Source organism: Lagenorhynchus albirostris, chromosome X, assembly GCF_949774975.1.
Source record: "Lagenorhynchus albirostris chromosome X, mLagAlb1.1, whole genome shotgun sequence".
NCBI classification, from domain to species: Eukaryota; Metazoa; Chordata; class Mammalia; order Artiodactyla; family Delphinidae; genus Lagenorhynchus; species Lagenorhynchus albirostris.
The window spans coordinates 81,007,619-81,079,707 of record NC_083116.1 but is presented as its reverse complement, the minus strand read 5'-3'; the positions used below and the strand labels follow the sequence as shown (position 1 = coordinate 81,079,707).

The 72,089-nt window shown below is 40.1% G+C and overlaps 2 protein-coding genes across 3 annotated transcripts; one reads left to right on the top strand and one right to left on the bottom strand.

Annotated features, from left to right (window-relative positions):
* Positions 1-24,830: 24,830 nt before the first annotated feature.
* On the bottom strand, positions 24,831-65,436 carry LOC132513154 (elongator complex protein 1-like). Its single transcript, XM_060137341.1, is given in 23 exon segments — positions 24,831-24,903; positions 25,225-25,298; positions 25,668-25,767; positions 25,965-25,980; positions 26,578-26,683; positions 26,776-26,829; positions 28,032-28,135; positions 28,488-28,594; positions 30,825-31,007; positions 42,679-42,778; positions 43,591-43,761; positions 44,868-45,098; positions 48,270-48,363; positions 49,338-49,461; positions 50,530-50,620; positions 50,929-50,948; positions 50,950-51,023; positions 53,583-53,668; positions 56,956-57,036; positions 57,701-57,782; positions 59,469-59,620; positions 60,420-60,583; positions 65,361-65,436. Coding segments are annotated over 22 exon segments (2,274 nt in total). The 5' UTR covers positions 60,571-60,583; positions 65,361-65,436.
* Positions 65,437-65,718: 282 nt separating this feature from the next.
* LOC132513632 (protein Abitram-like) lies at positions 65,719-70,523 on the top strand. 2 transcript variants are annotated; one of them, XM_060138137.1, is made up of 7 exons: positions 65,719-65,815; positions 66,946-66,997; positions 67,131-67,238; positions 67,602-67,731; positions 69,877-69,953; positions 70,033-70,102; positions 70,198-70,523. In XM_060138137.1, the coding sequence occupies exons 1-7, from the start codon at positions 65,719-65,721 to the stop codon at positions 70,333-70,335; spliced, it is 672 nt and encodes a 223-aa protein (XP_059994120.1). In that variant the 3' UTR covers positions 70,336-70,523. The 2 variants fall into 2 exon arrangements, with proteins under 2 accessions (XP_059994120.1, XP_059994121.1); XM_060138138.1 differs by lacking the exon at positions 67,131-67,238.
* Positions 70,524-72,089: the final 1,566 nt, after the last annotated feature.

Sequence of the window (72,089 nt, the reverse complement as noted above, 5' to 3'; positions counted from 1 at the left end):
TAGAGGAAAACATAGGCAGAACACTCTATGACATAAATCACAGCAAGATCCTTTCTGACCCACCTCCTAGAGAAATGGAAATAAAAACAAAAATAAACAAATGGGACCTAATGAAACTTCAAAGCTTTTGCACAGCAAAGGAAACCATAAACAAGACCAAAAGACAACCCTCAGAATGGGAGAACATATTTGTAAATGAAGCAACTGACAAAAGGTTAATCTCCAAAATTTTTCAGCAGCTCATGCAGCTCAAGAACAAAAAAGCAAAAAACCCAATCCAAAAATGGGCAGAAGACCTAAATAGACATTTCTCCAAAGAAGATATACAGACTGCCAAGAAACACATGAAAGAATGCTCAACATCATTAATCATTAGAGAAATGCAAATCAAAACTACAATGAGATATCATCTCACACCAGTCAGAATGGCCATCATCAAAAAGTCTAGAAACAATAAATGCTGGAGAGGGTGTGGAGAAAAGGGAACACTCTTGCATTGCTGGTTGGAATGTGAGTTGTCACAGCCACTATGGATAACAGTATGGAGGTTCCTTAAGATCTACAAATAGAACTACCATATGACCCAGCAGTCCCACTACTGGGCATATACCCTGAGATTATCAAAATTCAAAAAGAGTCATGTACGAAAATGTTCATTGCAGCTCTATTTACAATAGCCCAGAGATGGAAACAACCTAAGTGTCCATCATCAGATGAATGGATAAAGAAGATGTGGCACATATATACAATGGAATATTACTCAGGCATAAAAATAAACGAGGGCTTCCCTGGTGGCGCAGTGGTTGAGGGTCCACCTGCCGATGCAGGGGACACGGGTTCATGCCCCAGTCTGGGAAGATCCCACATACCGCAGAGCGGCTGGGCCCGTGAGCCATGGCCGCCCCTGCGCATCCGGAGCCTGTGCTCCGCAACGGGAGAGGCCACAGCAGTGATTGGCCCGCGTACCGCAAAAAATCAAAACAAAACAAAAACAAAAAAACAAACAAAAAATAAACGAAATTGAGCTATTTTTAATGAGGTGGATAGACCTATAGTCTCTCATACAGAGTGAAGTAAGTCAGAAAGAGAAAAACAAATACCGTATGCTAACACATATATATGGAATTTAAGAAATAAAAAAAAAATGTCATGAAGAACCTAGGGGTAAGTCAGGAATAAAGGAACAGACCTACAAGAGAATGGACTTGAGGATATGGGGAGGGTGAAGGGTAAGCTGTGACAAAGCGAGAGAGTGGCATGAACATATATACACTACCAATCGTAAAATAGATCGCTAGTGGATAGCAGCCGCATAGCATAGGGAGATCAGCTCGGTACTTTGTGACACCTAGAGGGGTGGGATGGGGAGGGTGGGAGGGCGGGAGATGCAAGAGGGAAGAGATATGGGAACATATGTATATGTATAACTGATTCACTTTGTTATAAAGCAGAAATTAACACACCATTATAAAGCAATTATACTCCAATAAAGATGTAAAAAAATAAAGTATTTAAAAAAACATAAAGGGGGAAGGAGTGTAGCCCAGGGTCAAAAAAAAAATAAAACTACATTGCTCACTAACGCTTTTATGTGAAAGTGAACTCTCCTGCGTGAACGTGAAGGTGTAGTCATGTCCTGTGTCTAGGTTGATGTGAGGTGGGAAGCTGGAGATGAGAGCACAGGAAACCCTGAGAATGCAAATATCTAGGAGTTAGCAAAAATTTCTGGAAGAACTCCAGATTTTCAAAGCCTATATAATTGGTAGGATTGAAGCGCAGGTGACCAAGGGGGTAATGGACAACCCAGCTACTATCTGTGTTATAGGAGGAATAATAGAAAATAACACCACAGTGTATCTATGATATGATAAAATGATGGAATTGGAAAAATACTATGGTTCAGAGAAGGATGGAGGGATCTAGAAGACCCAGGAAAGACTGGAGGGATCTACCAGGCTGGATGCTGTGAAGAGGAATTGTGAGTTCATCTTCCTCTTTAAGGGCCCTCTCCCACCCTCAAGAACACTGTCACTGTTCCATAGCTCCATGAAGGGGTCATATTCTCAGTGCTTAGTTGTTTGAGCCTGAGGTGCACTTCAGATAAACTCTGCTTTCAGATGCATCTCAGTGTGTCTTGGGGCACTAGTTGCATTTCATACTTTCTGTATAGTATGGGGTTCATTTTTCCATTCCTGTACTATTTACAGAGAAATCAAAAACTTACTAACATTTAGGAAAAATAGACACATCAATTTGGCAAAGGAACCCTAAGGTCAGCCACCAGTAGAGAATAACCTTTTCCTCCTCCTCTTCCTACTTTTCTAACTCAATTATGTTGGCTTAGAGAGCCACCTAAGATGGAAACTCTCAGGGAGGGTTAGAATGTGGGGAACAGGGGAGGGCTTGAAGCTCACAGACCATCTATCTGTGTGTGATAGAGGGCTCCATGGTAAAACCCTGAACACAGTGAGTCACTGGCCAGGGATTGGATTATTAATTGAGTTCAGGATTCTTATAGGAGGACCGAGTCCCTCAACTCTTATTCACCAGTCATGGTTCCACCTCAGGTATCTCTGGGCCATGGCTTCCCTTTGTGTTAGGGCTGATGTGGGGAACAATGCTCCGAGCCTTTGAAAGCCGTGAATCAGATGCTGAGCCCGAGCTCTGTTAGCAAGGGAAAGTCCTATGTGAAGGCATACACATGCGCCTGAAGTTCTGGAAATTAGTGCCCTTCATCTGCAGAGGATAAGGACTGAAAAAAATCAATTGAGCATGACATACGGAAAATCCTTCTTGAAATTTTCAAAGAAGGAAAAATAGAACATATTTTTATCCACTTTAAAGTGACTAACAGGGATGGATCACAGAGCTCTATTAATTTAATATGGAAAATCAGATTATTCTATGAATAAATGAATGTCTATGGCTTGCCCAGAGAGAAAAAAGTGAAACTTCAATCCTAGCCTCTCACTCTAGTCTTTCAAGATCAGTGCAGAGTCAAAAAGAGGAACAAAGGTATAGAATTAAAAGGTAAGGCTTTGTCTAGTCAACCCTGGGCTACTCAAAGTTTAACCTTAATCTCACCTTTCCATGAGGGCCCAGTCCACAATCTCTGAGGATGTGCTCAGTTGTTTGAGCCTGAGTTGCACTTCAGAGCACGTCTCTACTAGGAAACAGAGCTCTCAGAGAGGAGGGTCACAAGAAGGATTCATATTCCCTGTTCTGCCCACCCACCCAAATGAAAGAATGATGGAGCTGGGCCATGGGTCTTGGCCACTGGTGGTGGTGTGAGATATATTGGAACCACTGGTTGGTTTTGGAGACAGAACTCCTGGATCCTGATTTTGGACAAGCTATTTCACTTCCCCAAGTTTCAAGTTCCTCCTCAGAGGTAATACCTGGCCTCCATACCTCAGAGCATTGCTGTGAGGATCACATGAGTTCTGTGAACTAAGCACCGAACTATTTCCTTCCCTGAAACAGTCCTAGGCCAGGGCACTCAGTCCTTTCCCACCCAGATGATGAGGCTTTGCTGGAACTGGCAGCACAAGTATCTTCCAAGAATGAGGGATAGATTCTCAGTTAACATTGCTACTGGGATATCATTGCTTTTAGGTTCTCTCAGTGAACAGAAAAAGTTAAAAAAAATTAACCATGAGTTCATATTGGTATGTACAATTCAAATTTAACACCAGTTTTTTTGTTGTTTTTTTTAAACCTGTTTATTGGAGTATAATTGCTTTACATTGTTGTGTTAGTTGCTGCTGTATAGCAAAGTGAATCAGCTATACGTTTACATATATCCCCATATCCCCTCCGTCTTGCGTTTCCCTCCCACCCTCCCTATCCCACCTCTCTAGGTGGACACAAAACACTGAACTGATCTCCCTGTGTCATGTGGCTGCTTCCCACTAGCTATCTATTTTACATTTGGTAGTGTATATATGTCCATGCCACTCTCTCACTTCATCCCAGCTTACCTTTTGCCCTCCCCGTGTCCTCAAGTCCATTCTCTACATCTGCGTCTTTATTCCTGTCCTGCCCCTAGGTTCTTCAGAACCTTTTTTTTTCTTTTTTTAGATTCCATTTATATGTGTTAGCATACAGTATTTGTTCTTCTCTTTCTGACTTACTTCACTCTGTATGCCAGACTTCTTTTCATGGCCGAGTAATATTCCATATAACACTGGGTTTTTACTTTATATCTCATTTATCTAGCAATGAAAATTTTGGATCTTAGTAACATTATTGCTCTTATCCATTCTATCCACACACACACACACACACACACACACACACACACACACACACATATATATATATATGATGTAATCTTAAAATTATAATACAAATAGTATTCCTAATAATAAAACTACTGAGTGAAGTTTCAAGTTGTTTGCAATTCTTTTTTCCTTAGAATATACCCCACCAAGAAGATATATCAGAAGAGCATGTTCCAAAATCACTTGAAATAATTCTTTTCTCTGTGTCATTATAGAACCCATTTTATAAAGACTTAAGGTTGTTTGAATTCATTCTCAATTTTAGGATTAGCTTTATTTTCCCTGTATTGTTTTACAAAAACTGTAAAACATTTATATGGGTCAAAGTTGAAAATAAGTAAATTATACTCAGAGAAGTCTCACTCCCAACTCTTTCATTTGATTCATAACTAGCTTTTACTTATTCTCTCAAGATGTAGAAGGAATGTGAGGAGAAAGGAAGAATAGGAACTTTGTAGAAAGAGACTATGGTTTAAATCCATTTACTGTTTGAATTTGGGCATTTCCTACTTGTTGAGACTTGATTTCTTCAGGTGAAAATGAGAGTAATAATACCCATCTCCTAGAAATATCCTACAGATTAAATTAGATAACATATGTGAATTGCCCGGTCCATAATAAGTACTCAAAATATAACAGCTATTTAGTATATTCTATCTGAAGAGCTTAAAGTAACTTAGAAATCTTAGACCACCTTGTCACCCAATTTTGGTGCCCTTTTAAAAATCCTTTTACATAATGTAGAAATAATAATAATATATGATAATACTTTCGGACAGAACTCCGAAGATATAAACAAAAACCTATATCTGAAGAGATATAAAAGTAACTGTGTTATTTAGTAGAACCCAAAATACCAGATTTGTTTGGTTGGCAGTAGTGAGGTAGACTACCAAGAAAGATATGAAAAGGAAGGAAGCTCAAAAGAGACTATGTTATGGACTGAATGTTTGTGTTCCCCCAAAATTCCTGTGTTGAAACTCTAGCCCACAATGTGATAGTGTTAGGAGGTGGAACCTTTAGGAGGTGATTAGGATTAGATGAGGTTATAAGGGTGGCACCCTTGTGAATGGCATTAGGGCCCTCATAAGAGTCCCTAGAAAGATTGCTTCCTGTCTCTCTTTTCTGTCATGTGAAGACACAGCAAGAAGATGGCTATCTATGAACCAGGAAACAGGTTCTCACCAGACACCAAATCTGCTGGCACCTTGATCTTGGACTTCACAACCTGTGAAATAAATGTTTGTTGTTTAAGCCACCCGGGCTAAGGCATTTTTGTTATAGCAGCCCAAACAGACTAAGACAGTCTGTTTGAAATAAGTATATAGAAGCAGAAAAAAACATCTGCTATATAACTAAATGAAAGTGGGAAAAATTCCTTAGCAAATGAGATCTATTTACAATAGCCAGGACATGGAAGCAACCTAAGTGTCCATTGACAGATGAATGGATAAGGAAGATGTGGCACATATATACAATGGAATATTACTCAGCCATAAAAAGAAATGAAACTGAGTTATTTGTAGTGAGGTGGATGGACGTACATACATACAGAGTGAAGTAAGTCAGAAAGAGAAAAACAAATACCGTATGCTAACACATATATATGGAATCTAAAAAAAAAATGGTTCTGATGAACCTAGGGGCAGGACAGGAATAAAGACACAGACGCAGAGAATGGACTTGAGGACACAGGGAGGGGGAAGAGTAAGCTGGGACGAAGTGAGAGAGTAGGATTGACATGTATACACTATCAAATGTAAAGCAGATAGCTAGTGGGAAGCAGCTGCATAGCACAGAGAGGTCAGCTTGGTGCTTTATGACCACCTAGAGGGGTGGGATAGGGAGGGTGGGAGGGAGATACAAGAGGGAGGAGATATGGGGATATATGTATACATATAGCTGATTCACTTTGTGATACAGCAGAAACCAACACACCATTGTAAAGCAATTATACTCTAATAAAGGTGATAAGAAAATTTAAAACAAAATAATTACCTTTGTGTAAAGTTTCAGAGGGGTTGAAAGTCAAATATGTAATGGAAAAATATGTACCATGCAAACGGTACACATAAGAAAACTGAGCCAGCAAATTCATACTGTAAAAAATTGACTTCATGACAAGGATTATAACCAGAGAAAAGAAGAGCACATAACAAAATAATGGCCAGTTCATTTGGGAATATATAACAATTAAAACATTATAAATGTATATGCTCCTAATAACAAGGTTTCGAAAACATGAAGCAAAAACTGACAGTGAACTACAGTGACAGAACTACAGTGAAAACAGACAAATCCATAATCATAGCTGGAGATTTTAACACCTATCTCTCAGTAAGTGATAGAACAACCAGAGAAGATAGTAAGGGTATAAAAGACCTGATAGAATTATCAACCACCTTGAACCAGTTGACATTTAAAGAACACCACACAGTATATGTATAGCTGATTCACTTTGTTATAAAGCAGAAACTAACACACCATTGTATAAAGATGTTAAAAAAAATAAAAAATAAAATAAAATTACTTGTACTTGGGGAAAAAAATAATAATGATAAAAATAAAGAACACCACACATAAGAATGGCAGAAACACATTCTTTCCAAGTGTACCTGGAAGCCTAACAGGCCGACCATATGCTTGAAAATAAAAAATGTTTCAATAAATTTAAAAGGATTGACATCTTACAGAGTCCATTCTCTGATCACAAAATTATTAAATTAGGAGTCAGTAACTCTAAGATATTTAGAAATTTAACTACTCAGTTCTAAAGAAACCATGGATAAAAGAAGAAATCACAAGGACGATTAGAAGATACATTGACTTATGCTCATAATGATATATCAAATTTTGTGGGATGTAGCTAAGGAGGTTCTTGGAGGGAAATTTATGGTTTTAAATATTCAGATTAGAAAAGAAAAAAGGTTTACAATCAATCTAAGGTTCTACTTTAAGAATCTAGCAGAAGATGAGCAAATTAAACCCAAAGTAAATAGATGGTAGGTAATTATAAAGGTAAGAACAGATATAAATGAAACAGAAAACAGACAATAGCTTAAATTAACAAGGCAAAAATTTGGTTTTCTGAAAAAAATTAAAAATATTGATAAATCCCTAGCAAGACTGACTAAGAAAATTGCCAGTATCTACAATAAATGACCTTATGGATGTTACATGAATAATGACAGAATATTATGAACTAATTTATGACAATATATCCAATAACTTAAATGAAATAGAACAAATTCTTGAAAAACGAAACTTACCCAAACTGGCATAAGACGAAATAAAAAATAAGAGTAGTTCTATATCTTTTGAAGACATTGAGTTTGATATCATAATCTTTTCCTCAAATAGAACTCCAGAAACAAATAATTAGCTGGTGAATTCTATCAAACGTTTATTAAATAAACAATACCAACCCTACAAAACCTCCTCAAGAAAACATGAACAGACAACTCCCATCTTGTTTTTATGAGGTCAGGAGAATCCTGAAACCAAAACCTGACAGAGACGTACCCATCCCACCCCCCAAAAAAAAATCAGTAACCAATAACCCTCATTAACATAGATGTAAGTTTTTTCACAAAATATCTGTAATCCAAATCCAACAATATATGAAAAGGACAATGCATTTTGACCAAATGAGGATTATCTCAGAAATGTAACTTTTAGCATTCAATTATCAATCAATGTAACACGTCATATCAACAGAATAAAGGAGAAAAGGAATCATCTCAATAGGTGCAGAAAGAACATCTTACAAAATTCAACATCCATATATATATGAACTCTCAGCAAACCAGAAGTAGAGGGAAAACCCCTCAACCTGATAAAGGCATCTATAAAAATCCTAATGTTAACATCATACTTAATGATGACATAGTTGTTGCTTTCCCCCAACACTGGGAACACACAAGGATGTGCACGCTACTTTATTTCTAAAATTAAAAAAAAGAACTGTAAATAAGTATTTAACTCTAGTTTGTTGGTTTGCTTTTCATTGTGGCACAGGTTAGCAGTTCCAAAACCATTTTTTGTATTGAAGACTTGAAGAAAAGAATAAATACATTGAGAATAATGGGAAGAAGGAGCTACAAATACAGAAAGTGAGAAGCATGCATTACATACAGCCTGTAGTTTTTGACTGGAAGTGCATGTATCAGTTTTAAAACATGGTTTTTAACACTGACAAAAATAAATATCCGTGTCTATGTTTTAACAGAGATAGAAATAGAGATATACAAGCACACATGTGTTTTCCACTAAAAGGAACTAAGACCCCTTGGAGAAATGAAAGATTGCAGGGCTGGGACAGGAAAAGTACAGGGGGAACCTGGAACATCTGATTCAATCAGCTAGGCAAGCAAGTGCTCAGGGAGTGACTGGGTCAGGCCAAATTACACAGGAGTTATGATGAAGGGGCTCAGGCTAGACAAACCTGGAACAATTTGAATGTGAAAATAACTTCAGATATTATAGTTACAGTCAGTGTTTATAACTAAACAATATATCATATCGCATTGAATAATAAAAGTACGTATGAGGCCATACTGACATAAATAAACCAGTGAACAGATAAATAAAAGGGGAGGAAAAGAAAGGCCTTTTAAACCATAATATGCAAAGAAAAGGGGTAGGTGAGAAAGAGAGAGAGAGAGAGGGAGAGAGAGAAAGAAAAAGGAAGGAAGGAAGGAAGGAGGGAATGAAGGAGGGAAAGAAGGAAGGAAGGAAAGAAGAAAGAAGGAAAGAAAATAGAATTAAGAAATCAATTGATAATAAATTAGTAGGTGAGGGGACAAGGGGAAGATGGCAGAAGAGTAAGACGCGGAGATCACCTTCCTCCCCACAGATACACCAGAAATACATCTACACGTGGAACAACTCCTACAGAACACCTACTGAATGCTGGCAGAACACCTCAGACCTCCCAAAAGGCAAGAAACTCCCCACGTACCAGGGTAGGGCAAAAGAAAAAAGAATAAACAGAGACAAAAGGATAGGGACGGGACCTGCACCAGTGGGAGGGAGCTGTGAAGGAGGAAAGGTTTCCACACACTAGGAAGCCCTTCACGGGCGGAGACTGCAGGTGGCAGAGGGGGAAAGATTCGGAGCAGCGGAGGAGAGCACAGCAACAGGGATGCGGAGGGCAAAGTGGAGAGATTCCCGCACAGAGGATCGGTGCCGACCGGCACTCACCAGCCGGAGAGGCTTGTCTGCTCCCCCGCTGGGGCGGGCGGGGCTGGGAGCTGAGGCTCGGGCTTCCGGTCAGAGCACAGGGAGAGGACTGGGGTTGGCGGCGTGAACACAGCCTGCAGGGGGTTAGTGCACCACGGTTAGCCGGGGTGGAGTCCAGGGAAAAGTCTGGACCTGCCGAAGAGGCAAGAGACTTTTTCTTCCCTCTTTGCTCCTGGTGCGCGAGGAGAGGGGATTAAGAGCACTGCTTAAAGGAGCTCTAGAGACGGGTGTGAGCTGCGGCTAAAAGCGCGGACCCCGGAGACAGGCATAAGATGCTAAGGCTGCTGCTGCCGCAACTAAGAAGCCTGTGTGCGAGCACAGGTCACTATCCACAGCCCCCTTCCAGGGACTCTGTTCAGCCTGCCACTGCCAGGGTCCCGGGATCCAGGGACAACTTCCCCGGGAGAACTCACAGAGTGCCTCAGGCTGGTGCAGCGTCACACCGGCCTCTGCCGCTGCAGGCTCGCCCAGCACTCCATAGCCCTCCCTCCCCCCTGCCTGAGTGAGCCAGAGTCCCCGAAGCAGCTGCTCCTTTAACCCCGTCCTATCTGAGCGAAGAACAGACGTCCTCTGGCGACCTACACGCAGAGGCGGAGCCAACTCCAAAGCTGAGACCTGGGAACTGAGAGAACAAAGAGAAAGGGAAATCTCTCCCAGCAGTCTAAGATGCAGTGGATTAAAGCTCCACAATCAACTTGATGTACCCTGCATCTGTGGAATACATGAATAGACAAGAAATCATCCCAAATTGAGGTGGTGGACTTTGAGAGCAAGATTTAATATTTTTCCCCTTTTCCTCTTTTTGTGAGTGTGTATGTGTATGCTTCTGTGCGAGATTTTGTCTGTATAGCTTTGCTTTCACCATTTGTCCTAGGGTTCTATCCATCCGTTTTTTCTGTTTGTTTTAGTGTTTTAAAATTTTTTTCTTAATAATTATTTCTCATTTTAACAACATTATTTTATCTTACATTATTTTATTTTACTTTACCTACTTTCTTTCTTTCTTTCCTTCCCTCCTTTAGACAACGAATCATCCGAAATTGAGGAGGTGGACTTTGAGAGCAAGATTTATGATATTTCCCCCTTTTCCTCTTTTTGTGAGTGTGCATGCATATGCTGCTGTGTGAGAATTTGTCTTTATAGCTTGGCTTCCACCATTTATCCTAGGGTTATATCCGTACATTAAAAAAAAATTTTTTTCTTAATAATTATTTTTTATTTAAATAATTGTATTTTACCTTACTTTATTTTACTTTATCTTCTTTCTTTCTTTTTTTCCTTCCTTCCTTCCTTCCTTCCTTCCTTCCTCCCTCCCTCTCTTCTTTCTTTCTTTCTTTCTTTCTTTCTTCCTTTCTACTTCTACTAATTCTTTCTACTTTTTCTCCCTTTTATTCTGAGCTGTTTGGATGAAAGCCTCTTGACACTGCAGCCAGGAGTCACTCCTGTGCCTCTGAGGTGGGAGAGCCAACTTCAGGACACTAGTCCACAAGACACCTCCCAGCTCCACATAATATCAAATGGCAAAAGTCTCCCAGAGATCTCAATCTCAACAGCAGCACCCAGCTTCACTCAACGACCAGCAAGCTAGAGTGATGGACACCCTATGACAGAAAACTAGCAAGACAGGAACACAAAACCACCCATTAGCAGAGAGGCTGCCTAAAATCATAAAAAGTCCACAGACACACCAAAACACACCACCAGATGTGGACCTGCCCACCAGAAAGACAAGACCCAGCCTCACCCAACAGAACACAGGCACAGTACCCTCCACCAGGAAGCCTACACAACTCACTAAATGAACGTTAGCCACTGGGGACAGACACCAAAAACAACGGGAACAAGGAACCTGCATCCTGCAAAAAGGAGACCCCTAACACAGTAAGATAAGCAAAATGAGAAGACAGAAAAACACACAGCAGATGAAGGAGCAAGATAAAAACCCAGCAGACCTAACAAATGAAGAGGAAATAGGCAGTCTAACTGAAAAAGAATTCAGAATAATGATAGTCAAGATTATCCAAAATCTTGGAAATAAAATAGACAAAATGCAAGAAACTTTTAACAAGGACCTAGAAGAACTAAAGATGAAACAAGCAATGATGAACAACACAATAAATGAAATGAAAAATACTCTAGATGGGATCAATAGCAGAATAACAGAGGGAGAAGAACAGATAAGTGATCCGGAAGATAAAATAGTTGAAATAACTACTGCAGAGCAGAATAAAGAAAAAAGAATGAAAAGAAATGAGGACAGTCTGAGAGACCTCTGGGACAACATTAAAAGCACCACCATTAGAATTACAGGGGTCCCAGAAGTAGAAGACAAAAAGAAAGGGACTGAGAAAATATTTGAAGAGATTATAGTTGAAAACTTAAAGGAAATAGTTAATCAAGTCCAGGAAGCACAGAGAGTCCCATAAAGGAAAAATGCAAGGAGAAACATTCAAGACACATATTAATCAAACTGTCAAAAATTAAATACAAAGAAAACATATTAAAAGCAGCAAGGGAAACACAACAAATAATACACAAGGGAATCCCCATAAGGTTAACAGCTGATCTTTTAGCAGAAAATCTGCAAGCCAGAAGGGAGTGGCAGGACATATTTAACGTGATGAAGGAGAAAAACCTGCAACCAAGATTACTCTACCCAGCAAGGATCTCATTCAGATTTGATGGAGAAATTAAAACCTTTACAGACAAGCAAAAGCTGAGACAGTGCAACACCACCAAACCAGCTTTACAACAAATGCTAAAGGAACTTCTCTAGGCAAGAAACACAAGACAAGGAAAAGACCTACAATAACGAGCCCAAAATAATTAAGAAAATGGGAATAGGAACATACATATTGATAATTACCGTAAATATAAATGGACTAAATGCTACCAACAAAAGACACACATTGGCTGAATGGATAGAAAAACAAGGCCTATATATATGCTGTCTACAAGACACCCACTTCAGTCCTAGAGACACATACAGACTGAAAGTAAGGGGATGCAAAAAGATATTTCATGCAAATGGAAACCAAAAGAAAGCTGGAATAGCAATTCTCATATCAGACAAAATAGACTTTAAAATAAAGACTATTAGAAGAGACAAAGAAGGACTCTACATAATGATCAAGGGGTCGATCCAAGAAGAAGATATAACAATTGTAAATATTTATGCACCCAACATAGGAGCACCTCAATACATACGGCAGATACTAATAGCCATAAAAGGGGAAATTGACAGTAACACATACGTAGTAGGGGACTTTAACACCCCACTTTCACCAATGGACAGATCATCCAAAATAAGAATAAATAAGAAAACACAAGCTTTAAATGATACATTAAACAAGATGGACTTAATATGTATAGGACATTCCATCAAAAAACAACAGATTACAAATTTTTCTCAAGTGCTCATGGAACATTCTCCAGGATAGATCATATCTTGAGTCACAAATCAAACCTCGGTAAATTTAAGAAAACTGAAATTGTATCAAGTATCTTTTCCGAACACAACGCTATGAGACTAGATATCAATTACAGGAAAAGATCTGTAAAAAATACAAACACATGGAGGCTAAACAATACACTACTTAATAATGAAGTGATCACTGAAGAAATCAAAGAGGAAATCAAAAAATACCTAGAAACAAATGACAATGGAGACACGACGACCCAAAACCTATGGGACCCAGCAAAAGCAGTTCTAAGAGGGAAGTTTATAGCAATACAATCCTACCTTAAGAAACAACAAACATCTCAAAGAAACAACCTAACCTTGCACCTCAAGCAATTACAGAAAGAAGAACAAAAAACCCCCAAAGTTAGCAGAAGGAAAGAAATCATAAAAATCAGATCAGAAATAAATGAAAAAGAAGTGAAGGAAACAACAGCAAAGATCAATAAAACTAGAGCTTGGTTCTTTAAGAAGATAAACAAACCTGATAAACCATTAGCCAGACTCATCAGGAAAAATAGGGAGAAGACTCAAATCAATAGAATTAGAAATGAAAAAGGAGAAGTAACAACTGACACTCAGAAATACAAAAGATCATGAGAGATTACAAGCAACTCTATGCCAATGAAATGGAAAACCTGGAAGAAATGGACAAATTCCTAGAAATGCACAACCTGCCAAGACTGAATCAGGAAGAAATAGAAAATATGAACAGACCAATCACAAGCACTGAAATTGAAACTGTGATTAAAAATCTTCCGACAACCAAAAAGCCCAGGACCAGATGTCTTCACAGGCGAATTCTATCAAGCATTTAGAGAAGAGCTAACACCTATCCTTCTCAAACTCTTCCAAATAGAGCAGAGGGAGGAACACTCCCAAACTCATTCTTTGAGGCCACCATGACCTTCATACCAAAACCAGACAAGGATGCCACAAAAAACAAAACAACAGGCCAATATTACTGATGAACACAGATGCAAAAATCCTCAACAAAATACTAGCAAACAGAATGCAACAGCACATTAAAAGGATCATACACCATGATCAAGTGGGGTTTATTCCAGGAATGCAAGGATTCTTCAATATACGCAAATCTATCAACATGATACACCATATTAACAATTTGAAGGAGAAAAACCATATGGTCATCTCAACAGATGCAGAGAAATCTTTTGACAAAATTCAACACGCATTTATGATAAAAACCCTGCAGAAAGTAGGCAAAGAGGGAACATTCCTCAACATAATAAAGGTCATATATGACAAACCCACAGCCAACATCGTCCTCAATGGTGAAAAACTGAAAGCATGTCCAATAAAATCAGGAACAAGACAAGGTTGCCCACTCTCACCACTCTTATTCAACACAGTTTTGGAAGTTTTAGCCACAGCAATCAGAGAAGAAAAGGAAATAAAAGGAATCCAAATCAGAAAAAAAGAAGTAATGCTGTAACTGTTTGCAGATGACATAATACTGTACAGAGAGAATCCTAAAGTTGCTACCAGAAAACTACTAGATCTAATCAATGAACTTGGTAAAGTAGTAGGTTAAAAAACTAATGCACAGAAATCTCTGGCATTCCTATACAGAAATGACAAAAAATCTGAAAGTGAAATCAAGAAAACACTCACATTTACCATTGCAAAAAAAAGAACAAATTATCTAGGAATAAACCTACCTAAGGAGACAAAAGACCTGTATGCAGAAAATTATAAGACACTGATGAAAGAAATTAAAGATGATACAAATAGATGGAGAGATATACCATGTTCTTGGATTGGAAGAATCAACATTGTGAAAATGATTGTGCTACCCAAAGCAATCTATAGATTCAATGCAATCCCTATCAAACTACCACTGGCATTTTTTACAGAACTAGAACGAACAATTTCACAATTTGTATGGAAACACAAAAGACCCCGAACAGTCAAAGCAATGTTGAGAATGAAAAACAGAGCTGGAGGAATCAGGCTCCCTGACTTCAGACTATACTACAAAGCTACAGTAATCAAGACAGTATGGTACTGGCACAAAAACAGAAAGATAGATCAATGGAACAGGATAGAAAGCCCAGAAATAAACCCACGCACATATGGTCACCTTATCTTTGAAAAAGGAAGCAGGAATGTACAATGCAGAAAGAACAGCCTCTTCAATAATTGTTGCTGGGAAAACTGGAAATGTACATGTAAAAGTGTGAGATTAGATCATTCCCTAACACCATACAAAAAAAAAACCTCAAAACGGATTAAAGACCTAAATATAAGGCCAGAAACTACCAAACTGTTAGAGGAAAACATAGGCAGAACACTCTATGACATAAATCACAGCAAATCCTTTTTGACCCATCACCTAGAGAAATGGAAATAAAAAGGAAAATAAACAAATGGGACCTAATGAAACTTCAAAGCTTTTGTACAGCAAAGGAAACCATAAACAAGACCAAAAGACAACCCTCAGAATGGGAGAAAATACTTGCAAATGAAGCAACTGACCAAGGATTAATCTCCAAAATTTATAAGCAGCTCATTCAGCTCAATAACAAAAAAACAAACAACCCAATCCAAAAATGGGCAGAAGACCTAAATAGACATTTCTCCAAAGAAGATATACAGACTGCCAACAAACACATGAAAGAATGCTCAACATCATTAATCATTAGAGAAATGCAAATCAAAACTACAATGAGATATCACCTCACACCAGTCAGAATGGCCATCATCAAAAAACCTAGAAACAGTAAATGCTGGTGAGGGTTTGGAGAAAAGGGAACACTCTTGCACTGCTGGTGGGAATGTGAATTGGTACAGCCACTATGGAGAACAGAATGTAGGTTCCTTAAAAAACAACAAATAGAATTGCCATATGACCCAGCAATCCCACTACTCAGGGCATATACCTATGTGTCCATCATCGGATGAATGGATAAAGAAGATGTGGCACATATATACAGTGGAATATTACTCAGCCATAAAAAGAAATGAAATTGAGCTAGGTGGATAGACCTAGAGTCTGTCATACAAAGTGAAGTAAGTCAGAAAGAGAAAGAAAAATACCGTATGCTCACACATATATATGGAATTTAAGAAAAAATAATGTCATGAAGAACATAGGGGTAAGACAGGAATAAAGACACAGACCTACTAGAGAACGGACTTGAGGATATGGGGAGGGGGAAAGGTAAACTGTGACAAAGCGTGGACATATATACACTATCAAACATAAGGTAGATAGCTAGTGGGAAGCAGCCACAAAGCACAGGGAGATCAGCTCAGTGCTTTGTGACCACCTGGAGGGGGTGGGATAGTGAGGGTGGGAGGGACGGAGATGCAAGAGGGAAGAGATATGGGAACATATGTATGTGTATAACTCATTCCCTTTGTTATAAAGCAGAAACTAACACACCATTGTAAAGCAATTATACTCCAATAAAGATATTAAAATATCTACAAACAATAAATGCTGGAGAGGGTGTGGAGAAAAGGGTACACTCTTGCAGTTTTGGTGGGAATGTAAACTGATACAGCCACTATAGAGAACAGTATGGAGGTTCCTTAAAAATCTACAAATAGAACTAACATATGACCCAGCAATCCCTCTACTGGTCATTTCCCTTGTGCAAACCATAATTCAAAAAGAGTCATGTACCAAAATGTTCATTGGAGCTCTATTTACAATAGCCAGGACATGGAAACAACCTATGCGTCCATCAACAGATGAATGGATAAAGAAGATATACATATATATATATATATATACACATGTATACAATGGAATATTACTCAACCATAAAAATAAACGAAATTGAATTATTTGTAGTGAGGTGGATTGACCTAGAGTCTGTTATACAGAGTGAAGTAGGTCAGAAAGAGAAAAACAAATATGGTATGCTAACACATATATATGGAATCTAAAAAAAAAAAAAAAAGGTCATGAAGAACCTAAGAGCAAGATGGGAATAAAGACACAGCCGTACTAGAGAATGGACTTGAGGATACGAGGAGGGTGAAGGGTAAGCTGGGATAAAGAGAGAGAGTGGCATAGACATATATACACTACCAAACGTAAAACAGTTAGTGGGAAGCAGCCGCATAGCACAGGGATATCAGCTCGGTGCTTTGTGACCACGTAGGGTGGTGTGGATAGTGATGGTGGGATGGAGGGAGATGCAAGAGGGAAGAGATATGGGGACATATGTATAACTGATTCACTTTGTTGTAAAGCAGAAACTAACACACCATTGTAAAGCAATTATACTCCAATAAAGATGTTTAAAAAAAACATAAAAACTAAGCGCCCTGCACTCAGCACATTTTAATAATAATATATACCAGTTAAAATTAAGACTATAGCCCAACTACTACTGGATTTCTACTCTGAAATCAAAGAATGAAAAAAATCAGGTACCAGATTCATTTACCTTCCTAAAAGGTGTGATTTAGTCATCATGGCTGGCTGCGGGCTATATCCCCACACACGCACACAAGAAAATCATTATGGAACTTAGAGCTACATTTTTTTTTATGTTCCCATATCTCTTCCCTCTTGCATCTCCCTCCCTCCCACCCTCCCTATCCCACCACTCCAGGCAGTCACAAAGCACTGAGCTGATTTACCTGTGCTATGCAGCTGCTTCCCACTAGCTATCTACCTTACGTCTGGTAGTGTATATATGTCCATGCCTCTCTCTCGCCCTGTCACAGCTCACCATTCCCCCTCCCCATATCCTCAAGTCTGTTCTCTAGTAGGTCTGTGTCTTTATTCCTGTCTTACCCCTAGGTTCTTCATGACATTTTTCTTTCTTAAATTCCATATATATGTGTTAGCATACGGTATTTGTCTTTCTCTTTATGACTTACTTCACTCTGTATGACAGACTCTATCCACCTCATTACAAATAGCTCAATTTCTTTTCTTTTTATGGCTGAGGATATATGTGCCACATATATATGTGCCACATCTTCTTTATCCATTCGTCCGATGATGGGCACTTAGGTTGTTTCCATCTCCGGGCTATTGTAAATAGAGCTGCAATGAACATTTTGGGACATGAGTATTTTTGAATTTTGGTTTTCTCAGGGTATATGCCCAGTAGTGGGATTGCTGGGTCATATGGTAGTTCTATTTGTAGCTTTTTAAGGAACCTCCATACTGTTCTCCACAGTGGCTGTATCAATTTACATTCCCACCAACAGTGTAAGAGGGTTCCCTTTTCTCCACACCCTCTCCAGCATTTATTGTTTCTAGATTTTTTGATGATGGCCATTCTGACTGGTGTGAGATGATATCTCATTGTAGTTTTGATTTGCATTTCTCTAATGATTAGTGATGTTGAGCATTCTTTCATGTGTTTGTTGGCAGTCTGTATATCTTCTTTGGAGAAATGTCTATTTAGGTCTTCTGCCCATTTTTGGATTGGGTTGTTTGTTTTCTTGTTATTGAGCTGCATGAGCTGCTTGTAAATTTTGGAGATTAATCCTTTGTCGGTTGCTTCATTTGCAAATATTTTCTCCCATTCTGAGGCTTGTCTTTTGGTCTTGTTTATGGTTTCCTTTGCTGTGCAAAAGCTTTGAAGTTTCATTAGGTCCCATTTGTTTATTTTTGTTTTTATTCCCATTACTCTAGGAGGTGGGTCAGAAAGGATCTTGCTTTGATTTATGTCATAGAGTGTTCTGCCTATGTTTTCCTCTAAGAGTTTGATAGTTTCTGGCCTTACATTTAGGTCTTTAATCCATTTTGAGCTTATTTTTGTGTATGGTGTTAGGGAGTGATCTATTCTCATACTTTTACATGTACCTGTCCAGTTTTCCCAGCACCACTTATTGAAGAGGCTGTCCTTTCTCCATGGTACATTACTGCCACCTTTATCAAAGATAAGGTGTCCATATGTGCGTGGGTTTATCTCTGGGCTTTCTATCCTGTTCCATTGATCTATCTTTCTGTTTTTGTGCCAGTACCATACCGTCTTGATGACTGTAGCTTTGTAGTATAGTCTGAAGTCAGGGAGCCTGATTCCTCCAGTTCCTTCTTTCGTTCTCAAGATTGCTTTGGCTATTCGGGGTCTTTTGTGTTTCCATACAAATTGCGAAATTTTTTGTTCTGGTTCTGTGAAAAATGCCAGTGGTAGTTTGATAGGGATTGCATTGAATCTATAGATTGCTTTGGGTAGTAGAGTCATTTTCACAATGTTGATTCTTCCAATCCAAGAACATGGTATATCTCTCCATCTATTTATATCATCTTTAATTTCTTTCATCAGTGTCTTATAATTTTCTGCATACAGGTCTTTTGTCTCCTTAGGTAGGTTTATTCCTAGATAGTTTATTCTTTTTGTTGCAATGGTAAATGGGAGTGTTTTCTTGATTTCACTTTCAGATTTTTCATCATTAGTATATAGGAATGCCAGAGATTTCTGTGCATTAATTTTGTATCCTGCCACTTTACCAAATTCATTGATTAGCTCTAGTAGTTTTCTGGTAGCATCTTTAGGATTCTCTATGTATAGTATCATGTCACCTGCAAACAGTGACAGTTTTACTTCTCCTTTCCGATTTGGATTTCTTTTATTTCCTTTTCTTCTCTGATTGCTGTGGCTAAAACTTCCAAAACTATGTTGAATAAGAGTGGTGAGAGTGGGCAACCTTGTCTTGTTCCTGGTCTTAGTGGAAATGGTTTCAGTTTTTCCCCATTGAGGATGATGTTGGCTGTGGGTTTGTCATATATGGCCTTTATTATGTTGAGGAAAGTTCCCTCTATGCCTACTTTCTGCAGGGTTTTTATCAAGAATGGGTGTTGAATTTTGTCGAAAGCTTTCTCTGCATCTATTGAGATGATCATATGGTTTTCCTCCTTCAATTTGTTAATATGGTGTATCATGTTGATTGATTTGCATATACTGAAGAATCCTTGCATTCCTGGAATAAACCCCACTTGATCATGGTGTATGATCCATTTAATGTGTTGTTGGATTCTGTTTGCTAGTATTTTGTTGAGAATTTTTGCATCTATGTTCATCAGTGATATTGTTCTGTAGCTTTCTTTCTTTGTGACATCCTTGTCTGGTTTTGGTATCAGGGTTACGTTGGCCTCGTAGAATGAGTTTGGGAGTGTTCCTCCCTCTGGTATAATTGGAAGAGTTTGAGAAGGATAGGTGTTAGCTCTTCTCTAAATGTCTTATAGAATTCACCTGTGAAGACATCTGGTCCTGGGCTTTTGTTTGTTGGAAGATTTTTAATCACAATTTCAATTTCAGTGCTTTTGATTGGTCTGTTCATATTTTCTATTTCTTCCTGATTCAGTCTTGGCAGGTTGTGCATTTCTAGGAATTTGTCCATTTCTTCCAGGTTTTCCATTTCATTGGCATAGAGTTGCTTGTCGTAATATCTCATGATTCTTTGTATTTCTGCAGTGTCCGTTGTTACTTCTCCTTTTTCATTTCTAATTCTATTGATTTGAGTCTTCTCCCTTTTTCTCTTGTTGAGTCTGGCTAATGGTTTATCAAGTTTGTTTATCTTCTCAGAGAACCAGCTTTTAGTTTTATTGATCTTTGCTATCGTTTGCTTCATTTCTTTTTCATTTATTTCTGATCTGATTTTTATGATTTCTTTCCTTCTGCTAACTTGGGGTTTTCTTGTTCTTCTTTCTCTAATTGCTTTAGGTGCAATGTTAGGCTGTTTATTCGAGATGTTTCCTGTTTCTTAAGGTAGGATTGTATTGCTATAAACTTCCCTCTTAGAACTGCTTTGGCTGCATCACATAGATTTTGGGTCGTCATGTCTCCATTGTCATGTGTTTCTATGTATTTTTTGATTTCCTCTTTGATTTCTTCAGTGATCACTTCGTTACTAAGTAGTGTATTGTTTAGCCTCCATGTGCATGTATTTTTTTTTACAGATCTTTTCCTGTAATTGATATCTAGTCTCATAGTGTTGTTGTCGGAAGAGATACTTGATATAATTTCAATTTTCTTAGATTTACCAAGGGTTGATTTGTGACCCAAGATATGATCTATCCTGGAGAATGTTCCATGAGCACTTGAGAAAAATGTGTATCTGTTGTTTTTGGATGGAATGTCCTATAAATATCAATTAAGTCCATCTTGTTTAATGTATCATTTAAAGTTTGTGTTTCCTTATTTATTTTCATTTTGGATGATCTGTCCATGGGTGAAAATGGGGTGTTAAAGTCCCCTACTATGAATGTGTTACTGTCGATTTCCACTTTTATGGCTGTTTGTATCTGCCTTATGTATGGAGGTGCTCCTATGTTTGGTGCATAAATATTTACAATTGTTATATCTTCTTCTTGGATCGATCCCTTGATCATTATGTAGTGTCCTTCTTTGTCTCTTCTAATAGTCTCTATTTTTAAGTCTATTTTGTCTGATATGAGATTTGCTACTACTTTTGGTTTGCATTTGCATGAAATATCTTTTTCCATCCCCTTAATTTCAGTCTGCATGTGTCTCTAGGTCTGAAGTGGGTCTCTTGTAGACAGCAAATACATGGTCTTGTTTTTGTATCCATCCAGCCAATCTGTGTCTTTTGGTGGGAGCATTTAGTCCGTTTACATTTAAGGTAATTATCGATATGTATGTTCCTATTCCTATTGTCTTAATTGTTTTGGGTTCGTTATTGTAGGTATTTTCCTTGTCTTGTGTTTCTTGCCTAGAGTAGTTCCTTTAGTAGTTGTTGCAGAGCTGATTTTGTGGTGCTGAACTCTCTCAGCATTTGCTTGTCTGTAAAGATTTTAATTTCTCTATCAAATCTGAATGAGATCCTTGCTGGCTAGAGTATTCTTGGTTGCAGGTTTTTCTCCTTCATCGCGTTAAATATGTCCTGCCAGTCCCTTCTGGCTTGCAGAGTTTCTGCTGAAAGATCAGCTGTTAACTTTACGGGGATTTCCTTGTGTGTTATTCATTGTTTTTCCCTTGCTGCTTTTAATATGTTTTATTTGTATTTAATTTTTGACAGTTTGATTAGTATGTGTCTTGGCGTATTTCTCCTTGGATTTATCCTGTATGGGACTCTCTGTGCTTCCTGGACTTGATTAACTATTTCCTTTCCCATATTAGGGAAGTTTTCAACTATAATCTCTTCAAATATTTTCTCAGTACCTTTCTTTTCCTCTTCTTCTTCTTGAACCCCTATAATTCGAATGTTGGTGCGTTTAATGTTGTCTTAGAGGTCTCTGAGACTGTCCTCCATTCTTTTCATTCTTTTTTTTTTTCTGCTGTGCAGTAGTTATTTCCACTATTTTATATTCCAGGTCACTTATCCATTCTTCTGTCTCAGTTATTCTGCTATTGATCCCATCTAGAGTACCTTTAATTTCAATTATTGTGTTGTTCATCGTTGTTTGCTTCATCTTTAGTTCTTCTACGTCCTTGTTAAATGTTTCTTGCATTTTGTCTATTCTATTCCAAGGTTTTGTGTCATCTTTACTATGATTATTCTGAATTCTTTTTCAGGTAGACTGCCTATTTCCTCTTCATTTGTTAGGTCTGATGGGCTTTTATCTTGCTCCTTCATCTGCTGTGTGTTTTTCTGCCTTCTCATTTTTCTTATCTTACTGTGTTTGGGGTCTCCTTTTTGCAGGCTGCAGGTTCGTAGTTCCCTTTGCTTTTGGTGTCTGTCTCCAGTGGGTAAGGTTGGTTCAGTGGGCTGTGTAGGCTTCCTGATGGAGAGGATTAGTGACTGTGTGCTGGCGGATGAGGCTGGATCTTGTCTTTCTGGTGGGCAGTTCCACGTCTGGTGGTGTGTTTTAGGGTGTCTGTGGAATTATGATGATTTTAGGCAGCCTCTCTGGTAATGGGTGGGGTTGTGTTCCTGTCTTGCTAGTTGTTTGGCATAGGATGTCCAGCACTGTAGCTTGCTGGTCATTGAGTGAAGCTGGGTGCTGGTGTTTAGATGTAGATCTCTAGGAGATTTTTGCCATTTGATATTATGTGGAGCTGGGAGGTCTCTTGTGGACCAGTGTCCTGAAGTTGGCTCTCCCACCTCAGAGGCACAGCACTGACTCCTGGTTTCAGCACCAAGATCCTTTCATCCACACAGCTTGTAATAAAAGGCAGAAAATGTAGAAAGAAAGCATTAGTAGAAGAAGAAAGAAAGAAAGGAGAGAGGGAGGGAGGGAGGAAGGAAGGGAAAAAAGAAAGAAAGAAGATAAAGTAAAATAAAATAAAGAAAGATAAAATATAATAAAGTTATTAAAATAAAAAAATAATGACTAAGAGAAAAAAAAATGGACGGATAGAACCCTAGGACAAATGGTGGAAGCAAAGCTATACAGACAAAATCTCACACAGAAGCATACAAATACACACTCACAAAAAGAGGAAAAGGGAAAAAATCATAAATCTTGCTCTCAAAGTCCACCTCGTCAATGTGGGATGATTCTAGGAGGGAAGGAAGGAAAGAAAGAACGAAGATAAAGTAAACTAAAATAAAAAGTAATTATTAAGAAAAAAATTCAAAAAAAAAAAAACGGATGGATAGAACCCTCGGACAAATGGTGGAAGCAAAGCTATGCAGACAAAATCTCACACAGAAGCATACACATACACACTCACAAAAAAGAGGAAAAGGGGAAAAAATCATAAATCTTGCTCTCAACGTCCACCTCCTCAATTTGGGATGATTCATTTTCTATTCATGTATTCCACAGATGCAGGGTACATCAAGTTGATTGTGGAGCTTTAATCCGCTACTTGTGAGGCTGCTGGGGGAGATTTCCCTTTCTCTTCTTTGTTCTCACAGCTCACAGAGGCTCAGCTTTGGATTTGGCCCCGCCTCTGCTTGTTGGTCACCGGAGGGCATCTGTTCTTCACTCAGACAGGATGGGGTTAAAGGAGCTGCTGATTCGGGGGCTCTGGCTCACTCAGGCCTGGGGGAGGGAGGGGTACAGATGCAGGGTGAGCCTGCGGCGGCAGAGGCTGACGTGACATTGCACCAGCCTGAGGCACTCTGTGAGTTTCCCGGGGGAGTTGTCCCTGGATCCTGGGACCCTGGCAGTGGCCGGCTGCACAGGCTCCCCGGAAGAGGGGTGTGGATAGTGACCTGTGCTCGCACACAGGCTTCTTAGTTGCGGCAGCAGCAGCCTTAGCGTCTCATGCCTGTCTCTGGTGTCCACGCTTTTGGCTTCAGCTCGCACCCATCTCTGGAGCTCCTTTAAGCAGCGTTCTTAATCCCCTCTCCTCGCGCACCAGGAAACAAAGAGGGAAGAAACAGTCTCTTGCCTCTTTGGCAGGTCCAGACTTTTTCCCGGACGCCCTCCCAAACAGCCGTGGTGCACTAACCCCCTGCAGGCTGTGTTCACGCCACCAACCCCAGTCCTCTCCCTGCGCTCCGACCGAAGCCCGAGCCTCAGCTCCCAGCCCCGCTCGCCCCGGCGGGGGAGCTGACAAGCCTCTCAGGCTGGTGAGTGCCTGTGGGCACCGATCCTCTGTGCGGGAATCTCTCCGCTTTGCCTCCCCCACCCCTCTTGCTGTGCTATCCTCCACGGCTCTGAAGCTTCCCCCCTCCGCCACCCACAGTCTCTGCCCGCGAAGGGGCTTCCTAGTGTGTGGAAACCTTTCCTCCTTCACAGCTCCCTACCGCTGGTGCAGGTCCCATCCCTATCCTTTTGTCTCTGTTTATTCTTTTTTCTTTTGCCCTACCCAGGTACGTGGGGGGTTTCTTGCCTTTTGGGAGGTCTGAGGTCGTCTGCCAGCGTTCAGTAGGTGTTCTGTAGGAGTTGTTCCATGTGTAGATGTCTAGTTTCTTTTTTAACAAAATATTAGTAAACATCTTTCCAGTATAAAGTTTCCCCCAAATTCAGAGATTCAAACAATGGATCATTTCCTTCACAACAGTGGCTCAGGCATTTTTGAGTCACAGGCCTTTTTATAAGTCTGCTGAAAGCCTTGTGTCTTCTGCCTGGACAAATACACAGAGACACAGGATGGTGTAAAATTTCCCTGGGTTCACAGGCCATCTAAAGCCCATATGGTTCCCCTTAGGCTAGGAAGCCCTGTTTCATACAATGAGCCTCATGATTCCTTCTGCTAGGAATGTCTATTACACCATACGATATAAGAAGCAAAGTGTGACAAAAAGTGAACCTCTGAGAATCTGATTGAAGACATATGTAATAAAAGATTTAAAGACTTTTAAGTTTTAAAAATCTTAATGGAATACTTGCTGTCTTCACACATAAGTCATAACAATAAGCTAACTAATCATATACACGGTACTTACTTGCCCAACCACTTCTGAATTTGAGCTAAAATCAGGGCTCGATGATGAATAACTTCTAAGTTTCCCCTTGGCATCTTAAAATAAATAAATCAAATCAATAACATTTTTAATTAAATAGAAAAAAATTAAATACCCAGGATATACAACTTTACCTAACTCTTCTTAGAGAACTAATACAACACTGTCAAATGAGCATACTTTTGGCAAAATTTAGTTGTGTTCAAAATTTATTTTGACTTTTAAGAGAAGTTTCCCTCTTAGCCTTACTGGGCAGAGCCTGTATTAACATTCCTTTGTATAAAGCTAACAGAGAACTTAGCAAGGAAATGCTTATAATAAATTAATACAAATGGTAAGAGAGCCTAAAATATAATCCACAAGAATTCTGTTTGGTATTTACTGCCAAATGACTATCAGAAATATAGCCTGAAAAATCAGCTTACCTGTAATATAAGCTTTGTGTCCTGGGGCACAACAGTGACAATGCATGAACCCCTCTCCACCTTCCGCAGAGATTCCCCATTAGACACAGGACAAGCCACTCTCCATTAACTGCAGCTGAAACTGCACATTATCCAAAGTAGAAGGAAGCAATTAACAACTAAGCCACACTGCTCTCTCACTCAGCCTCAAGACCATTAGCCCCTCTGATAAACAACCTTATCCCAGAATCTTGTGCTGTCTCACAGAGCCCTCATGCACATGCCCATACACAACTTCTCAACTGATATGGAAAACACAGGGAGGATTGGGTAGCTTCTCTCTGTCTTCTTGTACGGATAAAGCTATGATCGTATCAGTGAAAGATTCCCTGTTTCCAAGTTATCAATAGAAGCAAAGCAAGTAAGTGGGCTATTTTTATTTTCATAAGAAAATTGTGTGCATGCACACGCATACACACTGGGTGGGGTGGGCATGGAACACAGAAAAAAGTGCGGCCGATTTCCTACAAACCATGAGATGGAGTCCTTCAGATATACAATAGAGGGTTGCCACAGTGAGAAAAGAAAGATTACAAAGAAGATTGAGCATATTGCCAGTTTGGTGCCTACATGGTAATTCAAAGTAAAATATTAGTTATATTAAAAAATTTCCTGAAAATTTTTGTTTACCTTAGGATGTGCTGCTTAAGGAAGGACCTCCTTCTCTGTGCTAACTGGTGTGGCGTGATTCAACTGAGATATTATGTTGAGATTAGGGGCTAAGTAAATGAACTTGAAAAGTTTTCTCCAGTCTAGGACTGCATGATAAACAGCAACAAATTGTATGCAACAATCTTAAGTCATCAAGACTTCAAAGGACAAATGATATTACAGCAGGGACTATTTTCTATTTCATACACTGAAAACTTACTTTTCAATGAAGCATCTCTCAGGCAAAAACAGTGTTAAGTATGGGAATGAGTCGTTAACAATAAAAACTCACCATATACTGCAAATGATGTGATATTTGAAGCAACCTACAAAAGGTCGGGGAGGCAAAGGGGAGAGTTAGCTATATTACCTGGAGCCAAGACTGAGAAAGATCCAGTGTCAGAACAAGCCTTGATACCTCAGTGTCACTGATGAAAAAGCGACATCTGTCAGTCAGGCCAAGGACACATTCCTTCAAAGAAATAAAATATGAAATTACAAACAATTCTAACCAAACTAGTTAAACCAAACTCTTCTATTACATGGCTCCATTGCCCTATGATTTCACATCTAGGTCCTTGCAATGGGGACTTAAGATGCCTAAGATGTGGTTGGTCTAGTGCAAAGTGGACTATGGCGCATCCAGTGCATCAGCAAGCCCTGCCATTTCTATCTCCTACGCATGTCTCAAACATATCACCTTTCGGCCCTCACTGCCTCCACTCACAGCCACTTCAACTCTCGTCCCTTTCAACCTACTCTCTACTGGGCAGCCAGAATAACCTTTCAAACCATGAAGCACATCACACTACTCCCTGATTAAAATCATCAGTTTCCCAATCTATGTTAAATGAGCAAAGCCACACTCCTTCCCATGGCCTATCACTAAGGTCTAGCCATGGCTTCCATTAGGTTCCTGGAATAAGCTGAGCTCTTTCTAAGCTCACAGTAGGTACAGTTCCTCCTCCCTGGAACACTCTCCCTTTCTCAGAGATAGAGCTTTCTTTTTCTTCACACTCAGCACATACACCACCACCTCCTAGAGGCTTTCCCAGACCACCAAAAGTTGGTCTCCCCATCCTCACAGCTACCATCCTCTAACTAGCCTCAAACACTTCTCTATTCTCTACCATTACACCCTGCTCATTTACTTCATTCTCCTATCAGAAGGGACAGCCATACCCGTATTGATAGATTAAAAATTCCAGAAGGGCAGGAATTAGTCAGCTGTTTGGTTTTGTAACCACTGTGTCCTACCACCTGCCACAATTATAGGCATTCTAATATTTGATGAATGATAACCTACTGAATACTAGTTTCAAGATTACATTTCTGTTGTCCCCAAAAGTTACTTATAAAACTAACTTTGAATGTTGTGTACAACTGGAGATAAATGTCTGCCAGTTGCATTTTTCTATTTTTGAATTTATACTTCCAAGGAAAGGAATCAACTAACTACTACATGCCAGGCAATCTCTTAATCCCATTTCAGAGATTGAGAGGCTGAGACTCAGGAAACTTCTCATTATTGACAGTGAGTAACTTCTCATTGTTGCCTTGAGATTTAGTGGACACTCAGGTCCACCTCCAAAGCACACACTCTTTCTACTTAATGCTATCACTTTCTGGGTCACTGCTCTAAGTGGTAAGTTTTTCTGCCTTGTGTTTACTTACCTCTCCTCCAATCATGGCCAATTCGGTCTGTGCGCACAGATAAGGAAATCGAACAAGAAATTCACCAGGGTTCTTCCATGGTTCAACAGCCAGAGAGGGTGATTCTGCAGGATTGGCAGATGAGGTTTACCAAGAGCTGATCTTCTCTTTGTAAAAAACAAAAAAAAAAAAAAAACAAAAAACTGTTACACTAATACTTGCTAAAATGCTTAACATGCAATTTAAATCATTTTCCAAATGTGTTTCAGAAACTCATTAAAGTACTCCAGTTCATTACAAGAGAAAATACAGGGAGAACACACCTGCTAATTCCACTCTATAGATTAGGGATAGTTTTTCAGGGTAGTTAAAAGACCTAATAACCACCGCAGCACTGATAAGATACAAGTATATGTGCTCAAGAATTAAATATCTACGTAAGCCATAAACATGCTTTCCTAACATTTTGATACTCACCCCAAAGGTACTTAATTATCTGACCACCAGCCACCTGCAGTGCTACTGACTTGGTCTTGGAGTTGCAGCACAGACGGATTATGACCCCATCCACTGTCACAGATGAACTGACAAGAGTAAAAAAAAAAAAAAAGGGAAATGAGGAAGGCTTGAACAGACCATTTTTCTCAAAAGTACTGACATTTCATTGATTTTGCAAAACAGAAAAAGATATAATTTTCCTTTGGTGCTGCACTGCCTATTTCAATATAACATAAATATAATAAATGCACACCCATATGTATATACACACTAATAGATAAACTATTGCAAGTGCAAGCCCAAGTAAAGCAATTACCTGTCACATGACATTATTTTCCACAATGTCAATAAACTAGGTGTCTACATTGTGAGGTCATCACTCCTATTTTGGCAGAAACTTTATATAACTTATTGCAACTTATTTCAATTTACTGCATTAAATAAAGCAGTGAATCTGTAGGAAAGTGAGCACACTTAATACCTCTATTGCTATTATATTCATTCATAGAAATCTGTGGGTCTCCCTTAATGGGAAGAGGGGAATCTGTTATTGCCATTTTAGTTTTTCCTGAGTCAACGAACCAAGAGTAGACATGTCTTAAAGGAAGTGGAAGAGGTACGATAAAAGCAAATGGTGCCAATGCTAACATTTATTCAAAGAGTTCTTAACAAATCTACAAAAAAACCCAAAATGCCACAAATTTGGGGAGGATAAATTATCTGACAAGTTAAGGGAATAGACTCTGGAGGTGCAATGGCTAGAGTTGGATTCTGGCTCCACCTGCGTTATCTCAGGCAAGTTACTTAAACTGCTCTGTGCCTCAGCTGCCTCAGCTGTACAATGAGGGCGCCAAACAGTACATACTTCAGAGAGGTATTGTGAGAAATAAGTGAGTTAATATAGGGAATGCACTTAAAAGAGTACCTTTTACAAAGCACAAGCTATAGTAAATGTAAGCTATAAGCTGATTGGGGGACTACATATTCATCAAAGACATTAACATTTTGCATGAACAAAACAGTCTTCTTTGAGAAACAAAAGTCAAAGCAGCAGAAATATATTTTAAATGACTTCTCACTTCCTTTACAGCAAATGAGATGACGGCATCTACCTTTTACAAGATAATGATAAAAAAACTTCAAATTTGGAGTAGTAGAAACATGCATAATTTAGGCATTTCTAATGTAAATTGCTCTGTTTTCCAAAGGAAGCCCTGTTAAGTCTGCATGCAGCTAGCACATATTCTGCATCCAGACATATTCACAAAACCTTCTTAAAAATATGAAGCATTATTGGGATTTCCCTCGTGGTCCAGTGGTTAAGACTCCACACTCCCAATGCAGGGAGCCCGGGTTCAATCCCTGGTTGGGGAACTAGATACCGCATGCCACAACTAGAAAAGATCCTGTGTGCCGCAACTAAGACCTGGCGCAGCCAAAATAAATCAAAAATAAATAAATACTTTTTAAAAACATGAAGCATTATCATTCAAAGATTAGAAGTTAATGACTGCATTTGGAATATGCTTTATGTATACAATAAAGACAGGTTCCTAATTTTGCAACAACGGTTTTCAAAACTTCAAGCTAACCAGTAGACCTTTAATTACATGTGAATCTGGGGATTACTATCAATGTATGCCTAAGGTGCCGAGTTTTGACACTAGAAACCTGAGGATTTCTCGGAGCTGTCCAGACAATGCTATCTGCTGCACAACAGGGCTTGCAATACAGAAAACAGCATCCATTAATGAAACCTGTTACGTGACAAAGATGCAGTCAGGAATCAAAATGAAACTCAGGGCCAGGGAGCTATGAAATTTTAGCAAAGAAAAATAGAAGAGGCTTTCTAGTAATAAATGCAATCAAGTGCCAAACAAAATGTATAGGAGGCCGGAAGAAGTATTTTGAAGTCACTAAATCAAAATGAAGTGCATATATATAGATCTCATAATTGATTTTAATAACTAACAAGGGTAATTAGAGTGGCTAATTCTCATAGGCTAATAATTACTCTGCTGGAATGTAAGTATAAGCTGAATTAAAATTCTTAACACACCTTAAAAATGTTTTGCCTTATCTATTGGTATTTGTGCTATTTTTCACCAATTCTTGATGCATTTTAATCTATATTTTGACATGACTAAAAACTAGACTTAACCCTCTTGCTAAGTATGTCTAAAAAGGAAGCCACTGCCCCTCAACTCTGCTCAGTGGAAGTAAAAAATAAATAAATAAAGTCCTAGGCTCATAAAAGACAGAAGCCTAACTCTATCCATATATTAACACATGGAATACAGGGAATTGTTGGAATGCCTAATATTGAGCTGTCCCTGCTTGTTATCCATCTCAGAAGGGGCCACAGTCGGATGGTGAATGACAGAGCTTGGGGTGGACTGACTGTGGCTCACAGCCAGGAAAACGTCTTCCTGAACCCAGGTGAGAAGGCTGAGCTTCAGTTGGTTTACTTCTTCATCTTCACTCTTCTCAAACTGAATTCTGTTTTAAATATTGAAGAATTTTCAAAACATGACTAAGACTTCAACATCACCGAGATTTTCCTGAATGAAGAATGAACCACTTTATATACAGTCAACTCCTTATTTGGAGGGACAAAACCTGAGGTAATGCCCAATACTAGAAAATCCAAAAATAATGTTTGCCTTGCTTAAGAATATGTTTTTCTAGTATTTAAAATTAAGTACCTTATACTCTGAGATCTTTAGATTTGAAGAGAACATTTCAAGAAACTGACTACAGAAGAAAAACTGACTGCCCCAGGTCCTACACTAATAAACCCCAGGAGTGTTTCATTGTTACCACTTACCAGCATTCAAACCAGGCTCCAGCAGATATTTAGGCCTCAGTTGAATGGATCCTTTCCTAAGCATCTCATATCAAAATGAGTAATTAGTTTGGGAGATGATTTCTTTGCTGCTAATGCCTTCCTCCTGTAGCATTCAGACACTGGAGGAGGGCTACTTCACGCGGCAACTCACAATGGCTACTTCCTGCCTTTCAGCTCAAGCAGCAGATCCTCAGCGGGCACTGAAGAAGCTGAGGCACTAGTCTGATCTTCCTATTCAACCAGCTCTCCCTGGACTCAGTCTCTCCACTGCATTCAGCCCCACACAGGAGCACTCCTGCCTCGGGTTCTCACTGACACTCTTCTGCCCACCACACCCAACATTCTCAATCCTTCTCTGGCAATCCTAAACCTCTCTCTTTTTCAAAGTTCAAGGTAATTTATTTATGCCCTTCATGAAATCTTCTCTAAATGACTTAGAGCTATCCTTCTCACAATCTTTTAAAACATGAAACTATATTCTCAGTTGCCTCACGCTTTCTAGTTTGCCTTAAATCTGTCCTCTAAACTTTCAAGTCTGTGAAGTGAAATAATCCATGTACATGCTCTTTGAAAAATTACTAAGCATTATACAGACAGCTCCCAAATCATACACAGGTAGGAAATATATTCATTTATTAAATATATTGCATATAATGACATTTAAGAAACATATTATTTGTTATATTCAGTTATTGGCTCATTATTCCCATTAATTTAGAAATAAATGTTCCCAGGAGACAAAGTAGTGCAGTAATTAAGAACATGGGCTTGGAGGGGGGAAGCTTCAGAGCCACGGAGGACAGCGCAGCAACAGGGGTGCGGAAGGCAAAGTGGAGAGATTCCCTCACGGAGGATGGGTGCCGGCCAGCACTCACCAGCTTGCGAGGCTTGTCTGCTCACCCACCAGGGTAGGTGGGGGCTGGGAGCTGAGGCTCCAGCTTCGGAGGTCGGATCTCAGGGAGAGGACTGGGGTTGGCTGCATGAACACAGCCTGAAGGGGGCTAGTGCACCACAGCTAGGCGGGAGTGTGTCCGGGGACAAGGTCTGGAGCTGCCGAAGAGGCAAGAGACTTTTTCTTTCCTCTTTATTTCACGGTGCACGAGGAGAGGGGATTATGAGCGCCACCTAAAGGAGCTCCAGAGATGGGCACAAGCCACAGCTATCAGCGAGGAACCCAGAGATGCGCATGAAATGCTAAGGCTGCTCCTGCAGCCACCAAGAAGCCTGTGTGCAAGCACAGGTCACTATCCACACCTCCCCTCCCAGGAGCCTGCGTAGCCCACCACTGTCAGGGTCCCGTGATCCAGGGACAACTTCCCGGGAGAACACACAGCATGTCTCAGGCTGGTGCAATGTCATGACGGCCTCTGCCGCCACAGGCTTGGACTGCATTCCGCACCCCGCCCTCCCTCCCTGTCCACCAGCCCCCACTCCCCAGCTTGAGTGAGCCATAGCCCCCTAATAAGCTACTCCTTTAACCCCATCTGGTCTGAGCGGGAACAGATGACCTCAGGTGACCTACATGCAGAGGTGGGGCCAAATCCAAAGCTGAACCCCAGGGGCTGTGCAAATAAAGAAGAGAAAGGGAAACCTCTCCCAGCAGCCTCAGGAGTAGCAGATTAAATCTCCACACTCAAATCGATGTACCCTGCATCTGTGGAATACCTGAATAGACAATGAATCATCCCAAATTGCGGTGGTGGACTTTCGGAGCAAGGATATAGATATATTTTTTGCCTTATTCTCATTTTGTGAGTGTGCATGTGTATGCTTCTGTGTGTGATTTTGTCTGTATAGCTTTGCTTTTACCATCTGTCCTAGGGTTCTGTCTGTCCATTTTTTTTAGTATATTTTTTAGCACTTGTTACCATTGGTGGATTTGTTTTATGCTTTGGTTGTGCTCTTCTTTCTTTCTTTCCTTTTTTAAAATTAATTTTTAATAATTATTTTTTGTTTTTATCTTAACAACTTTATTATATTTTTTCTTTCTTTCTTTCTTTTCTTTCTTTCTTTGTTTCTGTCTTTGCTTCTCTCTCTCTCTCTCTCCCTCCCTCCCCCCCCCCCTTTCTTTCTTTTCTTCTCCCTTTTCTTCTTAGCCGTGTGGATGACAGGGTCTAGGTGCTCCGGCCAGGTGGCAGGCCTGTGGCTCTGATGTGGGAAATCTGAGTTCAGGACATTGGTCCACCAGAGACCTCCCAGATCCACGTAATATCAAACGGTGAAAATTTCCCAGAGATCTCCATCTCAAGGCCAAGACCCAGCTCCACTCAATGACCAGCAACCTACAGTGCTGGACACCCCATGACAAACAACTAGCAAGACAGGAACAAAATACCACCCAAAAGCAGAGAGGCTGCCTAAAGTCATAATCAGATCACAGACCCCCCAAAAAACACCACCAGAGGCAGAACTGCCCACCAGAAAGACAAGATCCAGCCTCATCCACCAGAACACAGGTACTAGTCCCCTCCACCAGGATGCCTACACAACCCACTGAACCAACCTTAACCACTGGGGGCAGACACCACGGACAATGGGAACTACGAACCGGTAGCCTGTGAAAAGGAGACCCCAAACACAGTAATTTAAACAAAATGAGAAGACAAAGAACCACACAGCAGATGAAGGAGCAAGATAAAAACTCATCAGACCAAACAAATGAAGAGGAAATAGGAAGTCTACCTGAAAAAGAATTCAGAGTAATGATAGTAAAGATGATCAAAAATCTTGGAAATAGAAAGGAGAAAACAGAAGAAACGTTTGACAAGGAACTAGAAGAACTAAAGAGCAAACAAGCAATGATGAAAACACAATAAATGAAATTAAAAATTCTCTATAAGGGATCAATAGCAGAATAAATGAGGCAGAAGAACAGATAAGTGACATGGAAGACAAAATGGTGGAAATAAGACTGCAGAACAGAATAAAGAAAAAAGAATGAAAAGAATTGAGGACAGTCTCAGAGACCTCTGGGACAACATTAAACACACCAACATTCGAATTATAGGGGTCCCAGAAGAAGAAGAGAGAAAGAAAGGGACTGAGAAAATACTTGAAGAGATTACAGTTGAAAATTTCCCTAATATGGGAAAGGAAATAGTAAATCAAGTCCAGGAAGCACAGAGATTCCCATAAAGGATAAATCCAAGGAGAAACATGCCACAACACATATTAATCAAACAATCAACAATTAAATAGAAAGAAAAAATATTGAAGGCAGCAAGGGAAAAACAACAAATAGCACACAAAGGACTCCCTATAAGGTTAACAGCTGATCTTTCAGCAGAAACTCGGCAAGCCAGAAGGGAGTGGCAGGACATATTTAAAGTGATGAAAGGGAAAATCCTACAACCAAGATTACTCTACCCAGCAAGGATTTCATTCATATTTGATGGAGAAATTAAAACCTTTACAGACAAGCAAAAGCTGAGAGAGTTCAGCACCACCAAACCAGCTTTACAACAAATGCTAAAGGAACTTCTCTGGGCAGGAAACAGAAGAGAAGGAAAAGACCTACAATGACAAACCCAAAACAATCAAGAAAATGGGAATAGGAACATACATATCGATAATTACCTTAAATGTAAATGGACTAAACGCTCTCACCAAAAGACATAGACTGGCTGAATGGATACAAAAACAAGACCAGTATATATGCTGTCTACAAGAGACCACTTCAGACGTAGGGACACATACAGACTGAAAGTGAGGGGATGGAAAAAGATATTCCATGCAAATGGAAACCAAAAGAAAGCTGGAGTAGCAATTCTCATATCAGACAAAATAGACTTTAAAACAAAGACTATTACAAGGGACAAAGAAGGACACTACCTAATGATCAAGGGATCGATCCAAGAAGAAGATATAACAATTGTAAATATTCATGCACCCAACATAGGAGAACCTCAATACATAAGGCAAATACTAACAGCCATAAAAGGGGAAATCGACAGTAACACGATCATAGTAGGGGACGTTAACAACCCACTTTCACCAATGGAAAGAACATCCAAAATGAAAATAAATAAGGAAACAGAAGCTTTAAATGACGCATTAAACAAGATGGACTTAATTGATATTTATTGGACATTCCATCTAAAAACAACAGATTACACTTCCTTGTCAACTCCTCATGGAACATTCTCCCAGACAGATCATATGTTGTGTCACAAAACAAGCCTTGGTAAATTTAAGAAAACTGAAATTGTATCAAGTATCTTATCCGACCACAATGCTATGAGACTGGATATCAATTACAGGAGAAAATCTGTAAGAAATGCAAACACAGGGAGGTGAAACAACACACTACTTAATAACCAAGAGATCACTGAAGAAATCAAAGTGGAAATCAAAAACTACCTAGAAACAAATGACAACAAAAGCAAAACAACCCAAAACCTATGGGATGCAGCAAAAGCAGTTTTAAGAGGGAAGATTATAGCACTACAATCCTACCTTAAGAAACAAGAAACATCTCAAACAAACAACCTAACCTTACACCTAAAGCAATTAGAGAAAGAAGAATAAAAAACCCCAAAGTTAGCAGAAGGAAAGAAATCATAAAGATCAGATCAGAAATAAATGGAAAAAAATGAAGAAAATGATAGCAAAGATCAATGAAACTAAAAGCTGATTCTTTGAGAAGATAAACAAAATTGATAAAACGTTAGCCAGACTCATCACGAAAAAAAGGGAGAAGACTCAAATCAATAGAATTAGAAATGAAAAAGGAGAAGTAACAACTGACACTGCAGAAACACAAAACATCATGAGAGATTACTACAAGCAACTCTATGCCAATAAAATGGACAACCTGGAAGAAATGGACAAATTCTTAGAAATGCACAACCTGCCAAGACTGAATCAGGAAGAATTAGAAAATATGAACAAACCAATCACAAGCACTGAAATTGAAACTGTGATTTAAAATCTTCCAACAAACAAAAGCCCAGGACCAGATGGCTTTGCAGGCAAATTCTATCAAACATTTAGAGAAGAGGTAACACCTATCCTTCTCAAACTCTTCCAAAATATAGCAGAGGAAGGAACACTCCCAAATTCCTTCTACGAGGCCACCATCACCTTGATACCGAAACCAGACAAGGATGTCACAAAGAAAGAAAACTACATGCCAATATCACTGATGAACATAGATGCAAAAATCCTCAACAAAATGCTAGCAAACAGAATCCAACAGCACATTAAACGGATCATACACCATGATCAAGTGGGGTTTATTCCAGGAATGCAAGGATTCTTCAATATATGCAAATCTATCAATGTGATAAACCATATTAACAAATTGAAGGAGAAAAACCATATGATCATCTCAATAGATGCAGAGAAACTTTTGACAAAATTCAACACCCATTTATGATAAAAAACCCTGCAGAAAGTAGGCATAGAGGGAACTTTCCTTAACAAAATAAAGGCCATATATGACAAGCCCACAGCAAACATCATCCTCAATGGTGAAAAACTGAAAGCATTTCCACTAAAATCAGGAACAAGACAAGGTTGCCCACTCTCACCACTCTTATTCAACATAGTTTTGGAAGTTTTAGCCACAGCAATCAGAGAAGAAAAGGAAATAAAAGGAATCCAAATCGGAAAAGAAGAAGTAAAGCTGTCACTGTTTGCAGATGACATGATCCTATACATAGAGAATCCTAAAGATGCTACCAGAAAACTAGTAGAGCTAATCAATGAATTTGGTAAAGTGGCAGGATACAAAATTAATGCACAGAAATCTCTGGCATTCCTATATACTAATGATGAAAAATCTGAAAGTGAAATCAAGAAAACACTCCCATTTACCATTGCAACAAAAAGAAAAAATATCTAGGAATAAACCTACCTAAGGAGACAAAAGACCTGTATGCAGAAAATTATAAGACGCTGATGAAAGAAATTAAAGATGATACAAATAGATGGAGAGATATACCATGTTCTTGGATTGGAAGAATCAACATTGTGAAAATGACTCTACTACCCAAAGCAATCTATAGATTCAATGCAATCCCTATCAAACTACCACTGGCATTTTTCACAGAACCAGAACAAAAAATTTCGCAATTTGTATGGAAACACAAAAGACCCCGAATAGCCAAAGCAATCTTGAGAACGAAAAAAGGAGCTGGAGGAATCAGGCTCCCTGATTTCAGACTATACTACAAAGCTACAGTAATCAAGACAGTATGGTACTGGCACAAAAACAGAAAGATAGATCAATGGAACAGGATAGAAAGCCCAGATATAAACCCACGCACATATGGACACCTTATCTTTGATAAAGGTGGCAGGAATGTACCGTGGAGAAAGGACAGCCTCTTCAATAAGTGGTGCTGGGAAAACTGGACAGGTACATGTAAAAGTATGAGATTAGATCACTCCCTAACACCATACACAAAAGTAAGCTCAAAATGGATTAAAGACCTAAATGTAAGGCCAGAAACTATCAAACTCTTAGAGGAAAACATAGGCAGAACACTCTATGACATAAATCACAGCAAGATCCTTTCTGACCCACCTCCTAGAGTAATGGAAATAAAAACAAAAATAAACAAATGGGACCTAATGAAACTTCAAAGCTTTTGCACAGCAAAGGAAACCATAAACAAGACCAAAAGACAAGCCTCAGAATGGGAGAAAATAATTGCAAATGAAGCAACTGACCAAGGATTAATCTCCAAAATTTACAAGCAGCTCATGCAGCTCAATAACAAAAAAGCAAACAACCCAATCCAAAAATGGGCAGAAGACCTAAATAGACATTTCTCCAAAGAAGATATACAGACTGCCAACAAACACATGAAAGAATGTTAAACATCATTAATCATTAGAGAAATGCAAATCAAAACTACAATGAGATATCATCTCACACCAGTCAGAATGGCCATCATCAAAAAATCTAGAAACAATAAATGCTGGAGAGGGTGTGGAGAAAAGGGAACACTCTTGCACTGCTGGTGGGAATGTGAATTGGTTCAGCCACTATGGAGAACAGTATGGAGGTTCCTTAAAAAACTACAAATAGAACTACCATATGACCCAGCAATCCCACTACTGGGCATATACCCTGAGAAAACCAAAATTCAAAAAAAGTCATGTACCAAAATGTTCATTGCAGCTCTATTTACAATAGCCCGGAGATGGAAACAACCTAAAGTGCCCATCATCGGATGGATGCATAAAGAAGATGTGGCACATATATACAATGGAATATTACTCAGCCATAATAAGAAACGAAATTGAGCTATTTGTAATGAGGTGGATAGACCTAGAGTCTGTCATACAGAATGAAGTAAGTCAGAAAGAGAAAGACAAATACCGTATGCTAACACATATATATGGAATTTAAGAAAGAAAAATGTCATGAAGAACCTAGGGGTAAGACAGGAATAAAGACGTAGACCTACTGGAGAATGGACTTGAGGATATGGGGAGGGCGAAGGGTGAGCTGCGACAGGACGAGAGAGAGTTATGGACATATACACACTAACAAACGTATTAAGGTAGTTAGTGGGAAGCAGCCGCATGGCACAGGGATATTGGCTCGGTGCTTTGTGACAGCCTGGAGGGGTGGGATAGGGAGGGTGGGAGGGAGGGAGATGCAAGAGGGAAGACCTATGGGAACATATGTATATGTATAACTGATTCACCTTGTTAATAAGCAGAAACTAACACACCATTGTAAAGCAATTATACCCCAATAAAGATGTTAAAAAAAAAAGAAATGGAAAAGGAGAAGTAACAACTGACACTGCAGGTATACAAAGCATCATGAGAGATTACTACAAGCAACTCTATGCCAATAAAATGGACAACCTGGAAGAAATGGACAAATTCGTAGAAATGCACAACCTTCCAAAACTGAACCAGGAAGAAATAGATTATATGAACAGTCCCATCATAAGCACTCAAATTAAAACTGTGATTAAAAATCTTCCAAGAAACAAAAGCCCAGGACCAGATGGCTTCACAGGCGAATCCTATCAACCGTTTAGAGAAGAGCTAACACCTATCCTTCTCAAACTCTTCCAAAATATAGCAGAGGGAGGAACACTCTGAAACTCTTTCTACGAGGCCACCATCACCCTTATATCAAAACCAGACAAATATGTCACAAAGAAAGAAAACTACAGGCCAATAACCCTGATGAACATAGATTCAAAAATCCTCAACAAAATACTAACAAACAGAATCCAACAGCACATTAAAATGATCATGCAATATGATCAAGTGGGGTTTACTCCAGGAATGCAAGGATTCTTCAATATACGCAAATCAATCAGTGGAATACACCATATTAACAAACTGAAGGAGAAACACCATATGATCATCTCATAGATGCAGAGAAAGCTTTTGACAAAATTCAACACCCACTTATGATACAAAACCTCCAGAAATCAGGCACAGAGGGAACTCACCTCAAGATAATAAAGGCCATATATGACAAGCCCACAGCCAACATCGTCCTCAATGGTGAAAAACTGAAACCTTTTCCGCTAAGATCAACAACAAGATAATGTTGCCCACACTCACCAGGATTATTCAAAATAGTTTTGGAAGTTTTAGCCACAGCAATTGGAGAAGAAAAAGAAATAAAAGGAATCCAAGTTGGGAAAGAAGAAGTAAAGCCGTCTCTGTTTGCAGATGACATGATACTATACAGAGAGAATCCTAAAGATGCTACCAGAAAACTACTAGAGCTAATCAATGAATTTGGTAAATGAGAAAGATACAAAATTAATGCACAGATATCTCTTGCATTCCTATACACTGAGGATGAATAATCTGAAAGTGAAATTAAGAAAACACTCCCATTTACCATTGCAACAAAAACAATAAAATATCCAGGAATAAACCTACCTAAGGAGACAAAAGACCTGTATGTAGAAAATTATAAGACACTGATGAAAAAAATTAAAGATGGTACAAATAGATGGAGAGATATACCATGTTCTTGGATTGGAAGAACCAACATTGTGAAATGACTATACTACTCAAAGCAATCTACAGATTCAATGTAATCCCCATCAAACTACCAATGGCATTTTTCACAGCACTAGAACAAAAAATTTCACAATTTGTATGGAAACACAAAAAACCCCGAACAGCCAAAGCAATCTTGAGAACGATAAACGGAGCTGGAAGAATCAGGCTCCCAGTTTTCAGACTATACTACAAAGCTACAGTAATCAAGAGAGTATGGTACTGGCACAAAAACAGAAATATAGACAATGGAACAGGATAGAAAGTCCAGAGATAAACCCACACACATATGGTCACCTTATCTTTGATAAAGGAGGCAACAATATATAGTGGAGAAAAGAGAGCCTCTTCAATAAGTGCTGTTGGGAAAACTGGACAGCTACATGTAAAAGAATGAAATTAGAACACTCCCTAACACCATACGTACAAAAAAACTCAAAATGGATTAAAGACCTAAATGGAAGGCCAGACACTATCAAACTCTTAGAGGAAAACATAGGCAGAACACACTATGACCTAAATCACAGCAAGATCCTTTTTGACCCACCTCGTAGAGGAGTGGAAATAAAAACAAAAATAAATAAATGGGACCTAATGGAACTTAAAAACTTTTGCACAGCAAAGGAAACCATAAACAAGAGCAAAAGACAACCCTCAGAATGGGAGAAAGTATTTGCAAATGAAGCAATTGACATAGGATTAATATCCAAAATTTACAAGCAGCTCATGCAGCTCAATAACAAGAAAAAAACAACCCAATCCAAAAATGGGCAGAAGACCTACATAGACATTTCTCCAAAGAAGATACACAGATTGCCAACAAATACATGAAAGAATGCTCAACATCATTAATCATTAGAGAAATGCAAATCAAAACCACAATGAGGTATCGCCTCACACCAGTCAGAATGGCCATCATCAAAAAATCTACGAACAATAAATGCTGGAGAGGGTGTGGAGAAAATGGAACCCTCTTGCACTGTTGGTGGGAATATAAATTGATACAGCCACTATGGACAACAGTATGGAGGTCCTTTCAAAAACTAAAAATAGAACTGCCATACGACCCAGCAATGCCACTACTGGGCATATACCCTGAGAAAACCATAATTCAAGAAGAGTCATGTACCATAATGTTCATTGCAGCTGTATTTACAATAGCCAGGACAGAAATGGAAGCAACCTAAGTGTCCATCGACAGATGAATGGATAGAGAAGATGTGGCACATATATACAATGGAATATTACTCAGCCATAAAAAGGAACGAAATTGTGTTATACGTAGTGAGGTGGATGGACCTAGAGTCTGTCATACAGAGTGAAGTAAGTCATAAAGAGAAAAGCAAGTACCGAATGCTAACACATATATATGGAATCTAAAAAAAATGATCATGAAGAACCTAGGGGCAGGATGGGAATAAAGATGCAGACCTACTAGCAAATGGACTTGAGGACACAGGGAGGCGGAATGGTAAGCTGGGACAAAGTGAGAGAGTTGCATGTACATATATACAGTACCAAATGTAAAATCAGTAGCTAGTGGGAAGCAGTCGCACAGAACAGGGAGATCAGCTCGGTGCTTTGTGACCACCTAGATGGGTGAGATAGGGAGGGTGGGAGGGACGGAGACGCAAGAGGGAAGAGATATGGGGATATATGTATATGTATAGCTGGTTCACTTTGTTATAAAGTGGAAAGTAAAAAAAAAAAAAGAACATGGGCTCATTAAACAGAACAGAATCAAATTCTGGATTCTCACAGAAATGGACTTATAATTAATAATTTGGCTTCTGGGTCATTTTACAATGCCTATAATGTACCTGAGGTATTCAATTATATCCAACTGTTCATACTATCGTTTCCATAGGAAAATGAATTCTGATTTCCAACCTGAGAGCCTCGAAACACAGCAGCCAAAAGTTCTGCACTGTAGGATGAGACAAACTAGAGACTGCATTAGGTCAGCCGCACATTAACAATGTACGTATCCTCATCTGTGTAGGCAAATGCACTGTGCTCTATCATCTGCATCTCCATCTTTCCCACGGGATATTCCCTGTTGAAAACCCCCCAGGGATGGTGGGGGAATGGGTTCTAAGTCAGCTTAAGACTTATGCTCCATTGCCACCCATCAGCATATATGACATTCAGATATATAGGTAACTGACTTCCCCAACCAGGCTGAAAAACCAGGGCCCAGGTGTTGTATCTACTTCTTGTTCCACTGAGCAACAGGCACAGGATAAGATAATAACAGTTGGCTGAATTTAGGACTAAATGCTGGCTGCTTCTGTGCCCAGAGTTCCAAGGCAACTAAGAACAACCTACGTGTATCTCTTGTCCTGATGAAGTGTTCTAAGAGAAATGTTAAATCCATTTCCACCCACAGCTCCCAGTTTCACCGTAGAGTCTACACTTGGACTATCACCTAGGGGGAAAAAATGCAAATACTATCATAGTAAGCTACAAACATTTTTCCTGATACCACAGATATGGGGTCCTGCATTTAATGGGTTCTAGAAGGTAATCCACTTTACAAATAAAGCAATCTAGAAAATAACCACATCTCAACCTCTTTCTTAAATTTCTGCCTACCTTTCAGGCTGAGAATTCAAAACTTATTTGAAAACAAGGCTACCACTGCCATGTGCCAGTATAACTTACGATACAACCATAGAATTCACAAATTACAGGTTCTCCAAGTACATCAGGAAAGCAACTAGAAACTGCGAGCAACAGGACTGTGGAAGGACAACTAGATTAGACGCTAAAACATCTAAGTAGAGGTCCTTGTCCTTTCTTGCTCAAGCAGACTGCAAACCCTCTGGCATTCTGTTTCCTCATCTATAAAACAGAAAAACTCCACCTCTGACATAGCTCCTAGGAAAGCTGTGAGATCAACTGAAAATATGTGCAATGGCAATGAAAACTGTAAAACATGTTAAGGATGTAATGAGATACTACGTTCTTTCTAGGATTGAGAATTATTCTTAAATAACTAACCCTTCAAGTTCAACAAAGCAAAAAGAATTGTTCTTATTAGCCAGAGTAGGATTGAAGCCCCCCACACAAACACACAAAAAACCCTACAAGTCAATTAAACATCACAGTAATAATGATATTAATTATAAACTTCAAAATTTTTCGAAGCCCTAGAGCCAACGCAACACCAAACTATAGTTTGCTTTTGTGTAGGAGAGATTTGATTCAGAACATCCTGATAACAGTTTTTGAACATACCACATTTATAAACAAAAATCTGGTTACTGGCATTTAGGACAGTGAGGTCGTTACTCTTTTTAGGGTGTGTGGAGAACATGATTTGAGCTACAGGGTGTGGGAGCAGCAGTCGGTAGGTGCACATGGGAGGTGGAACCACACTCTGCCAGAAGACTGTCACCAATATCCTGTCTGCATGCGAGAGAGAAAGAGGATTAGACACATGGATGTTCAATTTGTAAAACAAGGCAACTGAACAGCACAGTACCACTAACTAATAATGGTGGGAGAAAATATACAGCGATTCTTAAAAGTAATTGTTGGTGTTTTTATCATGAATAAGCTTAAATACAGTGTAGAGGAGGAAAGTTAGTGTCAGAGATCTGTCTATATCTGGCTACTGTCACCTCCAGGCCTATAGCAGTCCATCACGGGGCTTGGAGTTTCAGGTGCCAGGGACTACAGCAAGCAGGCCAAAAGGTCAGAGTTCTAGCTTTAAACCTGGGCCTGCAACCAAGCCAGAATAAACCAAAATCCTTAAAGCACTTCCCTGTACATGGATCTGGTAATAAGGCATATGTGCTTAAGTCCTCTATACAGAACATATGATTGTAAAATCAGTATTATGATCACTACATAGAACATAAATTAGTACACCAACTCACATTACAATCTTAGAAGCAAGTTTTCCTTTATGTCATCAGCAATAAATAAACTGTCTATTCAGGAAAGACTGACTTTCCCTAGTTTCTTTCCCCTCACTAAACAAAAGCCCTCAACCTAATTAAAAAACACCAATCCAATCCGAGTACTAGGCAGATGTCTGTGACTTGAACTGAAGATACTGGAAAGGTACATAATTAGCAAGCATTATATCAAAAAACAAAGCAACACAATGGAGTGGTGTGAGAGTCAATGGAACGCTTTGTCAGGGCACAAAGACAAGGCTGACACACCAATGCCACAAGCCTACTGTTGTCTTCCTCTCCACCCAGGGTCAGAAATGTCAATGTCTTCAAAGCCCAGACAAGTAAATATGTAAAGGCCATGGTTGTAGTAGAAAAGGGAGTTGAGGGATGTGGCGGGGGGGGAGAGTAGAGACTATGGTCCTCAGGGGAGTACACGCCTCACCTAAGGGTGTTCCCATCCAATCGAAACCAAAGCAAGTAAAAACAAACCAAACAACCAGAATAATCAATCAAATAAAAATCCTGCACTGTTTAAGTCAAACTACCACATCTGCAGGCTCCTGGCTCAGGCCCCTTGCAGGCCCATGGACACACTTTTCAGCTCCTTACTTCCATCAACAACAGCCACATTTGCCATGTCACTTAAATTATCTCCTGAGCTCCGGTCAGTCGTCCAGTGCCAGTCATAGCAGAGGTAATGCCAGCCTTGACAGAGAACATACAGCCGGTATGGGGTCACTGGGCCCCACATCAGGGACACAATCTCGCTCTTCCCACAGGTGCCAAAGGGCAGGCTTTGCTTGAGATACCAGTGATAGTTTCCAACAGTCCAGAGCTGAACTACAGGGGAAAATGAAAAGGAGGCCATCAGAGGCAGGGGCCAGAGGACCAGACTTCGTACCACTTGCTAGAGAGGGATGAGGACACCTTTTTCTTTTTCAAATGACCCTTTCTGCTCAGCCTCTTCATTAAGATAATAATATTAACAATAATTGTTAAAGTATAGCTTTTCATGAGGACAAAATATTAAGCATCAACAAGGTCAGAAGCACACGTGTTCATTTCTGCCTCTACCTTCAAACCTTCATGATCATGATGATGGAAGGCTCCTACCATAGGACAGTGCTTTAGTGAGTTGTTTTTTTTCCCATAAAGACTTAGAAAGAAGAAAACTTGGCAATTAGATTAAAAGTATTAAAACACCCAATCCAAGAGCACTAGACTAGCATCACTATGTTGTATTACACTTAAGATGCTTATTATTTTCTTCCAGGTGTTTTGCATGCAGTTATGTCCAAGGGAGATCAGCATGCAATTACCCTTAAAAGAACAAGACCAAGACCTGTAGAGTGCAGGAAACAGAAAGAAGTTGGTCAAAGAGTACAAACCTTCAGTTACAAGTTCCAGAGGTCTAATGTATAGCGTGGTGACTACAGTTAACAATACTGTATTGTATACTTGAAAGTTGCTACGAGAGTAGATTTAAAATGTTCTCACCGGGCTTCCCTGGTGGTGCAATGGTTAAGAATCCGCCTGCCAATGCAGGGGACATGGGTTCGAGTCCTGGTCCGGGAAGATCCCACATGCCACGGAGCAACTAAGCCCGTGTGCCACAACTACTGAGCCTGTGCTCTAGAGCCTGCGAGCCACAACTACTGAGCCCGTGTGCCACAACTACCAAAGCCCGCATGCCTAGAGCCCATGCTCCACAACAAGAGAAGCCACTGCAATGAGAAGCCCGCGCACGGCAAGGAAGAATAGCCCCCGCTCGCTGCAACTAGATAAAGCCCACACGCAACAACGAAGACCCAACGCAGCCAAAATAAAGTTCTCACCATAACAACAAAAATGGTAATTATGTGAAGTGAAGGATGAGTTAATCAACCTTACTGTGGCAAACATTTCACAGTATATGCATGTATCAATTCATCACATTGTACCTCCTGAATGTACACGTTGCATGTCAATTATATCTCAATAAACCTGGGAAAAAAAGACCTAATCATGTCAAAGCCAACCTTTGTTAAACAGGTGACACACATAAATGAAGATTTTAATTATATTAAGGAATTTCTTTTCTTTAAACATCTCCCTGATCACTAATTCTTAACTCAGCAGTCACAGCAAATCCAACCTAGTTCTAGAACAAGGCTACTACAATACTTTGACCTAGCTTTGGGTTAAGTTAGACTACATGCTCATGCTCTGTGAAGACAGATGTTGTGGCTGTTCTTGCAGCAACACTTTTATCCTGAGCACATCACAGGGCCAGCCATTAACACCTGGTTAGTCAGTGGTTCTCAACTCTGGCTACACATTTAAAAAATCACCTGGGGACTTTCCTGGTGGCGCAGTGGTTAAGAATCTGCCTGCCAATTCAGGGGACATGGGTTCGAGCCCTGGTCTGGGAAGATCCCACACATCGTGGAGCAACTAAGCCTGTGCGCCACAACTACTGAGCCTGTGCTCTAGAGCCTGCGAGCCACAACTACTGAAGCCTGTGCACCTAAAGCCCGTGCTCCACAAGAGAAGCCAACCCAATGAGAAGCCCGCGCACCGCAACAAAGAGTAGCCCTCGCTCGCCGCAACTAGAGACAGTCCGCACACAGCAACGAAGACCCAATGCAGCCATAAATAAATAAATAAATAAAATTATAAATAAATAAATAAATGTCAGTGTTTACAAAAAAAAATCACCTGGAAGCTTTTTTTTTTTAAATTAATACTGATGTATAGTCCCCATTATAACGCACTGAGAGCAACTCTGAGATAAGACATGGATAGCATTTTTTTTTTCTAAAGTTGCAGCCAGGGTTGAGAACTATTGTGTTGAATGAATAAATGAATGAATGAGCTTCTTAATAACATTTCAGTTAGTTCTATTGATTAAAACGTTTGAAAGCCACTCAGAAAATAATCAAGTAAATGAAAAGATTTATGAAAAAAATGTTCAGTGCACTATTGATGACAGTGAAAAATTACAAAACTTTAAACGTCTAACAACATAAGATTTAATACACTGTAGCATAAATGAATATACAGCAAGTTAAAATGATACAGATAGATATCTGAAATGGAAATAGTTTGTGACACACTGTAAAAGCAAGTTACAAAACTGCAGGTATCATACCTACATATTTAACAAAAATGAGATTACAGCTATACTGAGATGTATACATAAAATCAGGAAGACAAGAAAATTTAAATAGTGATTATTACTGAGTGACAGAATTACGGAAGAACTTTTTTTCTTCCCATCTTTATTTTCTAATGCTTTCACATATTACATATACACTGAAAAATACTTATTTACAATTTGATTTACCATTTAAAAGCTACAGAAGATTCTTACTTATATCTAATCTCATTTCTCTTTCACTTCCACAGTATTCCTTTGGCTAGCATTTTGATTTGCTACACTGGTACCATCCATGAAGAGAAAGCACTGATGACTTGTGATGGTTAATTTACATGTCAACTTGGCTAGGCTATGGTGTCCAGTTGTTTGGTCAAACACCAGTCTAGATGTTGCTGGGAAGGAATTCTGCAGATGTGATTAACCTTTATAATCAGGTGACTTTAAGTACAGCAGACTATCCTCCATAATGTGGATAGATCTCATCCAAAGAGTTTATAGAGTCTTAAGAGCAAAAACTAAGGCTTCCCAGAGAAAAAGGAATTTTGTCTCAAGACTGTAACACAGAATCTTGTCCAAGTTTCCAGACTGTGGGCCTGTCCCACAGATTTTGGACTCAAGATTGCAACATCAACTCTTCACTGAATTTCCAACCAGCCAGCTTACCCTGATTCTATTTCTCTAGATACCCTGCCTGATACATAACTGAAATCCCTCCCATCAAAAGCTAACCACTCCCTCATCTCTACCTACCCCCCTCAGTTATCTTTGATTCCATTATAGGACTAAGTGAAAGGGATAAAGGAAACTCCACGGCCTACCACTTTCAATTACATTTTATGGGGCAGAAGGCTGAGATACTAGAGCTGTCTTACCATAGGTTTTTAGAGTGGAATTTTCTTCCCTCTGAAGGTCTTCCAGCCATACTGCAAGCACGGTGGAATCTGCATTCCAGAGAAGGTCATTAACCTAGTAGGGAAAAAAGACCTGTCACTGGCCTTTACGTATTTACCTCAAAATCTTTATGATAGCTAAATTCCCTGCTCTCACAAGTCAAATAATCCCACACTTGAGTTGATTCCTAGCTGTAAATTACTAACCTATGGAGTTATTAAACAAATCTCTGTCATCATATGTAGAGGACTTCAAAAAAATGCATTATGTTTAAATACTTAACCAAATGAAGGTGACATTTTTAGACAATCAGGGAAATTTGAATATGGACGAGGTATTAGGTAATATTAAGGAATTATTACTAATTTTATAAGGTGTGATAATGGAATTGTGCTTATATAAAGAAAAATGTTCTCAACTGTTAGAGAAATGAATATTGAAAATATGATTTTTAAAATTGAAACCCTAGGAAATTTTTACAAAGAGTGTGTGTGTGTGTGTGTGTGTGTGTGTGTGTGTGTGTGTGCGTGTGTGGGTGCACCAGAGAGTGAAGAATAGATGAAAATAATTTTGCAAAATGCTGGTATATATCTGTTGAAAGTAAGTAATAGGTACATGGGAGTTCATTAAGCTCTTCTCTCAACTTTTAATATATTTAAATTTTCACACAATTAAAAATTACCATGATTTGTTTCTGCTCCAGCAAAGATCCAAATGGTACACAACCTCCTTAAGGTTTAAATGTTAAAAATGACAAGTATCTTTATCACTGGAAGAATTATGCTTTTCTCAAAATGAACAATAAAAACTGACATTTTAATTTCCTTTCTGTGTTTTATCTAGGGTGAGGAAGGAATGCTATTTCTTCCCTGCAAAATCTCCTTAATAAAAACAATTTGGTGTGTAAAAAAAATTCAGTCATAGGAAGCCACTATTTTTATTACTGTCTACTCTGGGGCTTCTATTTACATAGCCATATCAAATACAAATCTTCTCTATAGCTGTGGAAAGTCCTCTAAATGTGATGGTAAAACAACTCAGGCACCTACCTTAACCTCATCTTTGAGGAAAGGAAGTGTAAAATGTCCATGGAGAAGTCCATTTTTCTCAAAAAACACAACATCCTGCTGATTGGGTTTATCTTGCATAGATGCAATCAAACTGCCTGAGGGCCTTAAAGCAAACCCAGAGTGTCAGAGCATCCAAAAGCTCATCCAGCTGGCTAAGCACAAGATGAAATTCAGAGAAACAATTCTTTCAGCAAAAACAAAAAGCCTCCATCCAAGGAAGTTTTAAATCCCATGTTTCCTGGCAAGCAGTCACCCTAGTGTGGGACTGTATCTGCCCAGAGGACGTAGTGCCTTTTCCTGATTTGCACAAGGGCTCTATCTGCCCACAAAGACTCACAGATTTAGACTGCACTTGGGTGACTTTTTAAAAGAACCAATAAATTATTTAAACCATTCCCAGTATAATGTCCTATAAAACCATGAACTATTTCTTCAATTATATGACTTCAGCAACTCAGGTAGGTATTTTTAAAGACTTCTCAATCTACTGAAAACACCTTGATCGCCCCATATTGTTTACATTTGTCTCTAGTTTTAATTCAAATACATTTCTCTCTTTGCTCTGTCATCCAATTGCCACTCAAATATTGGTGGGAAACAGATGTCTAAAACCTAGAGACCTAGGTTTTGCCTGTAACAGATGCTACTGAGGCAGGAAATATTTCTTCTATCTATAATCAGGACAGCCATATATCACAAGCAGGTTGTGACCTGCACAATGGTACTAGGCCAACAGGTGAATCGGGCCCAAATCCAGCCCGCGTGTTCCTCAGCAAACAGGTCCCCTTAGTGTGGGAGTTTGTGCAGAGAAAGGAAGCCCTTTCCTAATTTTCACCAAAGCTCTGCTGCCCCACAGAAATTCACAGACTGCAACTTTCCTTCTAAGCACCACTTTCTGTTTTACACAGTGGCTTCATGTAGGCCCTGCCAATAACCTACAAAACGTGTGGGCCTTGGAATGATGAGGTCTGTGAAGCTCAGAATCTACTATTCAAACCACATTCAGACTTCATGGAACTAAAAAAGAAAGATACAGGCTTACAGCCAAATGAGAAAAAGTAATTATCTCTTTGTGTTTTATAAACACCTACATTCAATAGGTACCACCACTCCCACCCTAGTACCAAGAAATTCTCTGGGAAGAAGTTACAAGGTTTCTTCTCCCACTCACTTCCGAGCCAGAGCAGGTCCCACTCCTGCCACAGGCTCACTGGCTGACTGTAAAGCAAACTCCCGGCCTCACACTCTGAACTTTCGAGCCCCTGTGTAGTAGATAGAGGGAGAAAAACAACAATGGCAAAACTTAAAGCATTGTGATAAATGTTGTCAAGTCCGAACTTCCAAACACCTTCCTTATTAATAAAAACTGTCATGGTTTCACAAAGCCAATTAGATGAATCTTGTTAAAAATTCGTATCCAACAGGTAGGAGGCTGGGCCAAATAGCCTCAAAGAACTCTTCTGATTCTTAGCTCTATATTCATTTAACACCTAAACCAGCACATCGTTACCTCATGGGTGTAATGAAAGAAAACTCTCAAAGCAAAAGGAAGAAAAATTTATTTCCATACCTGTCTCTGGGCAAACGACTCATAGCAAAAAACTCTCCATCACCACGCCAGGTAACTTGTGGTCTATGGTCATCCCAGGGCAAAGCAGACTCGTGCTAAAGAGAGGAAAAAACACAAATGTTACTGGGGGCCTTAAATGGCCCAGAACCAAACAAGCCTCAGGCTATTAAAGTTAAACCTTTTATATAAGGTTTAAGCTATCTAGAAATCGAGTTTCACAGAATCCTCAGGTACCCTTCCAGAAGGGCCCTTAGACCCAGAAGTCGAGAGAAAAGAACTTAACAAAGCAAAACAAAATCTTTCTCTGGGCATTAAAAAGTGGCCTCCAAGCATAGCAACGGGGAAAAAGAGCTACAGATCTAGATATTAAAAATAACGAGCTGAGGGCTTCCCTGGTGGCGCAGCGGTTGCAAGTCCACCTGCCGATGCAGGGGACATGGGTTCGTGCCCCGGTCAGGGAAGATCCCACGTGCTGCGGAGCAGCTAGGCCCGTAAGCCATGGCCGCTGAGCCTGCACATCCGGAGCCTGTGCTCCGCAAACGGGAGAAGCCACAACAGTGAAAGGTCCACGTACTGCAAAAAATAAATAAATAAAATGACGAGCTGAGGAATTTATCAGGTAACTATACAAGGAAATTTATGTTTGTCTAAATTTAAGCGGGTAGAGTTTCATTCACTGAGTAAACTTCGCAACGCTGCACAGAGGAGTTAAGAAGATGAGAGGAAGGTGGGCAGGGAAGAGCCAGAGGAGATAAAGCCAGCAGCAGTGATGAAAACACGGACAAGCTCTGCATTCTGCAGCACAGAAAGAAGAAAGGTTTCCAGTGCCACTTGCACCTCCGTCCCGAAAGCCTTGAAGACAGAAGCCAATTCTGTGGGGTTGGGGACAAATGACCACCTGAACATCCATCATCACATTACAGTGATAGGCTAAGTCGGAATGGTGCTAGTGCCACAAGCTGCACAGTAGGGAATACACAGCAGCCTAACAAGATTTATTCTCAATGAAATCGCCCTGTGGTATACACAAACTTCCTCCAGTGAAGGGTTAGGAGACAATATGAGTTACACGGAATGTAGCCAGAAATAAAGTAAGGATGGAAAATGTAACGGCAGGCAGTATATGATTTCATCTATCCTAGAAGGTCAGCTCAGGGAAATTTCCACATATAATATAGACAAAATGCTTCCATTTGCTCTGGCCTGCATCTGGGGATTATCCTCAATTCCTCTCTCTCTCTCTTACCCTACATCTGATCTATTATCAATAAATCCTGTAGCTCTATCTTCAAAATGTATCCAGAAAGAAGGAAAACATAGTTTCATCCAGGAAGGGAAATCAGAAAAAGAAAGACTAATATATACATATGTAGGAAAAGTATAAAAACATGCATGTGAATGATCAACAGTGAATGCAGGGCAGCAGCTCCTTCTGGGGAGGAAGGGGAAGGGTATCAGGAAGGGATACAGAGTGTTTCATTTCTGTCTGTGATGACTTATTTTTTAAAATGAATATTGGTGATAATTATTCTCTATGTGAAAAAAAAGAATAACAAAACAACTTGGCAATAGAAAGGAAAAAAGGATCTTTCTAGGATGACTCATTCCCTAAGGTCTCTAAACAACTTCAGTTTTACTAGAGCAGAAGAGATCTGTCCATTAACACGCTTTACCTGTGAAACAGAGCAGGACCCTATGGTCCCTCTCCACCCCATGTCCTCAGCCTGCCTTTTTTTTTTTTTTTTTTTTGCTGTACGAGGGCCTCTCACCGTTGTGGCCTCTCCTGTTGCGGAGCACAGGCTCCAGACGCGCAGGACCAGCGGCCATGGCCCACGGACCTAGCAGCTCCACGGCATGTGGGATCCTCCCGGACTGGGGCACGAACCCGTGTCCCCTGCATCGGCAGGCGGACTCCCAACCACTGCGCCACCAGGGAAGCCCTCAGCCTGCCTTTTGTCTGCAGAAAACCTTTAGCCAAACAATAAGTTTAATCAGAGAAGTGAGAAAATGCAGAAACAAAGGAAAACAGTCCAACATGACTACATAATAATAGTTTAGTCATTAAGCACAGTCAAGGACTTTTTTAGTTCCTCCTCAAGGGGTATAGATAATATTCTGAGCCATATCCTTTGAACTGTCTTATAGATACTGAAACCCCCACTGGGTGGAAGAAGTTAACTACATGATGACCAGACTGTGGCCATGACATAAGCTGCCACAAATCCAAGAATTGGCCTCAAAGAAATGGGAACAAGCCGACCCTGGAAATAAAGACTAACTGTACTTAATAACCAAGATGATGCTGGTCAGACCCCCACATCACCAATTTCAAGATGACTCTCAGAGCTGCCTGTACTGTTTCTGCATATAGCCCCCTCCCTCAGCCTATAAAAGCTCTTGCCCACTGGTTGTCAGGGAGGGGAGTCGGCCTTTGCACAAAAATCCGCCCCCAACACTCCCACCCCCCGGTTGCTGGCATCCAGCGGAATAAAGCAAACTTTCCTTTCCACCAACCTTGCCTCTTTATTGGCTTTAGAGTGGCGAGCAGCTGGACCCCACTTTTGGTAACACCTGGACACCTAAGAGCTCCTGGTGTGTAAGCAGAACTTCCATTTGTTCCAAAGAAAGTTCTTTATCCATCATACCAAGCTTACCATTTGCAGCTGAAAGGCGGCTTGCCTGCCTTCTGATCCATGGAACTGCGTCTCCTTCCTGCCCCAGCCAACAGTGATGAACTTGTCTAGAGAACAATTGAGTGAGAATATGCAAGATAACCAATAAGCTAAATAAAATAAAAGCAGTTTCATAGCTATTCTTCATGAAGTTGGGTCCTCTGAGACCTCTCAATAAATTGACCAGCAGTCAATATTTTAAAAACCTATGTTCCATATTATATGCTGAAGTGATTTTGAAGACGTTGAAATGCCCTTAGTTTGGAAAGAGCTCTACTGCCATCGTATATAAATTCCCTTGATGACAGTCAGCAATCCATCCCCACTTTACAAGGAGAATGAAACATGAAGAATCTATGCAATACATCCACAGATAACAAAACATAAAACTCAAGAAGACAAGAGCTGGGAACAAAATTCCGATTGTAAGTGTTCAATCCACTAAATGTATCCAACCTCCCTGCTAGTGTTGGAAGAGACCATGATTATGGAATTCAACCACTCACAGAGACAGAGACCGAGACTCCCTAGTGACAGAGGCCAAAATTAGAACACAGGGCTTCTGCCTTCCAGGCTGGGCTTCTTTCTAAATTATAATGCTGATCTTACCTGAAATATAAAGTCAGAGTTGCTTGAAATAATGCAGCCTTCTGTTGCTGAAGGTAGGACTTAACATCCACCTATAAGACGTACTACAGAGATGCCCCTGAAAGCATTGGCCAGATCCAGGACCCAATATTTCCCTCCTATAACTGATGCTGATTCTGACGATGCAGGGCTGTTTATAATTCCTATAAATTATGGGTCAGCATGACCATTTCCTGTCTGCTCTGCTTGGGCACATCCAAGTATTGTAGTACCCCAAAGCATACCTTGCTGCTGTATACAAACAGTAGTGCCTATCCTGGTGCAGACCCCTGGGCTTCTATCCGAAAGTTTCCACAGAGAGATAAAGGGTCAAGGAGCAAAGCAAGACAACTTTTCCAGTGGGATCAGATAATAAGTGGTGGAGTTACAGCAGGAATCAGTAAACTACAGCCTGCATCTGCTTTTACAAATAAACTTGTATTGGAACACACTTCTTTAGGTACTGTCTTTTGAGTGTTTTCATACTACATCAGCAAAGTTGAGTAGCTGCGGCTTCCCTGGTGGCGCAGTGGTTGAGAGTCCGCCTGCTGACGCAGGGGACACGGGTTTGTGCCCCGGTCCGGGAAGATCCCACATGCCGCGGAGCGGCTAGGCCTATGAGCCATGACCGCTGAGCCTGCGCATCCGGAGCCTATGCTCCGCAACGGGAGAGGCCACAAGAGTGAGAGGCCCGCGTGCGGCAAAAAAAAAAAAAAAAAAAAAAAAAAGTTGAGTAGCTGCAACACAGACCATATGGCCTGAAAGCAGAAAACAGTTACTATCCAGTTCTTTACAGAACAAGTTTGTCGACACCCTGGTTAGAAGAAAAATATCTATTCACCACTCCACAGAGTGACTTTTTGTACTGACAAATACATTTCTGAGACCTAAGACCCTGACTTGGACTCCCTCTCCTTTGATTTACTCTATTAGACTTCTTATGGAAAAGTCGGTGGAATGAGCCAGGTCCAGAGCACTTTCCCATGCAAAGATGTGTTGGTTACTACCTCTATGACTACCCTCAAAGCTGGATGCCCCAGAGTCCCACCCTGGGCCCTAGATCCAGCACCATACCTGCTCCCTAAGCAGGCACATCTAATCCCAAGACTATAAAGATTCCCCACATGCCAATGACACCCAGTCCACAGCTCTGGCCTCTTCTGAGCTTCAGCCCCTTCTACTCACCTGCTTTACTTGGTGATCCCATACGGCCCTTAAACAAATCCAAAAAGGAACTCATCACCCACCCTTTACAGACCAGCACTTCCCCCACCTTCCCTCTCAGATATTTACATCTTTATTTCCACCACCTGAGCTTCTGGCTAGAGTCCTACTAAACTTTCTTCTTCACCTTACATACCCAAAGCCTATTTATTTCACTTTCTAAACTGGTACTTCTCAAACTAGCTAGGGCAGGAGGGGAACCATGCACATATATTCAAAAAAAGTTTCCCATAATTCCAAAAAATGTACTCCTATCCTCATTGAGAATCAAAATTTTCCTGCATTTTTCCCTTTTCTAGTCCCACACCCACCTTCTTTATCTCTCACCTGGATTCCTGTAGCAACCTCCTACCAGATAACCCTGTCTCGTCTCTTCCCTCTCCACCAATCAATCAATCTTGCATCATCAGAACCTTTAATGACTGATCTCCTATAACTTAATGTCCAAATTCCCTATCAAACTTAATCAAAATCCCTCCCCTTTATTTCATTCCACATCCATGTCCTGTCACTAGGTAATGCTGAAGTACTCATAGTTGCCTGAATAGGCCATGCTGTGTCAAAGGCTTCTATGAAACATCCCTGCCTTGGAATGAACTAATTCACTTGCTTGGACCACTCCCCCACCCTCAACCCTCATTTACCCAACACCAAATCAGCCAAAACTCAGCTCAAGTCGGCCTCTTCTGGGAAGTCTTCCGTCCCCATTACTCCCTTTCTCTCCTTATGCTACCCTAATTCCTGCACATCCTGTTATTATTGACTCCTTAAGGGAAAAGATGAATTAGCCACAGCACCAAGCACACTGCTGGGTTCATACTACCTACTCAAACATTATTTCTGAACAAACAAATTATTTTTGAATGAATAAATGAGTAGCACCTTTCTAAATGATTTCTTACTTAGTATAACGGGAAGTCATGAGGTTAGACCTCAGCAAAAGTTAAAATACCATCTCCCCTATCCTTCTCCTCAATCAGGCCAGCTTCCTGGTGCCCTCAAGTTGGCCAGAGCTTCTTATACTCAATAAGCATCTCCCCTTCAATAGTTCCACAGCCTAATGCCCATATCACCTCAGCTAGATCTTAGCAAGAAAACAATATGATGGTTCCCATGAAAATTCAGGTCTAATCAGCAGGAACAAAAATCAGCTCTCTATCCTGCCTCTCTTGTCTTCTCCCCAAAACTGTACCTCAGAAATGCTCTCCTTATTCTAGCTAGTACAGTCCTTTCCATTAAACACCCCGGCTAAGCCTGTCCTGGGGTTTGGGCAACAACTACCCAGATGATTCTAAGCACAGATCCCTATTCCCCAAGTTATTGACCAAGCCAACTCTGAGACTTGGAGAGGCACCAGAGGTATGCCTTTTAAAATCTGGAATGAACTAAAGGAATTGGGCTATCAGACAGTGAATTAAGTAAGGGTTTAAGTTCTTTGGGCTTATGACGTGCCTATTAGTGTGCAAGACAAGTCACAAAATGTTTCAAACAAAGCTACACTTACTTTCACCAAAATCATCCTGGTGGATTTGCTGTTCCATGATTGGTTCAAACTCTTTTGTCACCATAATTAGGGTCTGTTGACCTTGGAGGAGCACAAACAAGAATGATTTTGTTCTCATTTAGCAAATCTGCCATTCCTTAAGTATCTATAGCACTGGAAGCTACTGAGCTGGAGTGGAGGAGCTTATAGTCAAAACAGGGAAGACAGAATTTATTCAAAATGTTCTGACTCTCATTTTTATAAAGAAGTTTTGACTGGGTACATCACCTAGTGCTTATTCTCAGCTATTTATGTATGTCAAGCTAACATTAAAGTCCACATAGCCCTCCTCCACTAACTTCAACGATTTAGTCAGCAAGATATCTCTTCAAATGTATACCTCATCAGGGTGCTAGTTTGCAGAAACTCATCTGGAATGAAAAGACTTAAGGGAAAAAAATAGGACTGGGAGAGCAGTTCTTAGAATCAGTTTATTTTATGTAGCAACTCTTCCTCTTAGAGTAGATTAAATATTGCTGACTTTTAAACCATAACTATGGACCTTAGCAGCAACTTTTAAAAACAATATATTAAGAAGTAAAACTAAACTCAAAACCACCACATTCCCTATAGATTATCATGCTGGTATCCTTGTTCCAAGAAATGTTTTTTTTTTGAAACCTAAGCACCCTAAAACTTAAGCCTGTGAGATATTAGGAGTCATGTTTTATAAAAGTCAAGAATTAGGGACCAGTGACATGCTTACCTGTGGCAAGAAGCACCAGTTCTTGGTCAGGACTCCAACTCATGACAGAGATACCACTGGCTACACTCCCGACACATTCCAGCTGAGAGAGACATTTCAAAATGTTAAGGGAGATATGAAAATATAAGCCTCTCAGTAAATATTTACTATGACCTTAATCAAAACAATTAACAAAACACACAAAGGTGAAATTATTCAGTGAACACTTATTCAGTAACAGGTATTAAAAGACCAGGCATGATACAGACCATAGGGACTGGAGGTGACTACGGCCACTCCATTCCTCCCGTTAAGGAGATAAAAGAGAGATAAAAGATGCCTCTACAGCAGGGTTAGGGATGTAACCGAGGTCTCTGGGAATTAAGTGGGGGCCCAGAGCAGAGACTGACAAACGGCCCCGGAGAGTCCAGGAAAGCTTCTCTGAGGAGGTGCTTTGAAGGGTAGGAATAGGGCTAGGAGGAAGAGACTGGGGGGGGGGGGGAAATGTGCAGTTAAAAAGAGCTGTTAAAAATCAGCTGCAACTAGAGCATAAGGTATATATACACACAGGAATGATGGGGGTGGGAGGTGAGGCTAAAAAGGAATTTGGGGAACAGATAGTGAAAGGTCTTATAAGGCACAATAAGGAACATGGATTCTGTCTTGCAGACACTGTGATGCCACAAGCATGGAGGATCAGCACCATCTGGTGGAGACCAATGGATTGGAGGAGCTCAGTAATTAGGAAAAAGTTCTACAAAATGTTTTGAAAATAAAAGCATACCTTTTAAATGTGAGAAATACTAATTAAGTCATACTTGATGGCTTTGATATTTATCACCATGAACTGAGAACAAGATTTATTGTTTGACTAAATGGAACCGTTAAAAGCAAAGGTGCCAGAGTTAGACTGCCAGGGTTTAAATCCCACCTGATAACTGTTTGACCTTGGCCTAGTCATTTAAGCCCTCTGTGCCTCAATTTCCTCTTCTGAAGAATGGAAAAACAACAATCTACCTCATAAGGTTGTAGTGAAGATTAAATACAATTTTGCGTGAAAAACACTTGAAAAAGTGCCTGGCACATTGTAAACATTTAATAAATGTCAGCTGCTATTATTGTCCTATGATTAGTAATATGACTTGTGATACATCCATGTTAAAGAGATCACAACTAAGGGAGTAATCAACAAAGTTTAAAAAGCTGTCAAGAAGGTGAGGATAGAAATCCAGAAACTCAGCCTTATGCTAAGTAGAGAAGGAGGCAAATGGTTGAAATCTATCTTCTCTGGTAGTCACAAGATGTGCACATAATGATAGCATTATCACCTTAGCACCTGTAGTTCAGGGACTCTTAAAAGTTAGCCATCAAGGAGAGGCCTACTCGGCATTCATAAAAGAAAACATAAGCCATATAAACACTTCAAAGACTTCATAAATCGAGAAATAAAGGTTACAACTCAGGATCAGATTCTAGTAAGAGGTGAGCTATACCATACAAGAATGTCCAGGTTTGAGTTTTTGTTAAGTTCTTATTTGGAATGTTCTGATTGTTCTAATTAATAAATGCACTAGACAAAACTGACTTTTAGAAGAATCCTGAAATATAGCTAAAGCCATGCCAACAATTTTCTGTAAAGACTTATATAATGCAAAGACTTGAACTTGCAAAATGCTTAAATATTATGGCTCCTGACATTTTAAACTTCTACGAAAAACTAGTGACATGAAACAAAAAAAGGCATTTGAGGATGCCTAAGATTTCCTCCTCACTGGTCTCTTCCACTTACCTGGTGTGTGTTGAGATTGCAAAGTAGGACATCTCCAGAGGCTGTGGCCACACACACAGACTCATGATCCAGCAACTCCTGAATACCAACAGTGCAGCCACTTCCATCCTCTGGGAGAAAGACTTCTGCCACCAAAGGAGTGTCATTTTTCATTTTTCACCTTTCACCAAAACAAACAAATATGCAAATTAAGTCAATCTACTTTCAAAAACAATTCACAACACTTCCAGAAATACTTTTTAATGTTTCTTTTATAATATAAAAGCTTTCTAAAATGTTTTTTCCTAGATTAAAACCCAAACTTTCATTTGAGAAATATCACAACACTACCACCTTTAACACAAAACACAGTTAATATGACCTTTGTGGCACGCAAACATAAAAGCCTGGTATCTTTGAAAATATCCAATAAAACATGAAGCTGATAACTATGATTTCCTAAAATGGACACGGTATGGGGAAAGGGGACTAATAATGTAATCACCTAAAATACATTAGTAGCAAACTATAATTAAGGGAAGATATCAGAATCAACCTAAAGAGCTTTTAAATATACATAAGCTCAAGCTCCAGAAGTGAAGATTCTGATTTAGTTGGCATGAGATGGTGACTGAAACAGTTTAAAAAGCCCTACAGGAAATTTTCATCTGCATTCCCACTTAAGAACTGTTAATAGATAGTATTTACATGGTAGAAAGGGTAAAAAGTAGGGCACCCCCACAAAATACAATGTCAGAGTTTTGCCAACGTAGATTAAAACAGAAGCAGACTAAAAGATAGGGTACTAGTTAAGTTATGCCTAATATGACATCAGTATAAAGCGAAGGGAGTATTCATTTGGCGGGACATAAATTCAGAAAGATTTAAAGGACATAGTATTTGGGGAAGCAAGTTTGGAAAAAGACAAGTCAAGAGTCATGCCAAGTGCTAGCATCCTCCATCAGTAACTTACCTCTCTTGTGACAGTGTCTACTTCTATCAGTCCATGTTCTGAGCCAAGGAGCACTGTGTCTTGTTCAGTTCGGAGAGAGAAGCACTGAGGTTTCCTTGGAGCCTGAATATCCCTGAACTCCAAACTCCGAAATAACTTTAGATTTCTCATGATGAAGCGACTCCTGAAAGAAAAGTACAAATATCTCTCTTTTTAAACATCTTTATTGGAGTATAATTGCTTTACAATGGTGTGTCATTTTCTGCTTTATAACAAAGTAAATCAGTTATAAATATACATATGTTCCCATATCTCTTCCCTCTTGCATCTCCCTCCCTCCCACCCTCCCTATCCCACCCCTCTAGGTGGTCACAAAACACCGAGTTGATCTTCCTGTGCTATGTGGCTGCTTCCCACTAGCTATTTTACGTTTGGTAGTGTATATATGTCCATGCCACTCTCTCACTTTTTCACAGCTTACCCTTCTCCCTCCCCATATCCTCAAGTCCATTCTCTAGTAGGTCTGTGTTTTTATTCCCATCTTACCCCTAGGTTCTTCATGACCTTTTTTTCCCTTAGATTCCATATATATGTGTTAACATATGGTATTTGTTTTTCTCTTTCTGACTTACTTCACTCTGTATGACAGACTCTACGTCCATCCACCTCACTACAGATATCTCAATTTTGTTTCTTTTTATGGCTGAGTAATATTCCATTGTATATATGTGGCAAATATATACAAATATCTCTGGATGAAGCTTTTATTTCTCTGAGAAATAGAAACAGCTTAGTAGCAATAAATGACACTCCAATATAAGCAAAATGATTCAGGGAGCAGAGAAATTAGAATAACCAAGAAAAAAAAGGAAAAATAAATGATCTAATCTGAACCCACACAGAGATGAGTGGTAGCAACATAGTCAATTGTGTAAATCTATGGTCTACAAATTGAGGCTGTGAAATCTATTTTACGGTCTCACTCTTTGAAAGAGGCAAGATTCTCAACTTCAGAGTTTTCTCTTCAAAAAAGATTTAAGATCAGTTATTCTGCAGGAAAGTTGAGAAGAATGCAATGAATGAGAAAACACTTTATTTTTGCACATGAGGATGTTTTCATAACTTGACAGATTTACAAAATAATATAAAAATCCACATATATATCCTGGCAGTTGAAGAAAATAAAATTACTTTAATACCACCAACTACATTTATTTATAATCTGGCTCTATATCTTCATTAAAAAATTAAAATTGAAATCAAACATAGAAATAAAGAAAAGCATTTATGGGACCTCTCCGGTGGCGTAGTGGTTAATACTCTGCACTCCCAATGCAGGGAACCCGGGTTCGATCCCTGGTCAGGGAACTAGATCCCACATGCATGCCGCAAGTAAGAGTTTGCATGCTGCAACTAAGGAGCCCACCTGCTGCAACTAAGTAGCCTGAGTGCCACAACTAAGACCCAGCACAACCAAATAAATAAATAAATATTTGTTTTTAAAAAAAGAAAAGGAAAGCTTTTATTGCTCTCAGGGAGAAAAGAAGACACTATGAAATTACAACAGTATACTTCAAAATGATGACCAACAAGTCAAGGAGCTTGATAACCAGATATAACTACTTCACATTACTCCACTTTCCCGGCCTGATTTTCACCAGGGCAATAGAAAAGCTGAGAAAAGAACGATCAATAGGAAATCTACTTTGGTCTGGCAAAATCAGACTTGTTTTAACATATAAATTATCTAAGAGGGAAAGAGAAAAGTTAACATGCTGTATATTTATATCCAGACCCCTTTAAGGTTTATACTATAATTGGAAGTCCCTAACTTATGGTAGGGGTGACAATTACACCGTCCACACTGGCCTTCTTGTCACCTTAATCCAAGGTGAATTCTCTCATCTTGCATTTCATACTTATGACAATGAAAGTATAAACATGAGTTAACCCTTATACTACATAGCAGATAAAATGTTAAGTGTAGTATGAGTGAGACAACATAAAATGTGGGTTAAGAGGAAGGCAAGCCCACACATGGTGGAAGCGAGGAAGAGAATCAAGGCAAACAATGGTCTTGTAAGCTTTCATGACATTTATATTCAAGAACTTCTAGAAATTATTCGAACCTGTATTACACCATGAAGACTTTTTATTTAGATCTAATTCTATATAGAAAGCTTGGGTTTTTGAAAGCATATAAAAATTACATTATCTTTCATCTTGAAATAGCATAAAGATGACCACTGACATAGATCTGAGAGGATGGGTAGATTTGAGATGAGAGGATGTCTGACTAGAGGGGAGTAAACACGGGACAGAGTAGCAAGAGATGAAAACAGGCGAGAGAAGACCAGGTGTATTTCATCCTGGTTTAACTAATAATAATTATGCTGTTATTGTTGCCATGATCAGAGCATCAAAATGTCTCCCTGTGAACTTGGATTCTATTCACCAACAATCTGTGGAGCTCTGGGGTCCGTGGACCCCAGCATAAGAATTTGGAAGGCAAAGGCAGAAGGAGCTGAGGAGGACTCCCTTTTTCCTGTTACCTTGCTGTTTCAGTCAATATCGCCCCAGCAATGGGCCTTCATCCTTCCAGGGGCCCTTGGTCCCAGCCTCTAGCACTCCCATGACCAGCATGATAAAAAGCACCCCAGAGGTACCAGCACTAACCAGGCAGGTGCTCCCCTCCAGGTGCCTGAAATCTAGTAACATGGATCTACTCCTCTGAATTCCAGAGTTATCAACATCAGCTTTATAATGCCTCTCCTCCAAGGTTAGGTCATGATAGCCCCAATGGCTTCCCTTGTTTTGATCCTCAGACCTAGCTAAGTGTTGTAACTTCTTCCATCAGTTTACTTTTTTAGTTACTTCACTGCTCCCTTTTGCTCTTTGTTCCTCCAGCAGCTATTTAACCAATTCTTCGTTTTAAATTCTGTTGAAATATTGTGTGGTTTCTGCTTTCCTGACTGGACCCTGACTGACAAACATATCAAACAACCTGAGTTTTCAAATCACTGAGCTTTCAAAATCCCCGGCCAAGTGTAATAGGGAAGAACCTTTTGTATTCCATTACAAGTTAATCACTAAAGGGATGCAGCCTATAAGCTTAAATTATACATAATCACCCAACTCTCAGAACCCTGACTCCCAGGTAATGAGCATTAAGCTAAAATACTTTTGTTTAGCTCACAAGAAACATCCTGACCAGGCCCACCTGTGAATGACTGCAGGGAGGAAGAAATTAACACATAACCCTCTGGAGGCTGATGGGAACCAGGAAATGTTTGACTTTACTCACTCCACTTTTAGTATAAAAGAAGCCTGAATCCTAACTCAGGCAAGATGGTTCTTTGGGGGCACGAGCCCACCGTCTTGGTTTGCTGGTTTTCCGAATAAAGTCGTTATTCCTTGCCCCAGCAACTCGTCTCTCGATTATTGGCCTCTAGTGTGGTGAGCAGTACAAGCTTAGACTTGGTGACACAAGGGCAGCTCATCATTCATCTCCTTCCTCCCCAACCCTTCCAGCCTCAAAATGAACTTCTCTAAAATTTCACACCTATCATCCTTATTCCCTTACCTTCTCAGAAGTGTCCTACTCTTTTTCGAGACCAGCAAAGGAGAACCCTCCAAACTCCCCCAGGACCTTGGCTTATCAGTACCCTTTCTTTTACATCTGCAATCTCCAAACTCCCCTGCCCTCAAATGAATCATCCTTTCTCAGCCCTTAAATGCGCTAAAGATCTCTCCACTCCATAGATCAATTCTGGATCCTCTCTGAAATTTCTGACAACGCCTCTATTTTCTTCCCTTGCTCCTTCATCCATCCACCTCTTGGCTAATTATCATGCCCATGACCACAAGTACCAAACAGATCACTAATATGCTTAGTAGATCTAAATGTCTAGCCCTGACCCTCCCTAAACTGAACACTAAGCTCACATTCTCAACCTCCTGCTGTTACCACAGGGATTTCTCAAAAGCACATCAAATGCAACCTGTTAAATGAAGTACCTGCTATTCTCCACCAAACTAATTTCCCCTCTGGGGACATGGCATTCCTACTTTCTCTGTCCTCCAAGCTGAAACTGTGTGTCTGCTTCCCTTTTGCCCACACTTTCACAGTAAACTATTCACTGGTTACTGCCCTGCCTGTCAGTGTACAGTTTGAATCCTTTACATAGTACGTAATCCTACGATCCGGTTTGTGGCCTACATCAAATACCGACTGAGCACTTGCTAAGTGCTAGTCTGGACAAGAGATGACTGACAGTCACTGCCTCCTCAGAGGTCACAGCTTAACGGGGGAGAGGGCCACATAAGATACCACGTTACATGGAAATGCACGGGGACAACATCTCCAAGGAAAAGTTGCAGATGCGAGAAGGGACTCGCAGCACAGTACCTAAACTTCTCTCTACTACCGTCACCTTCTATCATGCATTGTTGCGCTTTAATTGGTGCATATCTTGGTTCGGCGGTATGGTCTGCAACTGCAAGGAATCCGGAGACTGGGTAAGTGTGCAGCTGGGGGAGCAGCATGTCATTCCCCCTCCTGCCGCGCCGCGCAGAGCGCACTGATGGCCGCGGGTGCAGCAGGCGCCAAGTCTGCAGAAAGAGGACTCAAGGAGGGCAGAGGTGGTCAAGCCGCACTTCACTCCCAGACCAGCAGCAGGCAGCGGTTGGGCGCTAAAGGGTCCCCTTCATCAGGACACCCTCTGGCGGACAGGGCCCGTTTCCGTGCCCCCACCCCAGCTAGGTCGCTCGAACGCTCACCTACGCCGCGCTCTGAGGACCCCCAAACAGCGGTGCGTCCGCCCAGGGCTGCGCACGGGCCTCTCCCTGTCCGCTGCTTCTGAGCTCTCGCGACGCGCACTGGGTCTCCGAGCCGCCGGGCCGCTCGACCCCCTCAGGTAGTGGCTGAAGCCGGGCGAAGGGGCGACCGGCGAAACACTTACTCGCAAGCGAAGATACCCCGACACGCGCCGAGCGGCGCGGGAGTGACGCCGCGAGGCAGGGGGGCTGTAGCCTGCCTTCTTCGTCGCCCCGCAAAGATTTGTGAGGAGCGGCGCTGGCCGCTGCCCCCTATCCCTACATCCTACTGACTAGCCTATTGTGTTTGAACCCCGCTTTGACGTCAGACCCCAAAGCTCAGTAAGTGGCACCGGTAGGTGGAGCCTGCAGAGCCAGGGGAGCAGCAGGCGTGCGCACAGCGCGTGTCCCGGGCTACACGCTGTAAAGACACCTTCCTCCGTGGCAAGCGGGAGGAAGAGTACAGGCCCCCAGGGGGCGGGGTTTGCAGCACCTGAGGTCGCCATGGCTACCGAGCCCGAGACCCCTGAGGCCGCCTTGGCTGCGGAGCCCGCGGTGCCATCGCTTGTGGATCGTTACTTCACTCGCTGGTACAAAGCGGGTAAGTGGAGAATAATAGTCTCCTCTGGGCCCAATTTGTCTGACAGTATAGGGACTATGATGACAGATCATAAGCCACACGCGCCCTCCCCAGCGCTTCCTCCCTACGTCAGAAGGAACTGGATCTCTCTGTTCCCCTGTAGGCCAAGGGAATGGCATTTGCAAAGACGTGGAAAACAGCAGGGTGCATGCTGGGTAGGGCGAGCTCAGTGCGAGTTCATGAGGTTGGGTTGCTTGCGGGAAGATGGTAGACTAAGGTGAGATCCCCGAGGGAGGCAGGAGCTGGGTTGCAATCTCCATGAGTGCCTAAAGGGATTTGAGGGGCTCAGTCCTCCAAGAAGAGGCGATACATAAACTGATTTAAATGGTAGCGGTCTAAACTAAGGTAGAGGCATAGGGATGGAGAGAAGAGGGTGGGTTAGAGTAGAGTCATTTAGAAAGCAGAATCTAACAGTTTTACTTAAAGGAAGTCGCTGGTATTACACATTTGCCACTTAGAAGTAGGTATCCTGTTGTATAGCTTTGTGTACCCAGCAAATATCAGTGATGAGAGCATCGTTGGGGACCCTCCTGTAACCCAACTTCCTCCCATTCATTTAGGAATAATATGAGGTGTACTCATCTTTTACAATATTGAAATATTTTACAATAGCATACGTTTTATTAGCCAGACTTAGTGTAACCGACCGTCTGGTTTACCCTGGATTGAGGTGTTTTCCGGAATCCATTACTTTCAGCGCTAAGATCAGGACAGTCCTGGGCGAACCAGGATAAGTTCGTCTCTCTAAAATCGACCAACAAAACATGCTACTAACTTAAATAAAGAATACATTACTAATCACTTTTTTTCTAATAGAAATAATGATTGTACTCATTTTAAAGTGAGGATAAAAAAAGGTGGAGCAAAGAGTTAATCATCATTTTAACATCAAATGAAGGATTCCATCTGGACCAGATATCTTTAAATACTTTATGGTAAGCCTTTAGGTATATCGTTTTGAGTAATGAAGGGATACCAGTGTTGTATGTGTCAAACCTTCATAATTAACTACCTCTATGAACCAAAGTAAGTACTAGGCAGTGGTAGTCAATATTGATTCAACAGCCATCAGACTCATTCATTTCTTCTAGATGTCAAAGGAAAACTCTGTGAGGACCACTGTATACTACAACACTCTAACCGGTAAGAAAATTGGGAATTTTAAATTATCAAAAAAAATTTTTTCTAGCATTGTAGCCTGGTACGGTCTTGTATTGAATAAATATTCATTAAATGATTATCTTCCACTGTACTGAGATGGTATTATTTATACTAGGAGTTTGGTTGACAAGAATGAGTCTTGCAGTGCCTACGCTAAACAAATAAACTTGGTTACCCAAACATCCAAATGGAGGACCACACCCTCAGTCGGCTACTACCTCAAGTAAGCAGCCTGTGCCTAACCACTGAATTGCCTAAGCCCATGGAGAGGGCTAGGGTAGAAGCACATATGGTATCCTGTACATACCAGCATGCCTTACTTTTCTCTCTTCCTCCTCAGTGCTGTCTAAACACCTCTGGTACTCTTCCCTTTGGGGGAAGGAAATTCAGTCCCATTTTCTCCATTTTTATTACTGCATTCTTTTCTTCAGTTAAGCTACAATAGTAGCCAGAGGAAAATGGGGGGAAATGATAGGCTGACTAAACAAATGTCAGCTCAGCTATTCTTGTGCCAGTAGGAATACGGTGTTATAGGAGGAAGAATCATACCAAGCAATAATACAGGATCAATTTTTGCTCCTCTTAGAATATGTGTCATCACACTGGCAGGATCCCATCTAGTTCTTCAAAGTGGAAAAGCAATTAAAAGCATTTTCTATCAAATCAGTACCAACTGTAGCAGACTTCAGAACAAAGTCTCTGGGAAATTTAAGTGGGTATGTTCCTGTATTTCTCTATTTAAATCCTCTATTATCATAATAATGATAGAGCCAGCCAGTCTTAGAACCCAGTAATGTATGCTCAGCATACTTCCCTGGCAGTTAGAGATGACTTTAAGACTATGTAAACTCTAAAGAAATTCTCAGGCCCCCAAAATGAAGTATTTCAGAAGGTATATTATCTGTCATATTAGCTTCTGGGCCACCATCCCTATCATCTCCAGGATGAAGGATGGAGAAGCTGGGCCTTTGAAAGAACAACTCTAATACCAATATAACAAGATATTTTGTCCTTTCTAGCTTTGTTAAGCCAGTATTTCGAATTCTATAAAATTTAGGTGATCAATACTTCTTTATCGTATATTTTCACATGTGAACTTAAAAGTAAAAAAAGTCCTGAGGTAGTGAAAAAAAAATCAATCTGAGAAAATATACAGTATTTGCTTCGTATCATTTCCCATTCCTAAATCACTGCCAATTTAATACACATCTAGCTACACCCTCCTCCTCCACGTAGTATTTAGTTATAGAAAATGTTACCTCTGCCCTCTACACCTTTAGGCAGGATGGACATTTTATTGTTAAAGGAGGGTATCACACCAAGGACAACTCATTACCATACTAAACTATCCTGACAAACCCCCCTGGATAGGAAAGTTTCAGTTGGTGATTTAGGTCCCTCATTTACTGAGTACATACTAAGAGTTTCTGCTAATTACCCTCAGTGTTCTGGAAGACCCTTGTTTATACTCCCCTTTGTAGTCCTGAAGGCCCCTAATAACCTGCCTTATAATTATTGATTTTTCCTCACTCAAGAAGCAAGTGGACTTTAAAAAGCATAGACCATTCTTAAAAGTCTACAAATTGCAAGTAAAACAGTTAGTGCTTGTGATGTTCCTGTGATAAATCTTTGTCCAAAATAGTAACACTGTTGTTACTTCTGAGGAACAGAGAGAGACCTGCATATGGAACCCACTGTAGATAAGCTTTGATCACATCTCAGCACTGCCCATCATTTATTCTCCCATGGGAGGTGACAAAAAGGGGTTAAAACACTTCTTTCTGACACAGAGCCAGTGGTAGACAAAACATATGGGACAAGTCCCCAGCCCCTCCTCCTAAAAGTGGGGAGTCACACTGACTAGTATTTTGAAACGAAGTACCCACAGGCAGAGGAGTGAAGTGCATGCAGTAACACCTGAATGCTGTCTAATAATGTTGTGAGTGGGAAAGAGGCCATAAAGAACAGCATCTTGACCTCAGATGTTCACTGCAGTAAAAATTCCTGGGAAAAAAAGGGCAACACATCAGACATGCTTGCATCCATTTCCCATGAGCCTCCTTGTATTGGGTTGGCCAAAAAGTTCGCTCAGGTTTTTCACATTAGGGAAAAACCTGAATGAACTTTTTGGCCGACTCAATAGATATTTGTCAGAACCTCCCCAGATGTATCCATACAGTGGAGTACATGAAAGTATAACCGTGCCACAACATTTAAACAGACATATGTCAAAATGTAGTATTTGCTAGCGGGTTATAGGATAATGGGTAAGTTACTCTTATCTGCTACTTAAAACTTTTCTGTTTTCCAAATATTCCTCAAATTGCATTTTTTTAAATTAGAAAAATATCCCTTCTTCAGAAAGTCTTAGTGATTGACCTAATAAAGAAGTTCCTTTCTCTGTTAAGTTCTAATATAAGAATAAGGTAGGAATCTTAATGAAACTAACTTTGTACAATATTGCTGTCATTCTCTATAATGTTGAATTTTATATTACTGCTTATTGGTAAGATTTTCCTACCCTTTTGAAATCTTTACACTGGGCTATGTGCAGCTTTCTCATGTACAGTTAAATATAAAGTATAATAAGTTAAGATAAAATATATTCTTAATATGTACTAAACTACCTATTATCACATTTGTCTTAGCCTGCTTTTTCCTCTAGAGCCTAGGGTGGTGCCTAGCCCATAGAGGCATTTAGTATATAAGTATTTGAATAAATCAATGGTTTTTCTGTACTTAAGTCATTTTTATTTAAAATGCTAATTCCAGGAATATATCCTATTGTGACTCTGAGGGCTGCCTCACAAAGAAAAGTGAAAATGTACATCAATTAACTTTTTCTTCCCTTTTATTATCAGGGGGCACAGTTTCTAACAGAACTTGCACCTCTGTGTAAGATTTACTGCTCTGATGGAGAAGAATACACCATGTCTAGGTGAGTTACTTTTTAACCACAATTTTGGGGAAACAAAGAAGGTAATATTTTTCTTCAAAGCAATTTTTTCTTTAAATAGCTGTGTTAGAGGATGGTTGATGGAAGTGAATGAAAGCATTCTCCATAAGCCATCTATTCTTCAAGAGAAGGTAAAAGGGTCTGGGGAAGTAAGATCCCATCCACATACTTTTTATCTGGTTTTTTTTACCGTTTGACCGTATTAAGTATTCTATTTCCCTTCTAGCCATCCACCGAAGGCTACACTGCAGTTGTGTTGCCCAAGTTTGAGGAAAGTAAAAGCATAACAGAAGGGTTACTGACACAAAAACAGTATGAAGAAGTCGTGGTGAAAAGCATCAATGCCACAACAGCTACCTCATGAGGATTAAGATTGAGTAAAAACAACAGGGCATTCTTATCCTTACCTGGCCTACGAGTTAGTGCACTAAGGAAGAACCAGAGGCGCTGAAGCATCCTTCACACCGGGCTATCTGCAGGGAGGCCTGATCTTAAAACCTGACCTAGTTTTCCTTCTTTATCTTGCATAACAAGCCTTGATTCCATTTTGTCTCCAACCTCCCAGATCTGCCTGCCCATGTACTCACTCTGCTCTTCTTTTGCTTTTCTCTTTCTAACAACTGGCAAGTGAGAGGCATTTTTCTGATTAAAAACCAACAAACAAAGCACTTTGAGGACAATTTGAAAAGACAGAAAAGTAAAAATAATTTACCCATCATCCTGTAACCCATTAGTAACTACTAGGTTTTGATATAATTCTGTTTGAATATTATGTCATGGTTATTGTTTTTGCCTCAATTTTCCATCACTTTGAAGTTGAAAAACAACAACTGGCCTTTCTTACCCAGTCTGCTTCAGTGTGACACGACCGAAACGTCTGGTCCCACCCCTTTTGCCCCAACTGCCTCCCTCAGGTTGCCGGGAAGAGGCAGGGTGTAGAGTGTACCTTCTCTAAGTCTATGGGTTGGCCTTCAGCTCTGAACAATGTAGCACTGTAACACTGGCTTCTTAATGAAGGACACATGAAAAGGCTTTGAAAGGGGCTTTGCTAACATGGAAGTATCAATATTATAATGTGGTATGAAGTAACACGTGCATTTGTGGTCACTCAGTCTCACACTCCAGTTACAGGGTCACCAGCGAAGAAGTTCCCGAGAAGTTCCTGGAATTCAAAGACACAGGTGCTTTTGAACAGAACAAAAGCTTTCACATCATTTAAACAATAAACAAAAAACTCTGAATTCATGGTTTAAGATTGTATACTTGTTTACATTGAATTTCAAATAAAAGGACTTCTTTTAAAATTGTTATTTTTCCTTAAGGGCTGCAACATATACATACATATAAACATTTCTGTTTTTAAATAAAACCATTATCCTTGAATTTAAATTCTTTTAGTTCTCCATCGTCTTTTGCTGTTCAAGTCAAAAGTTATCCCTTCCCCACCCCTACTTGCATTTAAATTAGAGAATATTCTCATTTGAGGTATGTAAAATATTTTGTAAATAAAAATTTTAAATTATTTTTGACTCACAAGGAAACTTCTTTTAACCCTAACTCTCCCCTAAGTAAACCCACTAGACATGATACAGGTAGTAACTATAGAAACATCTACTCTGATAGTGTTGTGAGCTGAAAGTGTAAGCACAAACCAGCAAATCCCCATTTCAGGTAGCACAAAGGGTTCCCAAAGGTTTCATAAAACAAAAATACTAAAGATAGTAAAAGAATTATATATCTATTTTACATATAACATTACCTCACATAATTCTCCCATTATTTCCATTGTAATTTAAAAGAATATTTTGGTTTCAGGGAATAAAAATCATGTTTGATGATTTTTATAAAGAAATATTTTATAAAGGTCATAACCAAGCTGAGTGCACCCCATTTTCTCTCCGAGGCCTACAGTAAATTCAAGTTTCCTTCAATAAAATATTGACTAGCTAATTCGTAGCACTGTGGTTCTTCAGGATCTTGTGAATATTGACTGTGATGGCTGACTCAGATAATGATCATCAGACGAGCTTATAGAACTACTGCCGTTTGGCAACTGACATGTCCCGTTAGATTTCAAAATACATTTCAAAGCATTGGGATACAAGCCCCAAAAACCAA

Bases quoted from the DNA above. Each gene is read 5' to 3' on its own strand.
- LOC132513632 (XM_060138137.1), top strand. From the start codon at position 65,719: ATGGCTACCGAGCCCGAGACCCCTGAGGCCGCCTTGGCTGCGGAGCCC. The intron at 67,239-67,601 runs GTAAGCAGCCTG...TGCTCCTCTTAG, and splicing joins TCAGTCGGCTACTACCTCAA to AATATGTGTCATCACACTGG. The intron at 69,954-70,032 runs GTGAGTTACTTT...TTCTTTAAATAG, and splicing joins GAAGAATACACCATGTCTAG to CTGTGTTAGAGGATGGTTGA.